Source organism: Loxodonta africana, chromosome 1, assembly GCF_030014295.1.
Source record: "Loxodonta africana isolate mLoxAfr1 chromosome 1, mLoxAfr1.hap2, whole genome shotgun sequence".
NCBI lineage: Eukaryota > Metazoa > Chordata > Mammalia > Proboscidea > Elephantidae > Loxodonta > Loxodonta africana.
The window spans coordinates 90,045,730-90,117,818 of record NC_087342.1 but is presented as its reverse complement, the minus strand read 5'-3'; the positions used below and the strand labels follow the sequence as shown (position 1 = coordinate 90,117,818).

The 72,089-nt window shown below is 43.1% G+C and overlaps 1 long non-coding RNA gene across 1 annotated transcript; it reads right to left on the bottom strand.

The window, feature by feature from the left end:
* Nucleotides 1-30,413: 30,413 nt before the first annotated feature.
* On the bottom strand, nt 30,414-61,938 carry LOC135230906 (uncharacterized). Its single transcript, XR_010321631.1, has 3 exons — nt 60,283-61,938; nt 32,533-32,665; nt 30,414-30,717 (listed from the first exon to the last, which is right to left on the bottom strand). It is a non-coding gene; the product is annotated as an uncharacterized LOC135230906 (long non-coding RNA).
* Nucleotides 61,939-72,089: the final 10,151 nt, after the last annotated feature.

Below are 72,089 nucleotides of genomic sequence, written 5' to 3'. Positions count from 1 at the left end.
TCATGGGGACTTTCAAGGAGCCATGTCCTTCTGAGCTATGACTACACACCCCCTACCACTACTGATCTGCATTACATGCAGAAGGGAAGACTGTTTATATCCTGGAGTTCCACCTCAAGGGGGCTCTACTGACGGAAACTTGCCGAGTAATGTCTGCTCCCCCAGGATGGCAGAGGATGGGGTGCTGGCACCAGGCACCCTTGTCACTGGCATCTGGCTTCATCAGCTACTCTATCGTCCTGCATTTCTTCTATTTGCCTGGTGCTCAGTGTGGCCTCAGCCATCCCTCCCAGGCCCACCAACTCATCCTTGAGATGTTGAAAATCAGACAGAAACAAAACTGTTGTTCTTAATCTAATTTTCAAAACAGGCGTTAATTCCAAGGCAGCAAAAAATATACCTAATTGGGACCCCTAGGTCTGATGTATCAGCAGAACAGGCTGGCCTAGGCTTTCTCACAAGTCCTTCTCATCTGAGTCTTTTACTCTGATGGGGTTTTGAAACTTGTATCCACCTAAAACCAGTTGCCATCGAGTCAAATCCAACTCATGGTTACCCTGTATGTGTCAGGGTAGAACTGTGCTCCATAGGGTTTTCAATGGCTGATTTTTCAGAAGTAGATCCCCAGCCCTTTCTTCCGAGGTGCCTCTGGATGGACTTGAACCTCTAACCTTTCAGTTAGCAGCCGATCATATTGTATTTGTACCTCTCAGGGACTCCTGTGCCCACCAACAACCTGTCTATTACTCCTGACCCATATGTTATCTTAATGCCCCCTCCCCAAATCATCAGAAATTCCTGTCGCTGTGGAGGAAAATACAGAAATTCAGACTTCTTAACCTGACATATAAGGCCCTTTCTCCATATAAATACCTCTCTTCAAAGTGAAAAAAAGGCAAGCCTTTCCACAGCTCTCTCCCGCCCCCCATGCTCCTCTACCACCCAGCCACACTCACACTGCTGTGGAGAACCTGGGTTCTGCCTTGTATTTTAAAGTTACTTCATTAGAGCCCTTTACTTATATTTTAGGAGCCCTGGTGGTACAGTGTTTAAAGCGCTTGGCTGCTAACCACAAGGTTGGCCATTAGAACCCTCCAGCTCTCCAAGTGAAAAAGATGTGCTTCCATAAAGATGTACAGTCTTAGAAACTCTGAGTTTCTCTGTCCTATAGGGTCACCATGAGTCAGAATCGACTGACAGCAGTGGGTTTGACTTGTATTATGGGTAAAACAACTTTTTTTTTTTTTTACAATGAGGAATTCTTTTAATATCGTCTTTTTTAACTAAATATTCTTCATCGTAAGAGAATCTGAAGTTTTATATCCTGGGCTGAGTTAATTAGAACTAAATCAGCAATGTCATAGACAGCCAGTTAATTATCACCAGGTTGGTGGGTAAAAATCAACCACCAGCTTCCTATGAAAAACATGATTTAAAAATTTTAAGTAGATAAACATCTTTTTATTTAAAAAAAAGAAAGAGAGAGAGATGTCAACAAATGTTCCTCATAACCAACATGTATGGTTTCAAGTTACAAACGGACAGTTTGAGCAACAGCTGAGGAAGATCACAAAATCGAGGTGCTTGTAAGAAGCTCTTGTCAGAGGAATAAGAGGGGCTTAGCATCGAAGGCTGGGCCAGGGGAGCTGTCCCCCAACCCACACCCCAGACATTGCTGATGGGGCCTTTAGAAAATGAGGGACGGAAGTAGGAGGCGAAATTGGGGTTTCTTGGGCTCAGAGATGTTGCTCCTGAATCCCGTCATTGGAGGACAAGGGAAAAAGCAACATCCCCAACCAAAGCTGAGAGGTCGAGGAATGGGAGAATGTCTATGGGAAGCCCTTGGGCAGACCTCTGAGTGTATTGCCCTGAGGGTCTCAGTGGCCTGGAACACAGCCTGGCTGATGGGCTGTGGCTTCAGCACAGCTTCTTCCATGTGCTGAGTCTTCTGGGAAGCAGCCACTGCAAATCTGGGCAGAGATATGCAGATACTCTAGTGCCTCAGGGACCCTTCACTAACACCCACGGTCCCCTTTTCAACCTCACTGCCCTTCTCTTTCACAGATGGAGCCTGTCCAAAAGGCTCTGCCCCCTCCCTCTCTAGCACCCCAGATGTTCTACATTCCAGGGAGGGAGTTCTCTCAGTCTCCAGCTGCCCCAGGGTGGTGGGCAGCATTCCGCACAATCCAAGCATGTATGGGAGAAGGGGAAAGAGACTGGTAGGAAAAAAGGCTCACTTGGAAGAACAGCTAGGGCTTGGAAGGTGAACTGCGTGGGCACGGCCTGAGACACCATAAAAACCAGCCTTCCCAAAACTGGAGCCTCAAAGCCTGTGCTCACCATTCCCTTCAGCTCTCTTGCTTCTCACAGTACTCTTCCTCTCTTTCTCATTTTTCTTATTTTGCCTCCTTCTCTCACTCCAATTGTCCTACTTCCATCTTCTTTCCCATCCGTTTGTCTCTTCCTTCTCTCTCTGGGCCCTCCTTTGGCCTTATTAGGTTTTGATAGAGAGTGTCCTTAGGACCTACCGCTGTGGGTCTCTGGTTTAAAGCTGAGAGCTCCTCTTTTTGCCTCCATGTTGCCCCCTCAGTGGACTCCTGTATGTGCTCACTGAGGCTGGTGGGTGAGACACTACCAGCGGTTCTCAGCCTGGAACTCCCAGACCCCCATGTAGCCCATGCTTAGAATTATTTTTCAATGTAATTGGTTTCCTTTTAACTCTATGCATTTTATTTTAAACATTTGAAACATTATTCTGAAGATCTGGAGGTGTTCACATACCGCCCAAGGGGTCTGTCTTAGGTTGGGTTACTCCAGAAGCAGACAAAGATTTGATGCCGAGGAGCTTATTTGGGAGGGGATCCCAGGAAGCATTGAGAGGGGAATAGGGAATTAGGGATGCACGAGAGGGCAAGGATGGAAGTCTGTATGAGGTTACCATTGGGGGCAACCAGACTCAGTCCCACCGGGGAACCTCAAGAGACTGTATAGAGCATGCCTCAGAGCCATCCTGCCTACGTGTGAGCTGGGATATTTATTCACCAAATCCCATCCCAGTTGGGGGTGCTCCTAGGGCACTGGTTCCCAGCATTTCTAGCCTGCTCGTTCAGTGGTAGAATTCTTGCCTTCCATGCGGGAGACCTGGGTTCCGTTCCTGATCAATGCACTTCATGCGTAGCCACCACATGTCTGCCTATCTGCTCCTGTAAAGATTAACCCACGGCCATCAAGTTGATCCCGACTCATAGTGACCCCATAGAACAGAGCAGAACTGCCCCATAGGGTTCCCAAGGCTGTAAATCTTTATGAAAACAGACTGCCACATCTTTCTCCTCCATGGCTGGTGGGTTCAAACCATCGATCTTTCAGTCAGCAGCTGAGTGCTTAACCACTTCACCACCAGGACTCCTTCTGTAAAGATTTCAGCCTAGGAAACCCTATAGGGCAGTCCTATTTTGTCACATAAGGTCCTCATGGGTCGGAATCAACTCAACGGCACACAACAGCAACGACATGGTAGGAGCAGGTTTCAGCAGAGCTTCTAGACTAAGATTGACTGTGAAGAAGGGCTGGTGAACCTACCTCCAAAACTCAGCCTATGAAAGCTCTATGGATCACAGCAGTCTGATCTCATTGTACATGGGATCGCCATGAGTTGGGCGCCAACTATTCCACAGCTATGAGCAACATACCCACAGGCAGATAAGCCCCCAGGCAGAGAGTGTCAGATGCTTGCAGCAGGAGCCCCCAGAATGGCCGGGTCTGGAGGTTAAAGGCAGGGCACAAACAGCGCCTGCTCCAAGGCCCATAGCACAAACAGGCTAAGAAGACCTGCAGAGCTGACTTTTCCTAGGACTGACCTACTTAGCTCCCTTGTTCCCACTCTCCATCACTCTGCCTTCTGTCTTCCCTCGGTGCCTCCACTGGATTTCCCAGTCTCGACTCTTACGAAAGAACTTATTCTTTCTTGTTCTCCTTCAACCTCAGTTTATTAACAGGAACAACCCCGGGCTTTCTCACCTTGATCTGACTGCTCAGCCTCTGCCCACAGCCTTCCTGGAACCTGGTTAATGTACGTACCTGTCACACTTAACACTCCTGGGGAGGGGGGAGCAATTTTCTTTGAGGGAAGAATACAAAAGCTCTTAGGGACAGACTGTGGCAGGATAAGCTATTGCAATACTAATTTGGGTTTTGTTTTCTCAGTATTTTTCTCACCTAACCCCACCTCCCAAGCCCTCCACTCACCCCTACTCCTTCCAAGCCACCAGAAAGGACTTTGTACAGGCAGTCCCTGAGTTAGGAACGAGGTCCGTTCCTAAGCCTGTCTTTAAGTCGAATTTGTAGGTAAGTCAGAACTGTTCTTGCTTAGCATCAGTTAGTCAAATGTTTGTCTTAGTGTGTGTGTGTGTATATATATATATATATATATTAACCTTTCTATGCCTATGAAGGAGCCCTGATGGTGCAGTGGTTAAATGCTGTGGCTGTTACCCAAAAGGTCGGCAGTTCGAATGTACCAGCAGCTCCTTGGAAATACTGTGGGGCAGTTCTACTCCATCCTATATAGGGTCACTTCGGCAACGGTTTTTTTTTAATGCGTATGAAACACTTAAGAAACACTGCCAAACCACACAGTGTTTTCATGAGCGTCACCAAATAGTGTGTGAGTTTGTTATTACAAACCATTGTATTTAACTCAGATTTTTAATATAATAGGCTTTATGGCAGTCTGTTAAGTATGAGTCATCTGTAAGTAGGATTTTTGTAACCTGGGGACTGCTTATACTCCCTGGCCTGGGGAAGGCAGAACTTTCACATATTCCTTGTTGCCAAGTTTTCTTTCAAGCTTTTATTTGCTGGGAACTGGAGCTCCCAGTGAGGATTAAGGGTGTGGTGGGGCGTGTCTGGAGGAGCCCGGTACCTTGGGGCTTTTGAGACAGGGAGAGAGTCCCCTGTATTGTACCGGAAAGGAGCTGAGGTAGGTGGATCCCTCCCGGGGCTGAGACCCTCCCCAGCTCCACCCCTAGGAGTATAAGCAGTCCCCAGGTTACAAAAATCCTACTTACAGATGACTCATACTTAACAGACTGCCATAAAGCCTATTATATTAAAAATCTGAGTTAAATACAATGGTTTGTAATAACAAACTCACACACTATTTTGTGACGGTCATGAAAACACTGTGTGGTTTGGCAGCGTTTCTTTAAGTGTTTTATACGCATTAAAAAAGACAAACAAAAAACACTGCCCTAGCGACCCTATATAGCATGGAGTAGAACTGCCCCACAGTATTTCCAAGGAGCTGCTGGTACATTCGAACTGCCGACCTTTTGGGTAACAGCCACAGCATTTAACCACTGCACCATCAGGGCTCCTTCATATGCATAAAAAAAAAAAAAATAGAAAGGTAAAATATACAGCTGGCAAGGCCTGAGAAGAGAATGGCTACCTGGACACCTCAGGAAGCTATAACCTGGGCACCTAGGCCCCCAGAGCTCATAAATATCTGTGCACCCAAACCTGGTGGCCAAGCAGGTTCAGAACCTTGACAATGAGAACATCATGGACTCCAAATGGACTGGAATGGAGAGGAGCTCCTGAGGTCACCTTGGACCACAGGGCAACCTTGAATATGGAAGCCAATACACAAGGATGATGGGGCAAAAAGATAGGATACAAACCAAACATGACCATGAGTGTTTATAGCAGCTCTAGTCATAATTTAAAAATTAGAAGCAACCAAGATGCTCTTCAGTAGATGAATGGATATACAAACTAGGATACAACTATGAAAAAAAAAAAGTAAGTTGCCATCAAGTCTATTCCAACTCATGGCGAGCTTATGTGTGTCAGTGTAGAACTGTGTTCCACAGGGTTTTCAATGGCTAATTTTTTTTTTTCTAAAAGTTGGTCACCGGGCCTTTCCTTCTAGGTACCTCTGGGTAGATTCAAACCTCCAGCCTTCTGGTTAGCAGGCAATAGCCTTAACCGTTTGCACTACCCAAGGACTGTGGTACATCCATACAATGGGATATTATTCAGCGATAAAAAGAAATAACCTATCAAACCACAAAAAGACATGGAGAAAGCTTCAATGCTAAGGGAAAGAGGCCTGCCTGAAAAAGCTATATACTGTATGATCCCAATTGTATGACATTCTGAAAAAAGCAAAACTAAAGAGACAGGAAAAAGATCATCAGTTGTCAAGGGCTCCATGGGGAGGATAAAAAAAAAAAAAAAGGATAGGAGGGATAAATAGGCAGAGCACAGGAGATTTTTAGGGAGAAACTATTCAGTATGATATTGTAATGCATGATATTATACATTTATCAAATCCCATAGAACTATACAACACAGAGTGAGTCCCAATATAAGATATAGGCTTTAGTTAATGATAATGTATCAATATTGGCTCATCATTTATAACAAATGTACCACACCACTGCAAGATGTTAATAATAGGAAAAACTGTGGACGGGGGAGAGCGGACACATGGGAACTCTTGGCTCAATTCTTCTGTAAACCTAAAACTGCTCTAAAAAAGCTAAATTCTCTCTCTCTATATATTTATATATATAAAACCAAAAACGAAACCCACTGCCGTCAAGTCAATTCTGACTCATAGTGACCCTACAGGACAGAGTAGAACTGCCCCATAGAGTTTCCAAGGAGTGCCTGGTGGATTTCAACTGCCAGCCTCTTGGTCAACAGCCATAGCACTTAGTACACACACACATTTACACACACATATATAATACATATATATATAAAAATATATATATATATATATGTATGTATATATAAGCCTGGGTCCATGGTGCCCATGAAGCATCCACACCCTCCCTGTACCTCAGACTTTGTGGCCTTAAGTAATTTTATTTTCAGTCTTGTTTCATGTAGCCTTCCCATAAGGCTCCCAGTTCAACAGCATGATTAAACCAACCAACCATTTGCTGTCAAGTTGATTCTGACTTAGGGCAATCCCACGTGTGTCAGAGTAGAACTTTCAATGACTGACTTTTCAGAAGCGATCTCCAGGCTTTTCTTCTGAGGCATCTCCAGGTGGACTTCAACCTTGGAGTTTTCAGTTAGCACATGAGCTCTTAACTGCTTGTGCCACCCAGGGACACATGATTGGTGGGCTGGAATTTGTGGGCAGTTTCCTCCACTTGCTACTTCCATATATTCTATAAAACTATAAAAAGAGTTGAACAAGCCTTGTGACCAGCTAGAGGAATGGGCAAAACAAGAGAGAAAGCACCCTATATACTGCCCCTGCCATGGCTGAAAAGTACTCTAGTACAATACTGGGTCATTTGTATCCTAAACAGCCCAACAGACAGCCTGCTGGGGAATGAACTGCCGAAGGCACGGTTGTAGTAGAGGTCTTTTGTTTTTATTTTAATATTTCAGCTTCTATTCAGGAAGATTTGGGCTTTCTGTTAACAAAATAATTTTAATTTTTATTTGCCTTATGGAATATTAAATAAACACAAAAGAACGTTTTTAGAAGATATATAAACTTGAAGAATAATGATATATAGAATGACAAAATAATTTTTTCATGGTTGGAAGTCACAACATCTAAAACAATTCAACACCTGAAGCTGTTGATTTTATCGCAATAGCCAATATTGGGCCACAGTTACTCAATTACCAGCCTGGGCAAAATCCTTTCATAACCATGATGATAGTGAAGAAAATAAAAAATGACCTACCTCTCTGACAGAAAAAAAAAAAATACACCTGTAATGGATTGAACTGTGTCCCTCAAAAATATGTGTCAGCTTGGTTAGGCCATGTGTGGTTGTCCTCTATTTTGTGATTTTCCTATATATTGTAAATCATTATCTCTGCCTGTGGTTAAAGAAGATTAGGGTGGGATGTAACACCCTTGCTCAGGCCACATCCTTGATCCAATGTGAAAGGATTTTCCCTGGGGTGTGGCCTGCACCACCTTCTATCTCTCAAGAGATAAAAGGAAAGGGAAGCAAGCAGAGAGTTGGGGACCTTATACCACCAAGAAGGCAGCACCAGGAGCAGAGCGCGTCTTTCCAGCCCAGGGTCCCTGCACCGAGAAGCTCCTCGACCATGGGAAGATTGAGGACAAGGACCTTCCTCCAGAGCCGACATAGAGAGAAAGCCTTATCCTGGAGCTGACGCCCTGAATTTGGACTTGTAACCTACTAGGCTGTGAGAAAATAAATATCTCTTGGTCAAAGCCATCCACTTGTGGTATTTCTGTTATGGCAGCACTAGATGACTAAAATACCACCCACTGCCGTCAAGTTGATTCCGACTCACAGCAACCCTATAGGACAGAGTAGAACTGCCCCATAGGATCTCCAAGGAGCGCATGGTGGATTTGAACTGCCGACCTTTTGGATAGCAGCTGAACCCTTAACCACTACGCCACCAGGATTTCCTGGTGATGAAAAATGGGAGCTAAATTAAGGTATCTGACATGAAAGAAATGACTGAAGATGTTCGGGAAGGAGAATTAGCCTAAATGCACCCATGTTAAACTTATATAAGTCTGTCATTGCTTGGCAAAAATCCAAAAACTTGACATCACAGTGTGTGGGCAAGGCTGAGAGGAAACAGACTGTCCCAGACATTTCTGGCAGTAGTATAAATGGCACAATCCTATGGAGCACAACCTGCAGTACTTACCAAGACTATACATGCATTTACCCTTTGGCCCAGGAATTACCCTTCTGCAAATCCATCCTATAGATTCCCTCCACTCCAACCCCACACACAAACTTGCTTGGATATAAAGCTGTTCATTAGAGCATTATTTTTAATAACAACTGATCAGAAATAGCCCGAGTGTCCAACAATAGGGGCTGGTTAAAAACATATACATCTACTCAATGGAATACTACACAGCCGTCAAAAAGAAAAGAGGCATGGGGAAGAGCTTTTTTTTTTTGGACCACATTTTTGTCTTTTATTTTTTTTTTTGGTAAAAATACACGCAACAAAACATATACCACTTCAACAATTTCTGCATATACAATTGTTATGTTCTTCAGATTGTGCCACCTTTCTCAGCAACCTTTTCCAAACTATTTCACCATCATTAATACAAACTCACTGCCTCCCTAAGCTTTTCATCTATCCTTTCAATTGGCTGTTGTGAGTTTGATCACATACAGATAATTCTTTAAAAGAGCATAATGCTTGACGCACACATTCTTTTCTAATTAGGCTAAACTATCATTTGGTTCAAAGGTGACTTCAGGGGATAGCTTCAGTTCAAGGTTTAAAGATTTCCTCAGGGTAATAATTTCAAGGGGTCATCAGCTTCAATGGCTTCAATGGCTCCAGAAAGAAGGCATGAGGAAGAGCTTTATGTGCTGATACAGAAAGATCTCTAGAATATTTAGTTAAAATTAAAAAAGCAAGGAGTAGAATATATGTAATATGTTTTTGGTGCAAGAAAGGATGAAGTGAAAGTATTTCTATTTGCATAAAGAAACACTGAAAGAATAAATAAGCCACTATTATGATAAAAGAAGGACCTAGGTGGCACAGTTTGTGCTCGATTGCTAATGTAAATGTTGGCGGTTCAAACCCACCCAGCAATACTGTGGAAGAAAAGTTCGGCAATCTACTTCCATTAAGATCACAGCCTTGAAAATCCTATGGAGCAGCTCTACTCTGCAACACATGGGGTTGCCGCAAGTAGGAATCAATTCTATGGCAACTAACAACAACAACATTCTTAATAAAAATGATTACTTAAAGGGGCAACGTGAGGGAAACTAGGGTAGGTAGGGGCAGGGGTAGGAGTGGTACGTCCATGGACTCATACATAGCATTTTCATTGTTGAACTCAGTAAATGTAATATCCATTAAAAAGATTAGCTTTTTAAAAAATCCATATCTGGATGATTTATTAAAATCAACAAATGCCAAAAAAAGAAAATACAGACAGCAGATATGTAGTAAGCAAGAAACAAAGGACATGCATCAAAAATAGTTGGATTTTATTTCTTTGAGCAAACCTCTTTGCGGCTTCCAATCTCTTCTTTTCCTAAAAAAAAAAAAAGCTAGCCTAGAGACATTGCAGGAAAATCATGACAAAGAAAATGCCAAGAATTTGATGGGCACAGGATCCAACAATGCAAAAAAGCAAGGCCATAAAATGTTCTGGATGACTTGAGAAGCACGTTATGATTATCATCTGTGGTTATGAAATGGGCTAGACATGTCACATTCCTTATTTTCCCTCAATCAAATGTAATCTGCTGTGCTTCAACCTGCCAGATTGGGAGGGAATTTGATCCGAGTCATAATTGGGGTCCTCAAAAAGTCTGGGGCTTATGTGGTGCCAGAAAAACTGAGAGCGAGGCAAGTCCTTAGTACTTGGTGGTAGCTGTCTTTTGTTATCTAGTGCTGCTATAACAGAAATACCACAAGTGAATGGCTTTAACAAAGAGAAATTTATTCTCTCACAATCTAGTAGGCTAAGAGTCCGAATCAGGGCGTCATCTCCAGGGGAAGGCTTTCTCTCTCTGTCAGCTCGGGAAGAAGGTCCTTGTCATCAATCTTCCCCTGGTCAAGGAGCTTCTCAGTACAGGGACCCTGGGTCCAAAGGATGCTCCCAGTGCTTCTTTCTTGGTAGTATGAGGTCCCCCTACCCTCTGCTCATTTTTCTTTCCGTTTATCTCTTGTAAGATAAAAGGTGATGCAGGCCACACCCCAGGGAAACTCCCTTTACATTGGATCAGGAATGAGACCTGAGTAAGAGTGTTACATACCACCCTAATCCTCTTTAACTTGCTCATTAACCACAGGCAGAGATTAGGGTTTACAACACATAGGAAAATTACATCAATTACGAAATGGAGGACAACCACACAATACTGGGAAACATGGCCTAACCAAGTTGGCACATATTTTGGGGGGATATAATTCAATCTCTGACAGTAGCCATTGTCTCTGCTGCTCCCTTTGCTTGCAGAGGTTGCTGTCAAGCCCTGGAGTGATATCCCCTGGGCCAGCCCAGCAGTGTCCCTCACAGATGTCCATGTCACTAAGAACAGAGTCTCCCGGGGCGGGGAGGGGGCCCTGGCCTACAAGACCCTGGCTGGGAGAAACCTGCCAGGTCTCTCTGGTCATTCTTCAGCAATTTTTCAACCTGGGTGTGCACTGGGCAGAAGTAGGGCCCTGGGTCTCCACCACACATCAGAGGAAATCACTAAATTTCCAGATCCCGGAGAATCTCGACCTCTACCCAGCATACACCCACAGCCCACTTCTGTAGGTGTTTGTACATGATCTAAATGCCAATACCCACCCACCTTCTCCATACCCAAGAAAGGCACTCAGGATTAAGAGCAAAAAGCTTAGTAACTTTCTTGCTATGGGGAATATACATACAGCAACAAGAACAAAATAAAACAATAATAATTCCACAATAAATTATCCTGCCCCAAGCAGGCATGGGAGCTCAGATTAATTCTAATGGAAGGGAGAGCTGGCAAATACTATAGCCACAATTTTGCAAGATGAGTTGATGGAAATGTATTCCTATAGAGCCAAGAAGCTGCTCATCACAGAGGGAAGGCTCTGTTTCAGGTAACGATGCAATTGTCCCACTTACCTATTGCTGTGTAACAACTACCCCCAAATCTAGTGGCTTAAAACAACAGCCATTATATTATATCTCCAGGTTTTGTCTGTCAGCTTGGCAATTCTTTTCCCAGTGGTGTTGACTGGGGTCACTTGGTGGCCTCAGCTGGCAGATGGGTTGGTCTTTGAGTGTCTTGGTGGGGACAGCTGGACTCAACTGGTGGTTGACCAGAATGCTACACATGGCCACTCTAGCATCCAGTCTCAGGGGATCTGGCCTTCTTACAGGGCTGTCCAGGACTCCCAGAGAGTGTTCCAAGAGACAGGAAGTAGAAATTGACCTAAAGCCTAGACCTGGAAACTGGCACAGTTGATCAAGCAGCCACAGAGCCCAGCCAGATTCAAGGGGACCCCACCTCTCAATGGGAGAAGTAGCAAAGATTTGTGGCCATCTTAAATCTCCCACAGTTAATAGAAGTAGTCCCCTTCCACGGGTAATACACAATGTGGAAGAAGTCAGCACAATTTGACCAAGGTAAATGAAAGCACTCAGAGGTATGCAAGAATAAAGGACAACTACAGTAAATGCTATAACATATACAGTTTTGCAACAACAGTAATAATAAGCAAAAAAATATGTGAGTGATTACATAGGTAGCTATGTATGCTATATGGATGTGGGAAGGCACAAGGGAGTACATGCATGTACATATACAGGTATATTTGTGGGCATATGTGTATACATGTTTGTGCTGCATATATATTCATATATACAATAAAGCCCATAGGGGGCACTGTTAGGGACACTCCCTGGGCATATTCAAGCACCTCGTGGGATTGATTTACTAGGTCTGAAGGCTCAGGACTATAATCTTGTGGGACAACTAGGTCAGTTGGCATAGTTTAGTTCATAAAGATAATGTTCTACATCCTAGTTTGATGAGTAGTATCTCGGGTCTTAAAAACTTGCCAGCAGCCATCTAAGATATGACCACTGGTCTCTCTCAATGGAGCAAAGAAGAGTGAAGGAAGCCAAAGACTCAAGAAATAAATTAGTCCAGAGGACTAATGGTCCACATGAACTAAAGCCTCTTCTAGCCTGAGACCAGAAGAACTAGATGGTACCCAGCTACCACGAAGAACCATTCTGACCAGGGAAATGATAAAAGGTCCCAGTTAGGATGGGAACCAAATGTAGAACAAAACTCAAACCCATAAAAAAACAAACAAACCCAGATTTGTTGGACTGATAGAGACTAGAGGAATCCCTGACCCTATCGCCCTAAAATACCCTTTTAACCTGGAACTGAAGTCACTCCCAGAGGTCCCATTTCAGCAAATAATAGATTGACCTATAAAATAAACAACAGCTAAGAGGAATGTGCTCCTTTAAACAAACAACTATCCTAGACCAAACAATCAGCATTTACCCAAAAGCAAAGACGGGAAAGCAAGGAGGGGCAGGAAAACTGGATGGATGGAAACCAGGCAGGCGGGGCGAAAGAATGTGAGTGCTGACACATTGCAGAGATTATAACCAGTGTCACAGAACAATGTGTGTATGAACTGTTGGATGAAAATCTAATTTGCTGTGTAAACCTTCACCTAAAACACAATAAAATATTCAAAATCTCCCTTATGGATCTTGAAAGTTTTAGGAGCCTGACGTGGGAGATTGGATTTATTGGCAGGACTGTGGAAAGCGACACACATTCAAAGTGGCATGGTCAGCCACTATCATTGAGCAGGGCATCTCTGTTTCCTAAAAACCAAAACAAACCCATTGCTGTCAAGTCAATTCCGACTCATAGCGACCCTACAGGACAGAGTAGAACTGCTCCATAGGGCTTCCGGCAGCTGGTGGATTCAAACTGCCATCCTTTTGGTTAGCAGCCGAGCTCTAAACTACTTCACCACCAGGGCTCCTCCTTGGGTCGAAATCCAATGGGCCACTGATTTGGTTGCCATGCAATGCTTATGCTGCCCTCATTCACATTGGCAACTACTAAACTGTTCTCAATTGGGTTGACATCCTAGTTCAAGCCACCAACTTTTAGGTTAGTAGCCTAACCTAAGCTGCACCATGCAGAGACCTTGCCTCAGCAATAGCACCTATGACATTTGGTGGCTTTAGAGAAGACACCAAGAGGGCCATATCTTCAAACCTGATTAACAGTGTCTTCCTGGTTGATGTGAGTGGCCCACAGGCCTTACTGCTCACCTGGGCTTACAGCTGCTGATGCTCATACTCAAGAGCCCGGCTAGTATTTTATCAGCACTCTCATTAATATAAAATCTTCTAGTCTATTTCAGTTTTTGCAGGAGCTGAAAAATGCATGAGATCAATTCAGGAAGCCATAAAATGATGATCAAAGAGAAGACTGATTGAAGGAAGATGCCAAGAAGGAAAGAGGAGAGTATCCTTCCTGATTAGTATCCTCTCTGCCCAGTGACGAGACAAGAGCAGAGATCCTACTAGGAGGGCGCAGATCCTATGCTACCTCCTGAAATGGTTGAAAGTCAACCAATTCTCTTTGGTATAGTGACTCTGTGTATTCCTTCCATCTTCTTTGGATGCTTCCTGCATCATTTAACGTTTTCCTGGTAGAATCCTTCACTATTACAACTTGAGGCTTGAATTTTTCTTCAGTTCTTTCAGCTTGAGAAATGCTGGGCGTGTTCTTTCCTTTTGGTTTTCTATCTCCAGCTCTTTGCGCTTGTCTTCATAATACCGTATCCTATCACCAACAGCACTGTACTTCAGGATAGATCTTGAAATGTTTTTTTTTTTTTGATGAATGCAATGCCATTCCTCTTGAAGTTGTCCTTCCCAGCATACTAGATCATATGATTGTCTGATTCAAAATGACCAATACCAGTCCATTTCAGCTCACTAATGCCTAGGATATCAATGTTTATGCATTTCATTTCATTTTTGACAATTTCCTAGACTCATATTTCATACATTCCACATTCCAGTTATTAATGGATGTTTGCAGTTGTTTCTTCTCCTTTTGAGTTGTGCCACATCAGCAAATGAAAGTCCCAAAAGCTTGACTCCATCCATGTCATTAAGGTCAACTCTACTTTGAGGAGGCAACTCTTCCCCAGTTGTACTTTGAGTGCCTTCCATCCTGGGAGGCTCATCTTTCGGCACTGTATCAGACAGTGTTCTGCTGCCATTCATAAGGTTTTCACTGGCTAATTCTTTTCAGAAGTAGACTGCCAGGTCCTTCTTCCTAGCCCGTCTTAGTCTGAAAGCTCAGCTGAAACTCGTCCACCATGGATGACCCTGCTGGTAATTGAATGCCAGTGGCATAGCTTCCAGCATCAAAGCAACATGCAAGCCCCCACAGTATGACAAACTGACAGATGCCTTTCTCTAGGACCCACAAATGTCCACAGCCTTATCTTGTTGCCTCTGCCACTCTAGTCCAAAGGAATCTTTTTCTTGGTAAGGGGACTCTTAATCTTCTATTCTCCTAAATATTTGGCATGTGGCTGTGAACCCTTTCATTTTTCACAAGGGCTTTTACTCTGCTTTATACTAACTCTTCCTTTCCCTGAAGCAGTGGTATAGGATGGGGAGCAGGAGAGGAGGCAGAAGAGGAGATACTGATTAAAAAAAAAAAAAAACAACGGATATTTCAAAATATTATCCCTACACATTTAGAACTAAAGGGTTTTGACCAAGACACATCTTGAGATCTCTCTTAAGCATTTGACACTGATACTTGGTCATATTCTTGGCTTCAAGACTCTTAGATACCCAGAGCCCAGAGAGGTCCGTCCAGCTCCATGATACGGCCCCTTCCAGGCATATCGTTTCCCTTGGGTGGGAGTTGGGAAGCCCCCTCAGTGTCTTCCCTCAGAGCCGAGAGCCCCTTGGTTAGCATGGCTGGATGCTTTACTGAGATACTGTGTGGTTTTTGTTCTCCCTGCTGTAGTCGTTTTCCTACCCCATTCCAGGAAGCCTTTGTGCATCCTTCCACCAGAAGCTTTTGTGTCGCTAAGCAAAAGAAGTTGGCAGACATCCCTCCTGAGCTGGGCTCTCTGCTGGGGGAGAGAGGCGAGCACATTGGAGTGAAAGAAGGCAAAAGCCGCCCAAAGGACTAGAAGTGGAGATACACAGATACTGGGGCAGGGGTGCAGTTTTAGGCGTCCTTGGAGTATTGAGGAGACCTGGTGGTGCAGTGGTTAAGAGCTCAGCTGCTAACCAAAAGGTTGGCAGTTTGAATCTACCAGCCACTCCTTGGAAACCCTATAGAGCAGTTTTACTTTGTCCTGTAGGGTCACTATGAGTTGGAACCAACTCGACAGCAATGGGTTTCTCCCACACAGAAACACCCCCACCCCCCACAAAGGAGGAGGGCTCAGGAATTTCAAAGGAAACAAAAAGTTAAGAATTTGGCCTTGAGAACCACAGGAGAAACTCCTGTTCTCAAACTTAGCAGGGAAATCCCAGTGTCCCAAGGCTTTAGGGAGCGCAGAACACTTCAGCTGGGACTAAAGATCAGTGGGTCAACTGAATGTCCTAGGCTGAGTCAGACCTGTGGGATAGTCACCAGACCCCATGTGTCGTGGTTTGAACTGTGTCCCTGAAAAATATCTGTCAACTTAGCTAAGTCATGATTCCCAGTATTGTATGATTGTCTACCATTTTGTCATCTGATGTGATTTCCCTATGTATTGTAAACCTTATCACTATGATTTAATGAGATGGATTAGCAGCTGTTATATTGATGAGATCTAAAAGATTAGATAGTGTCTTAATCCAATATCTTTTGAGATATGAAAGAGAGAAGTGAGCAGAGAGACATGGGGACCTTGTACCACCAAGAAAGCAGTGCCAGGAGCAGAGAGTGTCCTTTGGACCTGAGATTCCTGCTCTGAGATACTCCCAGACCAAGGGAAGGCTGATGACATGGACCTTCTTCCAGACCCTTTCCCTGGAGCTGGTGCCATGAATTTGGACTTCTAGTTTACTGGACTGTGAGAGAAAAAACTTCCCTTTGTTAAAGCCACCCACTTGTGGTATTTCTGTTATAGCAGCACTAGATGACAAAGACAGGAGGGACAGGCTAGGGGAGACCCCAACAAAATTATGACTACACTTCCTGTCTGCTTCAATAGTAGATACTCAACACACATGATGGAGAATCATAAATTTTTTTCACATGCTGTACTGCCAATTCAACTCTGTCATTGCCATCGTCCTCTTCCAGGGCCCTGTATCTGAGGGACTGAGATCAAGGTTCAGACCCTGCCCCCAACATTTGCTAGGAGGTCTTTACACTGGAGTTGAAAGTTTACACACTGTACCCTGACGTTGTTGTTGTTAGCCGTCGTGGGGACTATTCCAACTCTTGAAGACCCTCATGTGTGCAGAGTTGAACTGCTCCACAGGGCTTTCTCGGTGGCAATCTTTATAGAAGCAGATCAACAAGCCTTTTCTTCCGTGGTACCATTGGGTGGGTTTGAAATGCCAACCTTTAGGTTAGCAGCTGAGCACCCCCCGAAACTTTAGTAGTCTGAGATACTAAAAAAAAAAAAAGAAGCTTTACTTTTTAGAAGTCTTCCCATCTTGTTCTAAAGCCCTATCCCTGCTGCTTCTGGGGTGGGGAGTTGTGGCTGTCTGCTATTTAAAAACATCTCAGTCTCTTACAATTTAAAACATTCTCTTTTCTGTCTACAATAGTCTATCATAGGTTAATGCCTTGCCTTTGAGTGTTTCTCTCTGCCCCCTATTTTCCTTGCCAAGTTTTGTCTAGGTGTAGGAGTTTACCTTTCTCACAGCAGCCACTGGAGGGGGTATCAGATTCACACACAGGCCCTGTGTATCCTCTGGTCCTCAGGCCTCCCTGTCACTAGGCAACCCCCCAGCATCCACTGAAATACTGGTGATTATGTCCTTTCAGTGTGGTCTGAGCCTTGACTCCAGCTTGCTGATTCATCCTACACCGCAACTCTCAGTGACCTTTGAATTTCTGTTGTGTCCTCCACCTGGCCCCTGGTCTCAGCTGTCCACCCTTCACAAATGTCATAGTGTGGGCAGCCAATTGGGCTACCTTCCAAGTACCCCCAGGGGTACTCAGGAACTCTCTTCTGCCCCTCACAGGTATCATGGGAGAATTCTATCTCCCACCCTGCACCTTAGTCAGTCAGTTTCTGTCTAGTCGGCTCCAACTCATGTTGACCCCATGTACAACAGAGTGAAACGTCGCCAGGTCCTGCACCATCTTCATGATCATCTCAAATTCATTGTTGTGGCTGCTCTGTATTCTAAGTGACTTCCAATCAAAGAAGCTCATCTTCCAGCACTGTATCGGACAATGTTTTGTGTCATCAATATGGTTTTTATTGGCTAATTTTCAGAAGCAGATTGCCAGGCCTTTTTTCCAAGTCTGTCTTAGTCTGGAAGCTCTGCTGAAACCTGTCCACCATAATTGCCTCTGCTGGTATTTGAAATACCAATGGCATAGCCTCCACAGTGCAGCAAACTAACAGGCAGGTGATGGTCTCCCCACTTAGATCCCCCTTCTCTCATTTCTTACCTACAACATGGGCAGCACTGTGTTACTATGTTAACCATTGTACTTTTTCTAGAACAGCTTGGCATTTTTTCAGTCTGCACCAGAAAATAACAGGCCCCACGACCCTGAAATTCCCTCAAACGTACTTGATTGCGACTAATACCATCACCCTCCCTCATTTTGGCCCCAACAGGGAGCTTGCTGCGCTTTACAGGGGACCAAGAATATGGTGGTGCTTATAGAGTTCAGGCTGGAATGGCCCCCCATGCCTGCCCATGCCCTACTCAGCCTCTCTGCCAGCCCTCCCCTCTTCTTGTGCCCGATTCTGCACACCTGAAGCAGATTAGCAGCCTCCCTGGCCACCGCCTGTGACCCCTCCCCTTAGATGTAGCCGCCCTTTCTCCTCACCAGGCAGTGTCTGAGCGGTCCTTGAAGTGTGCACCACAGCAGCCCCACCCGTGGCCCAAGGCCACTGGGCAAGAGCAGGATGGGGAATTTGACAAAGCTCTCTCCATCCTAGTGGAGATGCCTTCTGGAAAGCAGCATGGCAAAACTAGAAGCCCAGCACACTCAATCCACCTCCCACGCCCATCTCTTCCCACTGCCTGAGTCTCTAAAGCTACAACACAACCTCATGAACTTGGTTACCAGATGAGGCCAACTGAGGGGCATTTGAGAAGAGAAAAAAACAGTTGCTGTCGATTCTGACTCATGGTGACACCATGTGTATCAAAGTAGAACTGATTTTTCAGAAGAAGGTTGCCAGGCCTTCTTCCAAGATGCCTCTGCGTGGACGGGAACTTCCAACCGTTCAGTTAGCAGCCAAGTGCGTTGACCATTTGTACCACCCAGGGACTCCTTGGGAAAAGAAAGACATGCCTTACCACTCATTTCTTTCCAAACCCACATTGTAATGTGTTACTGCAATATTGCATAAGTACAGTCATAACTACATTAGAAGCATGATAGAACCTGAACCATGGCAATAGATTAAATTAGGAAAATTGAGTCATGGTTCTATACTGCAATCGTGTAAAAACTAAGTCAGAAATGCATACACTCTGAAATACTCTGGAAGCTCAACGGTAATCCACATTCCCAAGGTATGGAAAGGGCGCCCCCTGGTGGCACTGACAGAACTTCCCCCAGGGAACGGTAAATCACAGTGCAGCCCAAGCTCAAGCAAAATAATCTTCTATCTCAGGCAGGGCTGGAAAACTCACTGCTGGGCCAAGTTATGACTGCTGCCATTCCCTGTCCTAAAATGACACCCAGTTCCAGGAAGAACTGGCTGCTGGGACCTACTTAACACAGGCACCCAAGAAGACAGTCTGACCAAGCTGGGAGCCGAGTGTGTCTGGTGCTAGGGAAGACTGCCCACATTTGCTCCTTAGCCCCACTGGGCCTGAACCCAGGCATGGCCATGGCAGAAGGTATCTGGGGCAACTGGGCAAGGGTGGAGACAGCTTCAAACTGTCCTGGAATTCCTAGCCAACAGAGCACTCAAGCAGGACACATGATTCTATTTATACTGCAAAGAAGGTGCCTCTTTGTACACAGCTGCCTGCTCAGAGCACCTTGCCTCTGCCCCTGAGAAACGTCCTTGTGCAGCAGGAGAGGGGGAACAAGATGGGGCTCTGCGTGTGCTCCTGGGAATCCCCAGCTGACTCAGGCCAGGGTGGATTTGGAACAATGGACAATTTCCCCATTGAGTCCTAAAACCAGTTGCTGTCCAGTTGACTCCAACTCATGGAGATGCCATGTGTGTCAGAGTAGAACTGTGCTCCACAGTGTTTTCAATCGTTGATTTTTTTGGAAGCAGATCACCAGGCCTTTCTTCTGATGCACCTCTGGGTGGACTCAAACCTCCAACCTTTCAGTTAGCAGCCAAGCACATTAACCATTTGTACCAGCCAGGGACTTTTGGACCTGAAAAAAAAAAAAAAAATTTTTTTTTTTTTTTTGACCTAAAGACATGGCTAAATAATGCCCTGAGTACATCCTGGTTGTCATGTGCCCACTGTTTTACCTGGGCGGGGGGTCTCATCTGATATGAAGCATCTGGCTGTCTAACCAGGAACCACGTCACCCTTTTGGTGTTTGCTCTCATATATCCCCTGGGGTTGAATATTGCCTGACTTGAGACCCATGCTAAAACGTTGGCATGGAGGTCCTGAGCAGGAAGGACGTGTCTTTTTATCCTAGTGATGCCACCCAGGGCTCCTCTCATGCATCCTCAGCTTGGGTGAGGGAGATCACCACTTCTCCATTCTCAAGTCAGGTAACTGCTGCAGAGCCTCCCACCTGGTCCAGCCTTGAGAAAGCTATTCAAATATGTTGGAGAAGACTGTAAGAGCATTTCCCTACTACAAAGGACAAAATACAACAATCTCTTAAAGCTTGTACAGAAATAGGCAGATGCATCAGTGAGACAGAACAGATAGCCCAGGGGGTTCCAATACACAGCAATGATGGATAAAATATTCCAGAAAACAAAAAAGCCAGGCTAAGCTTAGGGAGACTATCCCCGTGGATACACCCAGAAACGGGATATAAATGCAAAAGATGAACACGGCTAAAGCTGTGGCCTGTCGGGCTCTGAGACTTACACAGTCAAGGGCAGCTGGGAGCTCAAGTCCTATGGAGTTATGATAAAAAATCAAATTGCCCACTTGAGGTAGGGGACTAGTGTCATGTTCACTGCTCAAAAATCCCGGGACTGGGATAGGTCTCTGGGTGGCATCCCTGGGTGGCACAGGGAGTTTATACGTGACTGCTAACCTAAAGGTTGGCAGTTTGAACCCACCCAGTGATGCCACAGAAGAAAGGCCTGGCAATCTGCTTCCATAAAGATTACATCAAAGAAAATCCTATTGAGTAGCTCTACTCTGTAACACCCCGGGTCACCGTGAGTTGAAAGTCAACTGGACAGCAATGGGTTTGGTTTTTATTGCTTTTTGTTTTGTGAGTGGTGGGATGGACGAATAGGCTTCTCCCTACCTTTCCATTATCTTCAAGAAAGAAAACTGAAGCAAGCTGTTACTGACTTTGCCTGGGCCTGTGGCCTATGGAGGTCCGTGGGTCCCGCAGTGCTGTACCTGGACTTAACTAAGCCTCCCCTGTCCATGGTGAAGGATCTGAGTCATGCCCAGGGTCATTCCAGGGCAGGAGCCCTGCTGCCATGGGAGACCTAGCTCTGGAGGGACTCTTGGGAGGGCAACTGCACAGCCAGAAGACAGGCAGGAGTGAGGAATGAGAGAGGGAGACAGAGACTGGGGGTGGGGGGGGAATAACAACAAAGAAAACCCAGATATGAACCTGGAAACTAAAATTCCAAAATACACCAACACTAACACTGAGGAAGGCAGCCAGCAACATCAACACCCTGAAGACGAATTCATGCCAGAGGAAGTGAAAAGACTAGAACCACCAGAAAGAGACTCCAGTATCCTCCAAGAGGTAACTGGACAGGTAATGTTCATCGAATGAACAAGCGATTCTGAAAGAAAAACCAGGCAGAAAGGTGCCATCATAAAACAATGGAACAAAAAATACTATTTGATAAATGGTTTGGGAGAAATGGTTGATTCTTTAAGAAAATACGTATTATGTAAATCCTTACCTCATGCAAGTATTTTTTGATCTCTGAAAAGAGAAGACTGTTCTAAGCTGGTCAAAAGAAGAACATGAACCAAAAAAAGGGGGGGGGGGGTGTTTGATTTAACCACCAAAAAAAACAAGTTTTTTAAAGATGTATACTTAATTTAAAAAAAAATTAAAGGCAAACAAATAGAGAAATACAGGCAGTTTCATAGCTAAGGGTACAGGCTCTGAATCTAGACTTCCCATGTATGACTTTGGAGGAGTTACTTGAACTTTCCATGCTCTGTCTGCTCCACAAAATATTCTAATAATTGTACCTGCCTCATGGTTCAAACCCACCAAGTGGCTCCGTGGAAGAAAGGCCTGGAGATCTGCTTCTGTTCGTATTATAGCCAAGAAAGCTGTATGGAGCAGTTCTACTCTGTAACACATGGGTTGCCGTAAGTCAGAACGGACTTGGCGGCAGCTAACAACAACATGGTGCTTCAGGATTAACTGAGCTGCTACATGTAAAGCTCTTAGAACAGTAACTGGCACATAGAAAGCATTCAGTAGCTATTTCTAGGTTTCACACATGCCTAAAATCAGAAAAGCACTGAGCGTTTGGATGGAAGGCTGTATGCAGACACACACCAAAATCCTCCATCTTCAAAGCCAGCAACCTGGCTTTGATTCCATCATCACATCTCTTTCTGGGACCGTCTCTTCTCTTCTGCCTCTCACTTTCATTTTTTTTTAATGTTATTGTTTTCTTGATGCTTAAAAGTTTGCTATTTTAACCACTTTTGAGTGTAAAGTTCAGTGACATTAATTACATTCACCTTGTCGTTTGTGCTGCCTTTAGGACACCTCAGTCATGCTGGTTGAAATCTCTGGCTGATCACAATTGTATATTTGCTCTGCCTTTTACACCAGTCATTTTATGAAAACATCAAGAGGCAGGTAATCACCAGCCAGCAATTTACATTTTTGCAGTGCAATTCTTATTATGTTACTTTTTCATTCTTTCTTCAGCAAACCCTCAATGTTTTCCTTTGCAGAAGAAATGGGCCCATGTTATCAGGAAGGTTGGCCATTTGATCTGTTCTTCACAATCCACAGTTTTAAAGGAATTCTGCTGTCACTGTGGCTGTGTCTCCAGTTTCAGGTGTTTCCTGGCACCTCAGTCGAAGAGCTTGTCCTCGGGTTGCCATCTTATCCCTGTGGTGCTAAAAACCAAAATGAGAAAGCTCTTGAAGGCCAGAACTCTGCCTTGTTTACTGTTTATTCCCAACACCTACACAGTGCCTGGAATATTTGTCGAGTCAATCAATCTAAGGCAAATACTAGAAATGTTGATAGGTGCCGTTGAGTTGGCTGTGATGCATAGCGACCTTACGCATAACAAAATAAAACATTGTCTGGTCCTATGCCAATCTCAGGATAGTAGGTATATTTGAGCCCACTGTTGCAGCCACTGTGTCAATCAATCTCATTGAAGGTCTTCCTCCTTTTCACTGACCCTCTGTTTTACCAAGCATGATGTCCTTCTCCAGGGATTGGTCCCTCCTAATAATGTGTCCAAACTAAGAGCGAGAAAGCCTCACCATCCCCGGGTCTAAGGAGCATTCTGGCTGTGCTTCCTCCAAGAAAGATTTGTTTATCCTTCTGGCAGTCCATGGTATACTCGATATTCTTTGCTAACACCATAATTCAAATGTGTCAATTCTTCTTTGGCCTTCCTTTTTCATTGTCCTGCTTTCGCATGCATACCATGGCTTGGGTCAAGCACACCTTAGTCCTCAAAATAACATCATTGCTTTTTAAAATTTTAAAGTGGTCTTTTGCAGTAGATTTGCCTGATGCAATACATAATTTGATTTCTTGACTGCTGCTTCCATGGACATTGATTGTTAATCCAAGTAAAATAAAATCCTTGATAACGTCAATGTTTCCTCTGTTTAACATGATCCTGCTTATTGGCCCAGCTGTGAGGATTTTTTTTTTTCCTTTATGTTGAGGTGTAATCTATACTGAGGGATGTAGTCTTTGATCTTCATCGGTAAGTGCTTCAAGCTGTCTTTACTTTCGGCAAGCAAGGTTGGGTCATCTGCATATTCCAGGCTGTTAATGAGTCTTCCTTCAATACTGATGCAGCATTCTTCTTTATATAGTCCAGCTTCTCAGATTATCTGCTCAGCATACAGGCTGAATAAAGTAAAAGGATACAACATTGCCACATGCTTTTTCAATTTTAAACCACGCAGTGTCCCGTTGTTCTGTTCAAATGACCACCTCTTGATCAATGTGCAGGTTCATCATGAGCACAATTAAGTGTTCTGGAATTCCCATCCTTCGAAACATTACTCATAATTTGTTACGATCCACACAGTCAAATGCCTTTCCATAATCAATAAAACAAAGGTAAACATCTTTCTGGTATTCTTTGCTTTCAGCCAAGACCCAGCTGACGTCAGTAATGATACCCTTCATTCCTCATCCTCTTCTGAAACCAGCTTGAATTTCTGGCAGTTCCCTGCCAATGCATGCCTGCAGCCGTGTTTGAATTGTCTTCAGCAAAATTTTGCTAGCATGAGATATTAATGATATTGTTCGATAATTTCCACATTCAGCTAGATCACCTTTCTTTGGAATGGGTACGAATATGGATATTTTCCATGTTAGAAAAAAAAAAAAAAACCGTTGCCACCGAGTCAATTTCGACTCATAGCAACCCTACAGGACAGAGTAGAACTGCCCCATAGGCTTTCCAAGGAGCAGCTGGTAGATTCAGACCTTTTGGTTAGCAGCCAGCCTCTTAATCATTGTGCCACCATGGCTCCATATTAGAAATAGTCCTTTAAACTTAAAACAGTCCTTTAAATTAAAATACCAAAACCCAGAATCAAATCCCTTGCTGTCAAGTTGATTCCAATTCATAGAGACCCTATAGAGTAGAACTGCTCCATAGGGTTTCCAAGGCCGTGATCTTTACAGAAGCAGACTGCCACACCTTTCTCCTGAAGAGCAGTAGTGGGTTCTAAACTTCCAACTTTTCAGTTAGCAGCTGAGTGCTTAACCACTACACTACCAGGGCTCCTCTCTAAATTAAAATTAAAATAGTTCTCTAAAATTACCCAGGGTCAAAACTGTGTAGAAGCACAAACCAAGCACTGGATTTTTTTTTTTTTTTTACTTTTCTCACTTTCCCTCTTGGCATAACCACTGTTGTGCCTCCTACTCCCACCTCCTCAGCCTCAAAGGCCTACAACGGACTCTCAGACACTCCTTACCTTTGACCCCAAACCTCACAAGCACCAAATCATAGACAAAGATAACCAAAAGGGACAGACTAATACTCAGGGATCAATCCTATTCGTCCTCAGACTACCCAAAGCCAGTCAGCACTTCTCCTCACAAAATGTGATGCAGATTTTGGTCCACTGATGCAAGGGTGGTGCAGGACGGGGCAGCGGTTTTGTTCTGCTGTAGACAGGGTCAGTGTGAGTCAGAACCGACTCCATGGCACCTAACAACAACAACAATCTAATATTAGTAATAATTCCTTATCACCCTCTTCATTCACTCTGAGATTCAGTGGCTCAATAGTGAGAAGTTCACAGCCAAGGAAGGGACATGCTGTTGTTACCGGTGCCATGGAGTCAATTAGAACCAGGTAAAGACAAAAAAAAAAAAAAGACAAGTCCACTTCTAATTCTTACCCCAAGGTGGCTCTCTATACACAACCCCCAGTGCCGCTGAGAAGAAAACTCCAGCACAAATTAGGAAAAGAAAGAGTCCCTGGGCGGTACAAACAGTTAATGCTGCTGGGCTGCTCACTGAAAGATTGGAGGTTCAAGTCCCCACAGAGGTGCCTCGAAAGAAAGACCTAGTAGTGATCTACTTTCAAAAATTCAGCCATTGAAAATCCTATGGAGCACAGTTCTCCTCTGACACACATGGGGTCACCATGAGTGGGAATTGACTTGATAGCAACTGGACTTTTAAGATAGGACCAGAAGGCCCATCTTTGAAATTTTAAGGTTCAAAAAGGGATTTGTCTGTACCCTGATGACCAGAAAACCACATCTGTCCCCTGGGCCCCACTTCGGTTTCCTGTAGCTCACTACAGCACACACAAACTTGGGTTTGGGCAGAGAAACTGGCACTTAGTACAGACATGTGGAATGTGCTTTTTCTTGGGCATTTTCAGCATTACCTGTTGCCAACGAGTCAATTCCGACTCGTGGCAGCCCTATAGCACAGAGTAGAACTGCCCCATAGGATTTCCAAGACTGTAATCTTTATGGAAGCAGACTGCCACATCTTTCTCCCCGAGAGCGACTAGTGGGTTAGCCCTCAAACACTTAACCACTGCACCACCAGGGGTCCTTCATTTTTCAGCATTAACTATCCAGTTTAAAAAAAAAAAAAAAAAATTTTTTTTTTTTTTTCCTAAGGGCAGCAGCTTTCCTCTTTTACTTTTTTAACACACTCAGTGACACCATCTGGTGACGATATAAATTACAAATGCGTATTATACAGCGAAGAGGACTCGAGCAGGGGCTATGCAGTTACAGAAGGTGTGGATGTGTCCTTTTTAGAGTTATTTCTTTCTTCCTTTTCATTTACCCCCATTTTCCCATATTCTAGGGTAAAAACATTACAAAGTTTAGTAGAGCAAAAAGAAAGGTTTTATTCAGCATATATTCAAAGAGGCAAAAGTGGAAAATGGACAAGCATGCTGCTAGAGCCATGCCTGCTCGAGTTCAAGGAAATATTACAGAATAAGCAAGAGTGGGAGAAAACGGACAAGCCTGCTGCCATAGCCACATCTGCCCGAGTCTGAGAAATGTTACAGAGTCATCAGTCTATGTTACGTTACAAATGGACAAAAACATGGAAAGCTTCACCTTTTCACAGATTGGCTAGAAACTGTTACCACAAATTGCGGGTTGGAGCCGCCTGCCACAAGGCCAATACTGAGACAGGAGGAGGTAAGCAGTAAGAAGGCTTTACTGAATACCAGTATTCAAGAGACAGAGGGGGTTAAATTTCCCCCAAATTCTGTCTGCCCTAACAGGTTGATGGGAGGGTTTTATACGGGAAAGAGCAGGGTTACCTAATGTTTTGAGCATGTAGTCCACGGATGGTCTTATACATCACAAAACAACTACAAAAACTCTTTATTAAACTAAACATAAACATGTCAGGCACCTTGGACTCTAATCAGTATATTTATAACAGGCTGAAAAACTCTCATTAAGAATCTCTCAGCTAGTGGGGCTGTTTTGCCAAGTCCACTGTGGCTGAGATAGGGAGCAAGAAAGCAAACCTTGTCGGTATGCAGGCTGAAGGCCATTTCTCAAGAGAACAAAGAAAGGAGACATCAAGGCCACAGGAGCTGAGATAGCTCTGCACCCCTTTGGAGGAGACCGGTGCAGCTGGTGCAATTAAAAAATGTTTAGAGATTACTTAGAGCATCATTACGGTGTTAGTCATGTCAAGCTCTCAATTGCCTATTTCGAATAAGGGAAAATATCTTGTAAGGTATTAGGGTGTTTGTTATGTTTAAGAGCAGAACAGGCTGCCCAGCTATATTTTGAACAGAGCCTGCACCATTTTCCAAGGACTAGAGATTAATCATAGCCTATTTTTTTTATACAGCTATATTAAAACAAATTAGAAAATATATTCTCCCTAATATTAAAACACTAAAGAAAAAACATTTTTACTACTTTTCAAAACTGTGATCCTGCATTTTGAATTGTCTTTCTTAACAATCATTGGTACAGGTTTCAGTAACGACAGTCAGGAGGGTCTTCATTGGTCCAACAAATCTTGCTATTCACTAAATGCTAACAGAAAAAGAGTGAAAAGCATGTGGGTTTTCTGTGCTGCGTTTTATAAGTTATTTATGTGAAAGTTTCCCTAGAAGATATTTTCCAAGATCGTCCTAGCTGTTGTCTTTATACCTCAGGGCCCAGCTGATGTGTCCTTGTGAGTCCAGCCTCAGTTGGGTCACATTTTAGGACAGGGAACAATGGCGCCAATCTTATCTCCTAAATCACCAATTAGTGTATATCGGTCACTACATAAGGAACGCTCTCTTTTTTCTCTTCTCAACCAAACTCTTCAAAAAGGCTTGTGTCCCCCACTCTCTGTCACAGACTGGATTCTCTGGAAGCAGGTACCCACTGGTGTGGAGTTTGGAGTGCAAGATGTTGATGAGGAATCAATCCCTGTGAAAGTAAGGAAAAGGAAGCAGTGTTGGGCAGAGGGAGAAGTTGAACTGAGATGTAGTCCTGACAGAACTTCTAGCAACTCTGCCAAGAGCTTGCAGCAAGTCTGTTCCCTCAGAGTAAACCAAGCCTGGCTGAAAGAGGCTGACCCCGCCTGGCTCAGTCACCACATGGAGCTTCCGAGAGAAAGGGCACAACCCCAGGTGAGGCAGACCCTGAAGGAGCTGAGGGCTGAAGGCTGGAGGCTGACTACACCCCCTGACAAGTCCTTCCCAGAAGCGGGGTCTGGGCAAGGTATCTCTGCATCTGCCACACTCTCTTTGCTTCTCATTCTTCTCTGGAATCACTGACACCCGCCTTCCATCTCCACTTTTATTTCATCCATCCCATCCATTTGCCCCACTCTGAGTCCAGTGGGCATTTTTTGGTTCTTACCTTTCAGGACCTCCCTGCTGCATTCATCAGAGCTGTTCTCTCTCTCTCTCTCTCTCTCTTTTTCAGAAGTCTCTTCACCCTTGACTTCGGTCATAAATTTTACTCCTACCTCTTCTTAACCTCTCTAATCATCCCTTCCTGGCCTCTTCAGAGGCCTCATTCTCCATTCACCACTTAAGTGTTGGGACCCCTAGCACCTCTCCTTAGTACACCCTCCCTTCCTCCATACCCTTCCAGGTGATCCTGCCCACTGTCAGGATTAATTTCCATTTATTTGCTAATCAGTTGCCATCCAATTGATTCCGACTCATAGTGACCCCATGTGTAGAGTAGAATTGTGCTCCATAAGGTTTTCAATAGCTGATTTTTCCGAAGTAGATCACCAGACATTTCTTCTGAGGCACCTGTAGGTGGACTCGAACATCCAACCTTTCGGTTAGCAGTGGCATGTGTTAACCGTTTGCACCACCCAGGGACCTTATTTATATGCTACCAGTAGAAACCAGCAGCCATTGAATCCATTTCAACTCATGGCAACTCCACCTGTTGCAGAGTAGAACTGCTTGCTCCCTAGGGATTTCTCAGCTGTGGCCTTTCAGCAGCAGATCGTCAGACCTTTCTTTCGAGGCGCCGCTGGGTGAGTTCAAACTGCTAAACGCTTAACCATTTGCCCTACCCAGGGACTTACACAAAAAACCAAACCCGTTGCTGTTGAGTCAATTCTGAGTCATAGTGATTCTATAAGACAGAGTAGAACCTCCCCATAGGGTTTCCAAGGCTGTAATCTTTATGGAAGCAGACTGTCGCATCTTTCTCCTACAGAGTGTCTGGTGGGTTTCAACCTCTGCTCTTTTGGTTAGCCGCTGAGTGCTTAATCCCTGCACCACCAGGGCTCCTTTACCCAGGGACTAAAGCCGAAAAAAAAAAAAATCCATTGCTATGGAGTTCAATTTCGGCTCACAGTGACCCTATGGAACAGAGCAGAACTGCCCCATAGGGTTTCCAAGGCTGTGAGTCTTTACGGAAGCCGCATCTTTCTCCCAGGGAGCAGCTTTGTGGGTTCAAACCACCAACCTTTTGGTTAGCAAGCGAGTGCTTAACCACTGCACCACCAGCTATTCACAAGCCCACCCTCTCTTCTAAGCTTCCAATTCTCATATCTAATTGGCTGCTGAATACTTCCACACTAAGGCTATTGGAACGGTGAAGCTCCACTTCTTTCCCACCAGGCTCATCATCCTGAAGAAGACTAACTCCTTTTTCAGTGCAAGAACTTAGGGTCCCTTTGAACCTATTCCATCAAGTTCCTTTTTCAGGCAGCTAGCCTTGCTCTGTCCTGCTTGGGCATGTGTGTGAAAGCACTTTCAACAATATCAAGGACTCTGCAGAGGAAAATTGCATCACTGATGCTGGGCGCTGAGGCCAACAGAATATTCGTCACTTCTTCCCTGATCACACCCACTCCTTACTCAATCAGGTGTAAACCTCTGACTCTGTGGTTCCCCAGGAAAGTGTTATTCAGATTTCTTTACTACAGGTGATGAGAGGCAGTAGTGATCTATTTTATAGCTCCGCTTTCTTCTGAAGAAAAGAGTTCTGTGAGCAGGTAGTTTTTAGCCACACCTTGTATTTCCAGTCCAGGCCCCAAACCAAAACCAAGCCCACTGCTGTCAAGCAGATTCTGACTCATAGCGACCCTATAGGACAGAGTAGAACTGCCCCCATAGGGTTTCCAAGGAGCATCTGGTAAATTCGAACTGCCCATCTTTTGGTTAGCACCTGAGCTCTTAACTACTGCACCATTAGGGCTCCTATCCAGGCCCAGGTAGGAAGCATTTCTCCAGGAAAAATATGTCCACTTTGTTTTCAATGGGAAACCCTCGTGGCATAGTGGCTAAGAGCTACGGCTACTAACCAAAAGGTCGGCACTTCAAATCCACTAGGTGCTCCTTGGAAACTCTATGGGGCAGCTCTACTCTGTCTTATAGGGTCACTATGAGTCAGAATCGACTCGACGGCAGTGGGTTTGGTTTTTTTGGTTTTTATTTAAATGTATCATGCTGGGTGTATATCTGTCCTCTCTTCCCAGACTGGAATTTCCAGTTGAAGTCAATGAACACATATCAATCAAATACAATGTGCCAAGGGCAGGGCTAAGTACAGGGCAGTTTCTGGCGTAAAGAATGTAAAGGGTAATGTAAGGAATAAAAGGTGACACAAGCACGTAGCAGGCAGAGTTTACTAACCGTCACAAAAACCACAGAAACTAAGTGCTGTGGGTTCCAGAGAAAAGAAAGGTATCTTTCCAGGTTGGCTTCTTAAAGGCATCTGAAGTAGACCTAAAGGACAGATCAGATTTCAGGGAGTGAGCACCAGACAGAAATAAGCAAGAAATAATGGTGACGCACAACGAATAGAGAGAAAGGAATGACAACTGGCAAAAGGCTATCGGAAGAATATCTTTGGAGAATTGCAAAATAAATAGAATAATAAGGAAATGTTCTCATAGCAAAGGCCGGATACTGAGACTATGGAAATACCCTGGGAGGTTACAGAGGCGAGGTCGTGGTGGAAAGATTATTAAAATAATATTATTGAAATAAGATGGGTCAAAAAACATAAACAAGTTGCTGTTGAGTCAATTCTGACTCATGGTGGCCCCATGAGTGTCAGAGTAGAACTGTGCTCTACAGGGTTTTCAATGGCTGATTTTTCAGAAGTAGATTGCCAGGCCTTTCTTCTGACTCTCTACTTTACCAACCATGATGTCCTTTTTTAGCAACTGATCTTTCCTGACGACATGTCCAAAGTAAGCAAGCTGAAGTCTCACCATCCTGGCTACCTACAGAGAGGTTTTGTGTGAATTTAAAAATTTTTTTAAAAAAACCTCTCCCTCAGGGTGAATTAATAGGAAAGGACACCTCCTCTGGGCACAAGCAGCCCACAGACACACAAATTTGGCAACAAAGGGCCCCTTCCTCTTGGTGGCGTCACTAGGGTTGGTGTCACCCAGTGCAGTAACTCATGATGTCACTCCCCCTCCATGGACCTCCAGAATCCTTACAGACCATACAAAATCGTACCAATGTTTTTTGTACTGTTACCCATGAATCGTAATTCCTGTATATCACTCCTTCTTTTCCTTTAATTACTATTTCATTCTCAAAAAGGTTATTGATATATAGGTTCACAAATACTAATTACCACAATATCATAGCTAAAACACTAGAAAAATTGACAAAATCAGCAACTACAAAAACACCACCAGCAATGTGGTGGTTACAACACCAGTTGCAGCAACAAAAACAACAGCAGGTACTTAGTAGAACCTGCAGACGAAACCACATGATTCAAAGCATCACTGTAATTAGATAACAACGACAGCTCTGACCAGAGCAAAAATGTTCAGAATGTAAATTAGCACAGCATTTTAACCTTGTAAGTATACTGATATCTGTGAGCTGGGCTTGTGAAAAATGTTCTTGTTATATCTAACTACAGGGATATTTTTATGAAAGATAATAAATTTCAGCTGAAACACTGCAAAAAGATTGTACAGACAGTCATTTTGGTGTCACCCCCTCTGACAGTGTCACCTGATGCAGTCCGCATCCCCTGCATCCCGGTAGTGAGGCCACTGCTTCCTCTGGGCAGGCAGCCAGTGCCCCACGCCAGGGTGTGAGCCCAAGGGGCTGAGCACAGGCGAGAATTCAGCCCAGTTCACCTCCTTCGCTGGAGGCTTTGGCTAGAACAGGAGGAGTACAAGCCGCCCGTGACTTGGGTTGTCTTTGGTGTTCAGTGCACACCCTCCTGTATTCTGCACGTCAAAGCATTTCAGTTCAGAGCATTGGCTTGGAGGAAGGGGCATGGAGAGTCTTTCTCCTTCTTCACCTTTGTTTTGTGATGTGTGGGCACAAGTCCACACACACACACACAAACGTGTGGGGCCTGTTGGGTAGGACTTAAGCCAAAGACTGTTGCAGTGGGAATAGTAATGCCTAAAAAATAGAACAGTGGCAGGTTAAGGGGGTTCTTACTACTCACAGTTCCTGGAATTATATGTAATTACATCTTCGAATCCCACTCAATAAACAGTGAGTATAGAATTAAGGAATCTCAGTGTAGTGAAGTTCAAAGAAGCTGATGTTACTCACAAGAGTAAATAAAGTGAAAAGCAGAGGGCCCTGGTGAAGAGCTTCACACATGCTTTCTGAGCTCCGGGCATTCAGGCAGTACAGCCAACAGCCATCTTGCAGAAATACTATATCCATTCTTCCCTTCTTCTTTCTAAAAAAAAAAAAAAAAACGAACAGTTGCTGTGAAGTCGGTTCTGACTCATGGTGACCCCATGTGTGTCAGAATAAAACCGTTCCAGAGGGTTTTCAGTGGCTGAGTTTTTGAAAGTAGATTACCAGGGTTTTCTTCTAAGGTATCTCTGGGTGGCCTCAAATCTCCAACCTTTCAGTGAGCAGCCAAGCACATTAACCATTTGTGTTACCCAGGCACGACTCCTTCTAATAAACCTCAGTTTTACTTCGGTTAGTATTGTGCTCTGCTTTTTAAAAAAAAATTTTTTTTTTCAACTTCTCATGCAGGTAGGAGTGGTTGTGTGACACCATTCCGGACAACGAGATGTCAACCTAAGTCATTAAATGAGACAGACTTACACTGAAATTCTTTTCCGAGGCTGACTTGACCAGCACAGCCCCTTTAGCCCCTTGCCTTCTCGCTTCTCCTGCCTGAGCCCCAACACGTGGCCTGAGTTCCGGCAGCCATCTTGAAAACATTCATTCATTTTCTCAACAAACACATGCGAGGCACTGTTTTCAGTTCTAGGGATTCAGCATGAAGAAAACGGACAAAAAACCCCGCCCTCAATGAGCTTACATTCTAGTGGAGGGAGGTAGATTGTAAACAAATAAATATATAGTACATCAGAATGTGGTACGTGTGGGGGAAATAGGATTAAAAACAAAATCTGCCACCAACCCAGAAAACCTGTCTGCAAAGGTAGAAGAGAGTGAGAACAGTTTTATTATTGAATAACCATTAAACCAGATTGGGATGTATCACTGGCAATTAGCTAAAGAGATTGCAAAGATAGAAAGAAATCTCACCCTTTTATGCAGCTAAGTGGATGCGACCCATTTCATACATGTTCTATAGGTAAACAATAACTAGCCCTTGTTCTCCAGGTAAATGGAAACTAGACCTCAAATAAGATTTGTCAGCACCATTTGTTACACATGGTTAATCCTAAATCCAGCTGGTTATTGTGGTAGCCACCAGTGTTTGTTAGTTATCTTCATCCAAAGGAATAATAAATTCTTCATATCTTTATGACAAGAGGTAGTTTTACAATTTGAAATCAGCCCAAGATAGGCTCTTCCCTCCCACAGAAACTGAGAGACAGGGCAGCTGACTTTCTTACTGATTACATCTTAAAGAGACTGCTACCAGGTCCTTAAGGGTCATAAAACTAGCAAGAAGCTTATCTAGCCTTTCAAGAGGATTTCTCAACAGAGGCAAAGAAAGAATTTACAACTATATGTTTTCTAAATGCCCTAAGGAAAAGAGAAGAGGGGAATTTGCTTACCCTTTTATTGCATCAGGGAAAAAAAAAAAATTTTTTTTAACACTTACAAAAGTATTAAGGACGAAAATAGATGAAGAATGAGATTCTAGCAAGTAAGGCAGTCACCCATAAGGGTGGTGGCTCAGAAGGCTAGACAGAGCCAGGTTCCTGCTATACTATCATTATATGTTATGCTGTTATCCAAAAGGTCGGCAGTTCAAATCCACCAGCCACTCCTTGGAAACCCTCTGAGGCAGTTCTCCTTTAGGGTCCGTATGAATTGGAATTGACTCAAGGGCAAGGGGTTTGGTTTGGGGTATTAGGAAAGGAGCCCTGTTGATGCAGTAATTAAAGTGTTTGGCTGCCAATTCAGAGGTCGGTGGTTTGAACCTACCAGCCTCATCACAGAAGAAAGATGTGGCAGTCTGCTTCCTTAAAGATTTACAGTCTTGGAAACTCTATGGGGCAATTCTACTCTATCTTATAGGGTCACTGTGAATTGGAATCGACTCCATGGCAACGGTTTTGGTTTGGTATGCTGTTAGGAGGGGTCTCTGGGTGGTGCAACGATTAATGCACTGGGCTGCTAACCAAAAAGTTGGAGGTTTGAGTCCAACCAGAGGCACCTTGAAATAAAAGGCCCTGACAATCTAATTCCAAAAACTCAGTCATCGAAAACCCTAGGGAGTACAGTTCTACCCTGATGCACATGGAGTCGCCATGTGTAGGAATCAACGCCACAGCAACAGGAAAGTTGATGCTACTAGGAATCCTGTGGTCACCTCTAGATTTATTTTAAACTCAGGAAAATTAAAACTCTAGGGGACTTAAAAGTCTGTGAGCAGCTATCTAAGATACTCCACTGCTCTCAGCTCTTCGGGAGCAATGGAGAATGAAGAAAACTGAAGACACAAGAGAAAGATTAGTCCAAAGGACTAAAGGACCACAACTGCCACAGCCTCCGCCAGTCTGAGTCCAGCACAACTAGATGGTGCTCAGCTACCACCACTGACTGCTTTGACAGGAATCACAATAGAGGGTCCCAGACAGAGCTCACAAAATTCTAACTCACAAAAAAAGACCAGACTTACTGGCCTGGCAGAGACTGGAGAAACCCTGAGAGTGTGGCCCACAAACACCCTTTTAGCTCAGTAATGAAATCATTCCTTGGGTTCATCCTTCAGCCAAAGATTAGACTGGGCCATAAAACTAAACGAGACTAAAGGGGCACACCAGCCCGGGGGCAAGGACTAGAAGGCAGGAGGGGACAGGAAAGCTGGTAATAGAGAACCCAAGGTTGAGAAGGCAGAGTGTTGACATTGTTAACCAATGTCACAAAACAATGTGTACTGTTTAATGAGAAGCCAGTTTGTTCTGTAAACCTTCATCTACAGTTAAAAAAAAAAATTAAAACCCTAATTTGTTTATGTCACTGTTTTTCAGGTTTCTGTTACTAGAAGCTAAATGTCATCCCCCAGCTGATAATGATACTAACAGAAGATTCCTCAAATAACCTAATGACATTTCTCAGATCTTATCCATATGAATAGGTTGTTTGGCATATGACACAAATAGCAAGACAAGTAATAGATCCTTGATAGAGTAACTACTCTCACCTCTGTGCGCACACACACACACAAAACACCGTTGCAAAAATATACTGATTTTTCACAGACCTTTTCTTTTATATTTATATATATACATACATATATATATCACAATCTAACTAATTATATCCCACAGTGATCCTACAGAAGTTGGATTCATGTGGCTGCTTTAATATTTGTTGTTGTTGCTAGTTGCCAACAAGGTGATTTTGACTCTTAATGACCCCATGTGACAGAACAGAACTGCCCCATAAGGTTTTCTAGGCTGTAATCGTCACAGAAGCAAATCCACCAGATTTTTCTCCAGTGGAGCCGGTGGGTGGGTTCAAACCACCAACCCTCCGGTTAGCAGCTGAGCCTTAACCATTGTACCACCAGGGCTCCTTTTCACAGATCTTTTCTGGAGGTTAAAAATTGAAACCATTTCAGAAATGTCCTGAAGTTGCTTAACCTTACAGAGATGCATTACATACTAATGCTCATGTGAACAAGAGGTGGGGTGCAGATATTAAGAGAGAATGAGGAAGAAATGAGGGTCTGACAGAAGTGGGGGAGGGACTCCTGAGGATCTGTCTCCTGCAAAGGTTGCAAACTCAGATGCCTGCACAGGCAAAGCAGGAAATGCAAATAAAGTAGCAGTCCAGGAGTAAGAAAAACAAGGCCCTCCCTCTCTTTGTTTTCTTACTTTTGTGGAACGACATAGGGGGACTAAAGTTTCTTGGTGGGTAGAGGGAAAAAAAAAAAAAACTGCTCAAGCTAAATGAAAAAAGCCAATTGACCCTTCCCTTCTGTGTCAAGGAAACAGAGTATGGATACCAGTGAACCGCTAGGGGCAAAAACCGCTTAGCACCATCAATTGTTCCTGGACCCCCTGTTGCCAGTTTGGTTTTTTTAAAGCTGGAAATCCAGATTTTTTATGTGAAATCTCCCATTTTTAATGTTGGAATCGAATTTAATAATTTAATTCTGTTAGCAAATTCCATGGTTCTGCGGACCAGATATCCAGGAAGTAGATCATCAGTTTGCACTCTCCAGGATGCTGAATGGATGGGATAAGAGGCTGTTGAAAAGAAAGGATGGGAAAAAGCAAGGGGCTGTCTAAAATTAGGCAAGGGAGAGAGGGAGATGGTAATGAAGTGGCCACAGATGTAGGATGAAAGGAGGGGGGAAAATAGCTGGAAAGACAAAGTGTTGGAGAACCTGAACAAGGAGTGACTGGGAGAGAGTAAAGAAGAGAGAAGGATCCCCAGTGGTACAAATGATTGATTAAGTGCTCAGCTGCTAATAGAAAGGTTGGTGGTTCAAACCCACTCAGCAACTCTGCAGGAGAAAGACCTGGCAAACTGCTTCTACAAAGACTACAGCCTAGAAAACCTTATGGGGTAGTTCTACTCTGTCGGATGCGGTCGATATGAGTTGAAATCTACTCAGTGCACCTAACCACAACAAAAAAGAAGGGAGGAAGAAGAAAAGGAGGATGGAGAAGAAAGCACAAAAAGGGAGGAGATTTGAAGAGGTAGGAGGTAGGAAGGGCTGCTATAGGTGAGGATGGAGATTTAGAATCTTCAGAGGAAATGGACAGGAATATACAGGCACTGTGGAGAGAACTGGAAGCCCTGGTGGTGTAGTGGTTAAAGCTATGGCTGCTAACCAAAAGGTCAGCAGTTCAAATCCACCAGGTGCTCCTTGCAAATTCTACTTCTGTCCTATAGGGTCGCTATGAGTCGGAATTGGTTTGATGGCAATGGGTTTTTTGGGGGATGGAGAGAACTATGATTCTACACTGTGAAGGGGAAGTCCACAAATTTCTCACCCATTGGGTAGTGCCGCCATTTGCCTGGTTCATATCACCTCTTGCTTCTGCTCCCTCTCACCACCTCTCTGTGGGGTTCAGCCTTTCCAGCCTCTCCCTTCCCTCAGAAACTGACACTGGGTTAGGGGTCACCTCAACTTCAGTGGTAGGCCCATGGTTGATTACAAGGGGAATTACAGGCCAGAACAAGAAACAAGGTAAAATTCCCTATCAGATATGACTGTTCCTAAAATGATCAGTACCCCAGGGTGGGCATTTCTCACCCCTTCACCCAAGCTCTACTCTGTCCTATAGGGTCGCTATGAGTCAGAATCGACTCGACGGCACTGGGTTTTTGGGTTGCCCTAGAAAGGTGCCTTCTTCTTCATTGTGCTCAGCAATAGGACATCTTTGGACTGATTAATCTCTCATTTCAGACTCTGCCTTAATATCATGTAATCAAAGAGTATATTGAAGTGTTTTCTCCTGCAAAAGAGCAATATTCCCCCAAATTCATGACCCCACTACATCCCAAAGCAAAAAAAAAAAAAAAAAGGATGAAAGAAAGAAAAACAGTCAGCTTGTAGAAGTCATGGTTTTGGATAAAGAAGAAGAGACAGGCTGGACAGAATCAGAGAAGGTGGAGCAGAGTTTGGAGCTGATGTGAGATAAGGCTGCTGTGCTGTTTAGGTCTTCAAACGGCTATGGATTTAGAAGAGTTATTTTTTTTTTTTTTTTTATAGCCTCAACTGCAGACAGAACCTTCCTCCACTGCCAGGCCCCATGGCTGTTGGTCCTGAATGGCATTCCAGTTCTCCTTGAGGCCTACAGAGACCGTTTCCTATTTCCTGTACCCACCTGTGTATCCTTTCAAAACACACCCATTTCCTGAGGTCACCTGGGTGTGTTTCTGGTTTTTGCAACCTGAAAGAGCTGAACAGGGTCTTCCCACTAGCTTGTTTGTAGAAGGTAGTCAGGTTTTTGTTTGTTTTCTTTTTCCAGTTGATAGAAGGGTTGAGGACATTTGAAGATGGAATGGAAACATCCCAAATCTGAAGGATGGAGGGAGGGATGCACAAACAGCTACAGAGAAGGGCAGCTGTTCAAGTCTTGTATCCATTAGAGGATGTGTTCAGAAAAACAAAACAAAACTTATCCAATAAGAGATGTAAGAGTAAATACAAACCAAAAAGAAAAAAACAGTATGTGTATATAATCTTTTCTAGTGCAAAAAGGGAAAGAGATCTTATCCCCCACCCCCCCCCCACCTTTATTTTAGAGCATTTACTTTAGAAAACTTGTAATTATAAATTTTTGCTCGGCTTCTTTTCGATCGTATATAAATCCTTTCAAAAGGCTAACCAAGCTTCTTATCAGTTTTACAATCCCAAAATTCTTCCTCAAGGACCTGGGAGCCATCTCTTTGAAATGTTATCATCATAAAAGACAACTTCCCTGTCTCCCAGTGTCTGTGGGAGGCTGGCAGTCTAATTTCTAAGGGCATTGTTGTACAAGCCACAAAACTATTTCCTGTCTTACAGGTATGAAAAGTTTATTTTTCCTTTTGGATGAAGACAATCAACGAACTCAGGTGGCTACCCCAATTACCAGAAAATTTTAAGATGAATTCAATGTAAGAAATGGTGTTAAATCTCCTTATGTGAGGACTACTTTATCCTTTATCTTGAGAACATGTATGGAATGGGTTGCATCTGCTTGGGTAGATAAAGGCTTAGATTCCTTTCTGTCTTTGTAATTTCTTTAGCGGGTTGCGTGTGGTACTTCACATTCTGGTTTAATGGTCATTCAATAATAAAGCTGTTTCCACTCTCTTCTACCTTTGTGAAGAGGTTTTCTGGACTGAGCATAGATTTTGTTTTTAATTTAATTACATTTTCCCAAACCAACCTCGCTGTCCCAACAGAGGGAAGTGGCAGAAAATGACCACAATCTAGGTCATTCTCTCAGTGATCAGATTGCCATAAAATCAAAACCATCCTTGACCTACGAGCAACCCCTTTTCTGTGCTTCTAAACAAACAACAACGGCAACATGGGCTCCTTCTACCACTTTCCAAGCACCCTCAGACCCCACTGTTTTGCCCCCGAATCTGCACTTCTTATTTTGTGCTCACTCTACTCTTGCCTTTTCATCTCCTCTTCCTCGTTCTTTTTCATTTATTCAATCATCCAACACATATGTAATAAGTGCCCACTTTTTTTTTTTTTATGTGCTAGGTCGTGAGTCAGAATTGACTGGATTACAACAGGTTTGATTTTTTTGTTTATATGCCAGGCCCTGTGCTGGCAATGGGAGGCAAGATGGATGAGACACAGCCCCCTCAGAAGCCACAGATCATTACAACCCAGGGTGATGACTACAATGTCTAGTGCCAACCACTGACCACATCTGAGCTTAGTGGATCTGAGCAGACAAGTAGGGTGAGGTTAGTCCCAGGTAGAAAAGTGAGCAGAAATATAGGGTGCTGTGAACCTTTCATTAGAGGCCACAGGCTTAGGGCTTCGAGCTCGGAATTTGTTGTCATAGAGGCTCAAATTCTACTTACCAGTTGTATGACCTTATCTCTTAGCCAGTTTTTCCTTCTGGAATAATCAATTACCAGTTGTCATTGAGTCAGTTCTGACTCATGGCAACCCCATGTGTGTCACTGTAAATCTGTGCTCAATAGGGTTTTCGGTGGCTGATTTTTTGGAAGTAGATTGCCAGGCCCTTCTTCTATGATGCCTCTGGGTAGACTTGAGCCTCCAACCATTCAGTTGGCAACAAGCATGTTAACCATTAACCATTTGCACTTCTCAAGGACTCCCTTGGGAATAACAACCATAGCCAACTAACAGGTGGAGATTAAATTATTTACTCCTTGTAAAGCACTTAGCACAGCGCCTGGCAGTGCTGATATGAATGATATGGATCTGCTTGAGCATGGAGGAAGAGAGTTTGTATTCACTGTATTTCACTCCTCCTTTCCTCTTCCCACTTCTTCTCTTCTCCCAGCCACCAGTCTTCTCCTACACTTCCTAATGTGGAAATGGGATCACCCAGAGCAGGAACATTGAACAGACCATGGACTGCCAGAAGAACAAATAAATCAGTCTTAGAAGATATGTAAACAGAATGCTCCTTAGAAGAGAGGATGACAGGACTTCAGCTTGCCTACTTTGGACACGTCATCAGGAAAGACCAATTGCTAGTAAAGGACATCGTGTTTGGTAAAGTGGAGGGTCAATGAAAACAAGGAAAATTCTCAGTGATATGGACTGACACAATAACCACAATAACGGACTCAAACAAACCAAGGATCATGAAGCTGGCACAGAACTGGGCAACATTTTGTTCTGTTTGCATAAGGTCACCATCAGTCGGAGATGACTTGATAGCAACTAACAAGAACAACAATAGAGCAGGAGGTGAAGGAAAACATGAATCAACAAAAACTGAGCTCCTGAGTACTCCACACAAGTGAGCACCTTCCTCCTCCTAGGAAACGATTCTCTACCCTACTCCCAAGCCAACTGGGCTCTCTTGACTTTAGTCCGCAGGACTTGCTCAGGCTTGCATCACTCTCTGGACAAGTCTTTAGTCCACTCTTCCACAAGCCCTAAAGGTCATAACTCCTTCGGACTGCTGGAAAAACACAGTGCAAAAATCACAAAGAGTCCAGGGAAGAAAAACAGGCAGCAAAATGGAACCAGGCAGGCAGCTGAACAGATGTTCATTTTGATACGCGTCCACTTGTGGTCAAACCAAGAAAAGGATAAAAGGTCCAGAAAAAGGCAAGCTGAAGGGAGGGGGTAGGAGGAGCTAGTAATGTCAAATTTGAGACACTATATGATAAAAAGATAAAATTTGGCCCATTATCATAGAATACAAAAGAATATGTTCCATAAAGGATAAGCCAAAATCTTTTTTAAATGGTTACATATGGGGGAAAGAACAAACAGGTTGGAGGAGATAGGAATAGAAAATAGGCTTTGCTGATATACATTGTTTTTTAGATCTGACTTTGGAACCATGTGCATATTTTACATAATTATAAGCAAAATTATATTTAAAAGCATTCCCTAAAAAATCAAAAGCAAAATAAAAGAATCCCACTACACAGTAAGTTAGTAGTATAATCCCAGAGAGGAGAACTATGTCAAGTAAATTTAAACCACAGTCATTTGACTGTATAGCCCTACTGAGATATATACCTAAGGAAAAAAAGAGCTGAAAAAATGGTTTTCAGTATCATATTGATGGTGACTATGTTGATGCTGCTATTCTAAGAGTGTGTATAATTAGCAAGGGATAAAGCAAATGTTGGTGTATTTGAAAGCTGGGGTATTTGGCTGGGAGAAAGGAGATATAAGATATATAAAGTTACATAAAAACACTGAGAGCCCATATTTAAATTGGAAATATTAGTATGAACACAGGATAATTTTTTTTATTGTACTTTTGATGATGGTTTACAGAACAAACTAGCTTCTCATTAAACAGTGCACATATTGTTTTATGACATTGGTCAACAATCCCACAACATGTCAACACTCTCCCTTCTCGACCTTGGGTTCCCTATTATCAGCTTTCCTGTCCCCTCCTGCCTTCTAGTCCTTGCCCATGGGCTGGTGTGCCCCTTTAGTCTCATTTTGTTTTATGGGCCTGTCTAATCTTTGGCTAAAGGGTGAACCTCAGGAGCGACTTCATTATTGGGCTAAAATGGTGTCCGGGGGCTATACTCTCAGAGTTTTTCTCTGTCAGGCCAGTAAGCCTGGCCTGTTTTTGTGAGTTAGAATTTTGCTCCACATTTTTCTCCAGCTCTGTCCAGGACCCTCTGTTATAATCCCTGTCAGAGAAGTCAGTAGTGGTAGCCAGGCACCATCTAGTTGTACTGAACTCAGACAGGTGGAGGCCATGGTAGTCGTGGTCCATTAGTCCTTTGGACTAATCTTTCCCTTGTATCTTTAGTTTTCTTCTTTCTCCCTTGCTCTGGAAGGAGTGAGACCAGTGGAGCATCTTAGACGGCCGCTCACAGGCTTTTGAGACCCCAGACGCTATTCACCAAAGTAGAATGTAGAACATTTTCTTTATAAACTATGTAAACTATGTTATGCCAATTGAGCTGGATTTTCCCCGAGACCATGGTCCCCACAGCCTTCGGCCTAGTAATTCAGTCCCTCAGGGAGTTTGGATGTGTCTATGGAGCTTCCACGACCTTGTCTTGTACAACGTGTCCTGGCTTCCCCAGTACTGTGTACTGTCTTACCACAAAGGGTGATTTTTATCTTGAAATATATATGTTTGTATTTCCTTTCCACTAGAAATCCCTAAAAATGAGGACCAACCCAGTAGGAACAACCATCCCTAGTACCCTGACTGTGGTCTCTAGTTGCCAGTTCCCATTAAAAGAAACCAGGATTCCCTGAAGAAATGTTTGATTTCTAGCCTGGGGAAGGAAATATGCAAGATGTGCTCAGATACCTTGTCATATCAGAAGGTCAAGATGCTATCAAAGCCTCTTAGAAAAATGTCAAAAGGAAGAGACTCCCACTTGCCAAAGATGGAAAAATTTGAGTATTAATAAGAATAATAACTGCAGCAAGCTGAAGTACATCACACGTTTAAATCCTTGGCTTCATAGTGATATTAAAAAAAAAAAAAAACTGGTCACTTTTAGAGGGTTCTATGTATCTTTTTTTATGTATTTATTATGTATCTAACTCAATAATTTGAAAACTGGTAATAAAGGGGAAAAAATATCAAACATTTCTTCTGCCTTTTCTATAGGAATCATACATGATCACGTGGTTGATGAGGCACTTTCTCCTACAGAAATACTCCAGCCTTAAACAGGAAAAGGAATGATAAAATTCTAACATGGCTATTTTGCAATCCCGGATGAAATAGAGTCCTGTTGGTGCAGTGGTTAAGCACTTGGCTAATAACCAAAAGGTCAGCAGTTCGAATCCACCAGCCACTCTGCAGGAGAAAGATGTGGCAGTCTGCTTCTGTGAAAGATTACAGCCTTGGAAACCACGTGGGGCGGTTCTACTCCGTCATATGAGGCCTCTTTGAGTCGGAATCCAATCAACGGAAACAGGTTTGTTTTTAATGAAATAATGGAATCTCTGGGTGGTGCAAACAGTTACTAATAGGAAGACTGGAAGTTTGAGTCTACCCAGAGGCATGTTGGAAGTGGTTTTTTGTTTTGTTTTCTATCATCAAGTTCAAACTGCCAGTTTTAAATTTACCCCTGTTTCTAATTCTTAAAAACCATCGCTTTCTCAGGACTCTTCACATTTTCATTACGTCTATTACCAATATTTTTTTCTTTTATTACCAATATTAGCGAACGTCTTTCCTTTTGGGGGAATTTTCAAAAAGAAGCTAAGTTCAAAAATTTTTTGCTTTCCGTAAGTTCCTCCCTTTGGGACCACCAGCTGAGAAAAAGCACAGAGGTGCTTTCAGAGTCCTCAGAAGCTGGGTGGTCTGCTCTGACCATTCAGCCATATCCAGCCTGGCAACACCATTCATGTCTGTGCCTCAGCAAAACTGCGTGGTCTCACATGTCAGCGGTTTCCATGGATAACTGAATCAACCAGAAACGTTAAATCTGCAAATGCCACATGTTGGCTATTTTCTGTACCAAACGTCCATTTCAAGGAGACATGAGCAAGTAATAAAGCCATACACCACACTATTGCTTCAGTGATTCACTGAAACAATTCTAGATATGAAGAGTTGTAGCTACAGAGTTAAGCATCATTATTAATTATGGTATTTTTGTTTGTTTATGAATTAATGGCAAAATAATTCATATGTTGCTCCTTTACTGGGGACAGACAGACCACACATAACATAGTTTGCATCTTTGTCCCCCATGTAAATTCTTCTCCTTTTCCTGTCATTCTCAGTATGTTACTATGGAATCTTCAAGGCATGTGAAAGAGCCCCCAAAACTTAAGTGCTTGGCATAGGAGAGGCTTCTACCCAGGGTACAGACTGAACTCCATTTTATATTGTGCTGACAGACCTGAAGTATAAGAGATGTTCTAGCCAAGCTCACAGTGATAGGTTAATCTACACTAACTCAGGGAGAAAGGTAAGGAGGAGTAACAGAACAGAAGCTGCTCTCAAAAAGAATGTTTTTGTGCAATCTGCCCCTCTCCTTGAAAGATAAATAAAACCATTTTTGCAAAATGCTTACACAGGCTAGCTCCAGAGCAGGATGTCTTTAAAAAAAAAAACAAAACTGCCAGTTACTAATGTATGACTAATGGTTACCGTTTCCCTAAGCTTCTCCATATAAAAGCCCTTCATATTTTCTGTACTTTGGAGCCATTTGTAATTTTGCAAATTGTTGCCCAACTGTAATAACCTTCAATAAATCTTTTTTCATTTAAATTTTAACAGAGACTCCAGTTTTACTCTTTGACAGGCATGACACTTGTTAGAAAATGATGAGAAACACAATTGCTATGTACTTGTCAGTCACATTGTGACTTTTTTGCAAATGAATGCACCCCTTTCAGTCTCACTCACTTATTATAAAATTGTAAGAGAACCAATCAGCCGCTCCACGGGAGAAAAGACCTGGAAATCTGCTCTGGCAAAGATTACTACCCTATGGGGCAGTTCTACTGTGTTATATAGGGTCACAGTGAGTTGGAGTTTGCTCAATGGCACACAAAAACAACAACAAAGAGATTCCACAGCCGTTGTTGAGAGATGTGGTTCAGGCACTGCTTGCTGAACTTCTTGGAAAAAGGATCCAAGACAGTGGATGACCAGCTGAGCCTCTGAGAAGGAAGCAATTAATTACTGGTCATAAAAAAAAAAAAAAAATAGGTCATGTCAAATACAAAGGTCTGGCTGGAGAAGCTTGGCACCTCCTGGACGTCTTTTGCAGAGATAACACATGCTTTTAGATTTAAAAAAAAAAAATTTTTTTTTTTTTTAGATAGGCCTCTGCTGAAAGATTAGATGGAAGAACATTTGTTGATTGTATTCTCGAGGCCCTTGGCCCTCCAGAGACCTCAGACCTCCCAAATTAGGCTCGGACTGCCCTTCCAGCATCTTTGCTACACATCTCAAGAAACTTCAGTTATACTGTAACTGCCAGGTGTTTGAAATAGGAAATAGATACCAGAGTGTTCCTGAGAAGAGGGCGTGACATTGGCCTTGAGAGAAGGAAGTAGGAGGCATTCCTAGTAGGCTGTTGAGGGTACTTAAATGAAATGATGCATGCGAAGGACCTAGCCCAGCACCTGGCATGTAGTAAGAACTCAAAAAATGTTAAATTTTTATATTATTATCTGCCTGCTAGCTTCAGCCCCCTTGGCTTCATGTGTTCAACACTTCTGACTCACCCATTTCTTGCCTTTCCTTGAGTCCTACTGCTTATCTGAAGTTCTTCCTTTATCTCCTGAAATAAGAAATGTCCTCTCCATATCATATCTAATAAGGTTAAAGAACACAGAGCAGTAAGGACCGCAAGAGATGATTTAATTTGACTCCTGGTCTTACGGTAGAAAAGATATTATTATTCCTTTTAGCAGGAGCAACTGAGCCTAAGAAAGTTTAAGTGGTTTGGGAGACTATAGCTGGAGGGTTGTTGTTGCTGTGTGCCATCGAGTTGATCCCAACGCATAGCCACCCCGTAGGACAGAGTAGAATTGCCCCCATAGGGTTTCCTAGGCTGTGATCTTTACAGGAGCAGACTGCCACATCTTTCTCCCACTGAGCTCCTGGTGAGTTCAAACCCTGATATTCTGGCTAGCAGAGGAGCACTTAACCATTGTGCCACCAAGCCTTCTTTAGTAGGTGGCAGTCATGGCTAATTCCCAGATCTTCTGACTTAAGAGCATTCAGGCCCTGGGGAGAGAGTCTACCTTTTTCAAAATGGGGCCCTGTATTGTCTAGTTTGCGGTTATCCCAGTCAGTGGTGGTATTTGGTGAAGCATCCCAACCACCTCCTTTTCCAAATCAAAGGCCCCGCTGGGATCAGGAAGAACATCAACTCACTTCACACAAGCAGAACTTGTTCAGTCGGGGGCATCCCGAATGATGCCAAAATCTGTGCTCCAGATGGTTGAGAGCCGGAATGAGAACCACCATAAGAGCCTCCTGCCTGGACTTCATTCTGGGTTGTTGAATGCCCTACGCTCTGATTCCTCTCCTTAGTGGGTCGGCATGGTGCCAGGGGAGGCTGGGAGGACCGGAAAGAGCGGGAGAGGTGGCCTTGCTATTCAGACTTTTCCCCTGACAAGTAAAGAGCCACTTGGATGAAGATGGTCTCATTCCTATTGCTCCAGACTCTTAAATGGTCTTTACCTGTAACAGCAGTGATTCTTGGGTTCAGGCCAGTGGTAACACAACCTGGATTCCAGGAACCTCAGATATTTTTTAATATTCCCCCAAATGTCATTCATATATATATACATATGCATGTATGAATTGATTCCAGGACCCCCCACAGATGCCAAAATCTGCAGATGCTCAATTCCCTTATATAAAATTTGCATATAACCTATGCTCATCCTCCCTCATGCTTTAAATCATCTCTAAATTACTTATAATATCTAATACAATGTAAATGTTACGTAAACAGTTGTTACTGCTCAAAACAAGGCAAATTCAAGTTTTGCTTTTTGGAACTTCTTTTTTTCTGCAATATTTTTTATCTGCAGTTGGTTGAATCCATGAATGCAACTGTATCCACAGATTTGGAGTGCCAACTGTATACGCATGTGTGTATGTATGTATACATATTATGTATATATACATATTATTATATGTATAATATTACATATATATATATATATATATATATGGAGCCCTGGTGGCACAGTGGTTAAGAGCTCGTCTGTAATCAAAAGGTCAACAGTTCAAAGGCACCAGCTGCTCCTTTGGAAACTGTATGGGGCAATTCTACTCTGTCCCATAGGGTCAGCATGAGCCGACATCCCCTCAAAGGCAACAAATATTTTATATATACATATATATCGTATATGCCATGAGTCAGTAGCCAACTCAATAGCAGCTGAGAACAACTATATATATATATTGTCATTGTTGTTGGACTTTGTTGTGGCAGGCAGTTCTCATATGTTTTTATGAATTTACTTTTTGGGATTGAAATAAAGTCCTTTCATTATATTAGTTGATATTTTTCTTGTTTCTTTTTTAATATATAGATCCCTTCTCCCATTCTTCTTCTCTTTTAAAGAAATGCATTTTAATTTTTAGAGCATTTTTAGGTTTACAGGAAAGTTATGCCATAAAGTCAGAGGAAAAAAAAAAAAAACCTACTGCCGTCTAGTCAATTCCAACTTATAGCAGCCCTATAGGACAGAGTACAACTGCCCCATAGAGTTTCCACGGAGCGCCTGGTGGATTCGAACTGCCAGCCTTTTGGCTAGCAGCCATAGTACTTAACCACTACACTACCAGGGTTTCCATAGAGTTCCCAGTTCCCACACATTCTCTCTCCCCTCTACACACAGTTTCTGTTATTAACCTCTAACATTCATATGGTCTATTTGTTGCAGTTGAGGAACTAATATTGACACGTTGTTCACTGAAGTCCATCGTTTACATTAGGGCTCACTCTTGGCTTTGTGTTGTACAGTTTAACGGGCTTTGACAAATGCCTAATGTCACGTACCGCCATTACCGTATCATGCAGAATAGTTTTACTGTCCTAAATATACCCTGTGCTCCAGCTATTTATCCCTCCCCTCTTTCCTCTGAACCCCAGCAACCAATTGATCTTTTCGCCACCTCTATAGCTTTGTCTTTTCCAGATGTCATATAGTTGGAATCATACAGTACGTAGCTTTTCCAGGCTGGGTTCTTCCACTTAGCAATACGCATTTAAGGTCCTTCCAAGTCTTTTCATGGTTTATAGCTCATTTCTTTTTATCACTGAGTAATACACCATTGTATAGATGTGCCACAGTTTGTTTATTCATTCACCTATATTAAAGGACATCTTGGTTGCTCCAAATTTTTGGCAATTATGAATAAAGCCACTCCCATTCTCTCCCCCCTCCACCCCTTGCAATATATTTGTTGAAGAAATTGCGTTGTTTGTCTCGTAGAGTTTGCCACAGTCTGGATTTTGCCGATTATAGGCCTGAAGTGTTATGTAACACATTTCCCTATCCACTGAATTTCCTGTAAATTAGTCATTTGATCTAGAAGCCTAACCAGATGAAGGTTCAGTGCTTTTTTTTTTTGTTTGGGGTTTTTTTTTTTTTTTTTTTTGGCAGCACTCCTTCCCAGGGAATGTTGTGAATTTCCAACAGGAAGTGCATAATGTCTATTGGTCTCTCTGTTGGTAATATTGTCAGCCATTGATCATTGACTAATCCATTATTTATTAACCACTTGCCATTGAGTCAATTTCAACTCATGGTGACCCCATGTGTGTCAGAGTAGAACAGTGTTCCACAGTGTTTTCATGGCTGATTTTTCAGCAGTAGATTGCCAGGCCTTTCTTCTGAGGAGCCTCTGGGTATACTCAAACTGCAACTTTTCAGTTAGCAGCATGTTAACTGTTTGCACCACCCGGGCACTCCAGACCTGACGGTAGTTTAGCTCTATTAACCCACAGTAAACTTAGATATTTAAAAAGAGATTTGAGAAGCCATTTTAGGAAACATTTCCTGTCCGTTCAAAAATTTCTCGCAGAGTAAGATACAAAACTTACTGAAATTAGGCAGACCAGTTAGTTTGTGGTAAGAGAGCACAAACAGGAAGCACCAGATTCTAATGTAAACGTAATTGAGAAAGGCCCAGAAAACTTGGATAGGTATTCATGTATCATCCAATTTGGGGATTTACAAAAATCTCCAGAGCCTTTCGGAAAGGTCAAGCAAGGGTCTGCTCTTCCTGCAAGCATAGCCAATGGGTGAATACATATCAACGCCCCTTTGCCATTTCAGTATCCCTCATCTAAAACTTGAAACAAACAAATATTGAAGGTTGAGCATTTATGAAATTCCTGGAACAAGATTGTCTTGGGGGTAAAAGCAGCCAGTATGCCAAGCATAGAGCCCCATCCCAACAGGAAAGGATCTGATTCACCTTCCAAGACTTTCTCTGCATAGATTTTATCTAGGCTGCATATACACTGTCCTCTCCCTTCTTATTTGATATATTTTTTAAACTCTTGTTTGATAACATTCAGATTTATCTTATTTATTACTTCTCTTACAGTTGTCAAAGTCCTTTATGGATATAAGCTTGGTGTAATTAAATAATAATAGTTTCCAAGTGCTGACTATAATATTGTGAACAATTTATATACATTCCTTTTATCCTCACAATGCTACGAAATAGATAGACTTTATGGAAAACAGAGGCACAGGAAAGGCGGGTAACTCACTTGAGTGCTCCTAACTAGGAAGAGGCAGAATCAGGGTTCAAACCCAGGTGGGAAGGATTCCATGCCAAGTCTTATTCTACTAAGGGCACTGGGTTTTTTGTGTGTTTTTTTTAATGGTGTGTGTCTTAGTCATCTAGTGCTGCTATAAACAGAAATACCACAAATGGTTGGCTTTAACGAACAGAAATTTATTATCTTACAGTCTAGCGGGCTAGAAGTCTGAATTCAGGGTGCCAGCTTCAAGGGAAGGCTTTTTCTCTCTGTTGGCTCTGGGCGAATGTCCTTGTCATCAATCTTCTCCTGGCCTAGGGGCTTCTCAGTGAAGGAACCCTAGGTCCAAACGATGCACAAAACGAGGCACTCTGCTCCCAGCACTGTTTTCTTGGTAGTTTGAGGTCCCCATGTCTCTCTGCCCACTTCTCTTATATCTCAAAAGAGATTGCCTTAAGACACAAATTAATATGTAGATTGAGTCCTGCCTCATTACCATAACTGCCTGTAATCCTGCCTCATTAACATCATAGAGGAAGGATTTACAACACAGAAGAAAAGCACATCAGATGACAAAATAGTGGACAGTCACCCAATACTGGGAATCACGGCCTAGTCAAGTTGACACAAATATGTGTCAATTCTATTCATGACAGCATACATCTCATTAATATCACTCTCATACAGTCTCTATTATTAGTTAGACAGAGCACCAGCAGTTTTACAAAAGCTGTTAACCAAACTGAGCTAAAGGGAGGTTAACTCTACCACAAACACACACACACACACACACACACACACGTATACACACAATCCCTTTATTCAGCTAGTTTCTGACATACTTTGAAGCTAAACTTATTGGTGCTTACTCCATGCCAGACACTGGCACTAGTGGACAAGTCAGACATGGTCCCTGCACTCATAGAGCTTCTATTTTCACTCCTGCTGATTCCTCTCCCTCAGAAGAAAGGCCTGGCAATCTACCTTCAAAAAATCAGTCACTGAAAATCCTATGGAATGCAGTTCTACTCTGCCACATGGGATTGCCAAATATCAGAACTGACTCACATCAATGGTATACTGGTATAATTTCTCAGATATTGTCTTAAATGATACCTTCTTCACTAGGCCTTCCTTGTCACCCCAGATGAAATTAGGTATGTCTTTATATGCCCTGCATTTTTCCTTCATTACACCCATCACCCTTTAATCACTTGTTTGATGCCTTTCTTCCCATTTTCCATGACCTCCATGGGGGTAAGATGGGCTGTCCCGTTCTCTGCCATATCCAGTGTCTTGGGTAGCACTTAGCACCTAATAGAAATAGTAAATATTTGCTGAATGAATGGTTGTTAACAGAGGCAGAAACTCTCCAAGAGGTAGGAACAGGCTCTCTCAAAGGTTAGGGAAGGTAACGCTTGTTGGTGACCAGCAAATATTTAGCTGACTGAGTTTCTATGCCCTAGGGTGCTAATCTCTCCTTAGGAGATACTGCCACCTCTGAATACCAGCCTCCCCCCCACCGTACACACCTTCCTGTGTCCACCGTGCCAACCTGGGCCTGCCTCAGCCTGGGAGCTGTACCAGCAGGTGCAAACGTACCCTGCAGAAGGGGCTAATTATCCCTAAGTGTCACGTCAGTCTTACAGGTTTCTCCTGTGCACACTCATTCAACCTGGGTGTCCCTTTGATCGCAACCTCTAGTCCTAGGTTGAACCTCAAGAGAGTTATCAATTCTTGGAACCAAAGGACAACACCCCCGCTCCATCCCTCATGGTATGTAAGTTATTTGGTTGCCTGGAGACAGTGGCTTTGCAGGATAAGGAATAAACAGATGGACATTCTGGCATCAGGTGGATACAGATGAGGTGAGTCCTCAGACAGGGACCAAGAACTCAGAAAGGAAGCTTTGACCAAGCAAGGGGAGAACTTCTCTGTCTCTCTGTCTTCTCCAGTCAGTCATCAGGGAGTCTCTACAGGTAGAGGCAGCAGGCCAGGAGCAAGGAACAAGCAACCCTTGCAATTACCCGTGGCCTGAAGATAAATCAGCTGTGTCATGTGAATCAGATTATCTGTTACCTACCTGTTGGTCGATTCTTTGCCTTCTCTATTCCTAGCCTTAGGGCTTTGCTGTTTGTTAGTTGCCTTCAGGTCAGCTCTGGCTCATGGACACCCCATGTTCGAGAGAGCAAAATATTACCCAGTCGTGCATTATCTTCACCAACATTGGCGTGCTGGAGTCCATTGTTTCGGCCACCGTGTACTTCGAGTGCCTTCCAAGTAGGGAGCTGATCTTCCAGCATTATTTCGGACAATATTGTGTTGTAATTCATAGGGTTTCCATTGGCTGATTTTCAGAAGTAGATCGCCAGGCTTTTCTTCCCGGTTTGTGTAAATTTAGAAGCTCTACCAAAACCTGTCTGCCATGGGTGACCCTGCTAGTATTTGAAATACCAGAGGCATAGCTTCTAGTATCAAAGCAACATGCAAGCCAACACAGTAGACAAACTGACAGAAGGGTTGTGGCTTAGGCCTTTAGGGAAACCCATTGTTGTCAAGTCAATTCCAACTCCTAGAGACCATATAGCACAGAGTAGAACTGCCCTATAGGGTTTCCAAGGCTGTAATCTTTATGGAAGCAGACTACCACATCCTTCTCTTGTGAAGTGGCTGGTGGGTTCAAACCAACAACCTTTCAGTTAGCAGCCAAGCACTTAACCACTGCACCTAAGGACTCTTTAGGCCTTTAGGGAAATCTTATTTGTTTGGTGTCTCTGCAGTGGTAGTGGCAGTGGCCTCAGCTATGGTCGTTAATAAGCATAAAGAGGCCAGGGACAAGGAAACCTCTGGCAACGTGTCAGGACTGAGCATCCAGCTTCTTCTTCCCCTAGAAATGCTCCCTCCTTCCCGCTGCCCACCACAAAGGATGTGTCTTGGATTTTATGATGGGAGGTGGTTGTTTCTTTGCAGCATCTAAACTAGCCCTGGAAAGACCCTGACTTCAGTCCTCAAATGGAGATGACCCAAAGTGCCCAGGAGTCAGCTCTGGAAATTTATTCCCTTGGTGCTTAGAGTTGCTCGGCTCTTTACAGACCCTGTAGCCCTGGGTAATCTGGAGGCTCTGCCAGGGGAAGATCATCACCTGGCAGGCAAAGGGATCCCAAGTGTAGTCTCAGGGTCAGGAATATGGTCCACAAACTGCTTCCCGCCCCAGGACCTTGAGGCTCCAGAACAATGCAAAATCATCTTTCCTTCCACAGAAGCATATTGAGGTCTCGCCTGCTCTGTGCTGTGCAATGCTCCCCTCCCCTGATACAGGGCACTTTTCTAGTTTCTGCATGAGTTGGACCTCCCTTTCCCTCCCTCTGAAAGAAAAGGACTCTAATGACTTCCTATAAGCCCTACCCAAAAATTCCTGTGATTAAAAATATAGGTACTCTGTTCACATGTGAATAACCAAACTTTTACAGCCTCTTGTCTCTCTCACTTCCTCATTTTCCAACCGATATGCCTATCCTTTCTCATCTGCAGCGGAAAGTTCATGACCACTTGGGGCAGGCCTTGTCCTCAGCTCTCGCTCTAGAGCTCATGGCCAGTGCTTTGTTAGGGGCATTTGGAACCCCAGAGGAGAGGTCAGGGCAATGGTGTGCTAGGAAACCTTCGTGGTGGGGGTGGGGAGGAAGCCCTGATTTATAGCTTTCACCAATTTCTGTGGAGTAAATACTCCCACTATGACTGACTTCCAGCTACAACGGTATAACAACCAGCTTGCAAAATAGCTGACTATTTAACAACCCCAATCACCAGCCGGTCTGAGCTGGCACCAGCACATCACTGGTTCGGGGGAACACCAGAGTATCCCTGACACCAAGATGTCTTGACAAAATAAGTAATAAACCCCATGGAATCTGAAGGGAAGGTGGGGGTGATCTGGCTCCCCATCTCCTTCTGGATCCCTCAGCTCAGAGTACTGGAAAGAGTATGTATGGGCTTTGGGGAGTCAGGGAAGCTGTGGGTTCAAATCCTTGTGTAGGAAGGTGTCCCTGGGTGGCACAAATAGCTGAAGGTTGGTGGTTCGAGCCCAACCAAAGGCACCTCAGGAGACAGGCATAGAGAACTGCCTCTGAAAGGTTACAGCCTTGAAAATCCAGAGCAGTTCTACTCTGCACACATGGGGTCATTGTAAGTCGGAATTGACCTGATGGCAAAAAACAATAACTTGCAGGATGACTCTGAGGATGAAATGAAATGCCTAAATAAAAATGCCTAATATACATGTGTAGCAAGCTCTCAATAAATGTTTTCTTTTGTCCCCCACTCTTTCCTTAATTTTCCTGTTCTTCCAAGAATTATTTTCCAAAGGGTCCAACAGGGGGAGCCCAAACTCAATGCTGTCAAGGTGGGAGCAACGGTTCAACCAAACTCTCAAGGCATTCTGGGTGGGCTGTCTCTAACTTCAGCCTCTTTGAGATGCAGGGCTCTTTTCCATTCAAGGCTCTCCCTCATCCTCATCCCAAGAGTGTTGAGTCCATCAAAACTTTCTATAACTGGGGTTTATGCTGCCTGATTTCATTCTTCTTTGAGACAGCGAAATATACCCAGAATCAGAAACCACAGTCCAAAAAGCGAGTGCCTTTTTAGGTCAGGGCAAGATCAGAGCAAGGGCTTCAGGCCTCTCCCAGGGCACATATATCACAGTGCAGAGCATATAAAGCTTTGCATGTACCCAAGATGTCTCCCACATCAAACCAGGCTCCATAATAAATGGTTACACCAAACAGTTGTGCAGATTCACAGTCCATTGTACAGCAAGAGGCTGTGGTCTGTTATCGAAAGGAACTTTCCAACTATCAAACCACCATAGAAGGAAGTGGAATCTTTGCTTCTACGGCTGGGGGCGGGGGGAGGGTGTCAGAGGCTAAAGGGACATCAACCTCATTCTATTTGAGCAGCTTGGATATTCACAAACGATGACATAATTGGGATAATACTGGTAGAGGCAGCAAATGAAACTTTGAAGAAATCAGGTCTCTTGGTAGCAAAGAGTTTGTGGTAGACCAAGAAAGTTTCAGAAACTCTGAAGTACAAGGATCTTAATTAGAAATGAATGAAAACACCTGGGGTCGAACTATGTGTGGCCATTTTCCAGGGGCCTTACCTATGCAGAATACCCTGGTGGCATAGTGGTTAAGTGCTACAGCTACTAACCAAAACGTCAGCAGTTCAAATCCACCAGGTGCTCCCTGGAAACTCTGTGGGGCAGTTCTACTCTGTCCTATAGGGTCGCTATGAGTTGGAATCGACTTGACGGCAATGGATTTGGTTTTTGGGGGTGCGCCTATGCAAGTTATTTAATCTCTCTGAGCCTTAGTCTCTCTGAAAGCTGGAACCTGTGGGACATGGATGGAATGAAAAAAACATTGGTATTGCAATCTGAATAAAAGTGTAAACGTGAGAGCCAGGAATACAGGCAGTCTCTGGGTTACAAACATCTGACTTATGTACAACCAGTAGTTAAGAACCAAACCCCATAAAGTCTATTATACTAAAAATTCGAGGTACATACAACTGTTCGTAACAACAAACATGCACTACTTTGCAATCCACATCAAAACATTATTATTACTACTGTATTATTATGTTAAAGATGTTTTAGTGTATCCGGAAGTGTTTCTTTAGTGTTTTTTATGAATACAAATGTGCCCTGGTGGCACAGAGGTTGAGAGCTTGGCTGCCAACAAAAAGGTCAGCAGTTCAAGTCCACCAGCCGCTCCTTGGAAACCCTGCGGGGCAGTTCTACTCTGTCCTGTAGGGTCCCTATGAGTTGGAATCGACTCGACAGCAACGGGTTTAGTTTTTTTGGTTATGCATAGAAAGATATAGGATATACTATATACTAAGATAAATATTTGACTAACTGATGTTAGATACAAACTGTACCTAACTGTTCCAGCTTACGTACAAATCTGACTTAAAGATAGATTTAGGAACAGAACTTGTTTGTAATCCAGGGACTGCCTGTAGTTCCAAGAATTACGAAAGTGAATTCGAATAAACATGCAGATCGTAAAAAATGGTTTAGTTTCTTTTCCAATCCTGTAAAATCAAAAAGGAACATTTTCCTGAGTTACTGGGGCTGAGGGCTGGGGACCACAGTCTCGGGGATGTCTAGGTCAATTAACATAACAAAGTTCATGAAGAAAATATTCTATATCCTACTTTGATGAGTAGTGTCTGGGGTCTTAAAAGCTTATGAGCAGCCATCTCAGCTACATCTATTGGTCCCAGCAAATTCATAGCAAAGGAGAAAGAAGAAAACAAAGATACAAGGAAAATATTAGTCCAAAGGACTAATGGACCACATGAACCATAGCCTCCACCAGCCTGAGCTTAGAAGAACTAAATGGTGCCTGACTAACACCACAGACTGCTCTGTTAGGGATCACAATAGAGGGTCCTGGGCAGAGCAGGAGAAAAATATAGGACAAAATTTAAATTCACAAAAAGACCAGACTTACTGGTCTGGCGGTGGTCAGAGGAACCCCCAAGACTATGGCTCCTGGACACTCTGCTAACTCAGAACTGAAGCCACTCCTGAAGTCTGCCTTTTAGCCAAAGATTAGACAGGCCTATAAAACAAACAATAACACACGTGAGGAAGGTACTTCTTAGTTCAGTCAAGTGTATGAGACCAAATGGGCAACACCGGGCCATAAACAAAGACAAGACGGCAGGAAGGGGCAGGAAAACTGGATGATTAGACATGGAGAACTTGGAGTGGAAAGAGAAAGGGGGAGAGTCCTGACATATTGCAGAGATTGCAACCCATGTTGAAAAACAATTCGTGTATAAATTTTGAATGAGAAACTAATTCGCTCTGTAAACTTTCACCTAAAACATAGTAAAAATTTAAAAAATAAATAAGCAAGGGGAAGGCTAGGATGAGTCCTACGGTATGAATTAGAGTTGGAGAAATGAGCATGAACTCATGGTTAGCTTAATATGTATACAGATGGATTGATACAGAAATAATTATAGACGTGTGTGTCCATGGGCTACTATAATTACATACATTTCCTATCTCTATCCACAGATAGGGTCTACAAGCAGTAATACCGAGCAGCAATGAACACACTCAGTGCACAGATCTTAGTTTCGGCTGATCCAAGGGCCATGGCAGGAGAAATACTAGATGAGCTTGGAGCATGTTGCAGAGCAAAAAAGTAAGGAAGTGCTCAAAACATCAAAACGGTGAGGCATATCAAAGGGATGCAGGAACCAACTTGAGAAAGCTCCCAATTATTAAAGCTAGAAAAATTTAAACAACAAAACAATGTAATATTGCATTACCTCCCAAAATATAAAGTATATGAGCCCCCCCACCAAAAAAAAGAAATGCTTTCTGGGTATTTATGAGGTAGGATTCTTAACAGAGAGCTATAGAAAAGTGGTAAGACTGCACCCCGTCAAAGGAAGAAAACTTGTGAAACCCAGAAAAACAAGGTAATCTCATCGGTTCCAGCTCTCACAGGTTTCACTGTACAAAAATTATGTCAAAATGGATCAAAAACCTAAATGTGAGAGCTAAAACTCTTAGAAGAAACATAAGCATAAATCTTTAAAAACTTGTATTAGGCAAATGGTTTCTTAGACCTGACACCAAAAATGCAAGGAACGAAAGAAAAAAAATATAAATGGTACTTCAGCAAAATTAAAAAATTTTTTGCTTCAGAGGACACCATCAAGAAAGTGAAAAGATGTCCCTTGTAATGGGAAAAATATGTGCAAATCACGTATCTGATAAGAGTCTTGCATCTAGAATGCATAAATGACACTTGCAACTAAATTAAAAAAAAAAGAAGACAACCCAATTTCTTAAATGAGCAAAGAATCTGAAAATATACAACCAAAAAGATGTGAAAATGGATGATAAGCACATTGAAAAGGTGCTCAACACCATTAGCCATTAGGGAAATGCAAATCTAAACCACAGTGAGATACCACTTCATACCCACTAAAAACCAACCAATTTCTGCAGAATCATTTACGACTCACGGTCACTCCACATATGTCAGAGTAGAGCTGTGCTCCACAGAGTTTTCAATAGCTGATTTTTCAGAAGTAAGTCACCTACTTGAACCCCCAACCTTCTGGTTAGCAGCTGAGTGCAGCACCATTTGCTCTACCCAGGGACTATTCACACCACCAAGATGGCTGATATCAAAAGGCAGATTGAAGAAAATTGAGCCCTCCCAAGGCTGATGGGACTGTAAAATGGTACAGCTGCTTTGGAAAACAGTCTAGCAGTTCCTCAAAAGATTAAACATAGAGTTACCATATAATCCAGCAATTCCACTCCTAGGTATATAGCCAAGAGAAATGAAGACATATGTCCACACAAAAACTTGTACACTAATGTTCATAGCAGCATTATTCATAATAGCCAAAATGTGTTAACAACCCAAATATTTATCAGCTGATGAATGAATCAATAAATTGTGGTGTGTCAGGTGTCAGTCAAATCTATAATCAATGCAATCTATTTATTCCACTTCTCTGACATCCACTAAATTGAAAAAATTCCATTCCAATATGAATTCAAATCTATTCAATTCAGTTCTATTCTGTTTCCAACTGTATGTGTAATACTTCTTCCTCTGACCCTAACCACCCAGAGATAGGTCAGACCTCACAAGTTAAAGGGCACAGTCCTGCAGACTGCCAAGTCTGCCCACGATTTCAGATGCCAGTCACAAGCTTAGGGATCCCCAGGTCCCTCTCACTTCTGGCCTGCTGACTACAAATTTGGGGGTTCCCTCTATTCTCGCAGGCCCCCCTCAGTTCTGACCTGCTTGCTCCCACTACTCCTGCAGGTTAGATAATTCACTAGAATGACCCACAGAACTCAGGAAAGTGCTATACTTTGATACAGTTTTATTATAGCCAAAAGGATGCAAACAAAGAAAAGTACAGGGCCAGGTCTTGGAAGATTCCCAATGCAGAGCTTCCACATCCCAAAAACAGACCATCTGCCCTCCCACGTGCATTGATGTCTGACACCAACCGAGAAGCCCATGGAGCTCTCATGTCCAGAGCCTTTACTAGGGCCTCATTACATATGTATGATTGATTAAATTGTGTACCCCTCCCCTGAAGTTGGCTGTTATCACATGATTGATCTTTCCAGCCAGCCCCCACCTGAGTCACCTCATTAGACAACCTGTAAGTTAGGTGTTGCCTGAAGCCCTAATAGATAAAAAGCTACTTCAATCACTGGAGAAATTTCAAGACTTTAGAGATTATCTCTCAGGAACCGAAAACATCCTATACAATAAAATATTATTCGGCCATAAAAAGAAATAAAGTACTGATACATGCTACAATGTGGATAAACCTTGAAAACGTTATACTGAGTGAAAAAAAACCAAACACAAAAGGCCACAGGTTATATGATCCCATGTATATGAAATGTCCAAAATAGGGAAATCTATAGAGACAGAAAGTAGATGAGTCATTGCCTAGGGCTGGGAGAAAAAAAAAAAAAATTTTTTTTTTTTTAGAGTTGGGGGGAAATGAGAAGGGACGGTTAATTGGTATGGGATTTCTTTTAGGAGTGATGAACATGTTCTAAAAATGATTTTAGTGACATTGCACAACTCTGTGAATATATTAAAAGCCATTTCATTGTATACTTTAAAGGGGTGAATTGTATGGTATGTGAATTATATCTCAACAACAACAAAAAAAAACCAAATCTGTTGCCTTGGAATAGATACCAACTCATAGCGACCCTATGGGACAGAGTAGAACTGCTCCAGATGGTTTCCAAGGAGTGCTGGTGGATTCAAACTGCTGACCTTTTGGTTAGCAGCCAAGCTCTTAACCACTGTGTCACCAGGGCTTCATATCTCAATAAAGCTGTTATTAAAAATAAAGGCATAATAATAGTTCTCATCTCATAGGGTCATTGTGAGAATTAAGTGAGATATATGTTAGCTGTAAAGTGAGTGACCACACTTATGAACCAGGCCTGGAAAGTGGGGGTGGGTAAAGGAGGATGGAGGGACACTTTAACTTCCTACTTTAATTTATTTACCTATTCTTTAGATGACTCTTTACAACTAATATACTTTTGTAATTCAAAAAAGTAATTGCTTATATTCCTGTGTCACTGAGTGGTTCCTAGTGTCCTCAGAAAAGTCCCCTACTCCTAAGGACTCAGGATCAACATTCTATTCCTGGTCTATTTTTATGACCTTTCCTGTTTGTATCTTTATGTGTATCTTTTTCCATATTTCCTTAGCTTTGCTTACCTTTCTCTCCCTCCACCCCCAATTTACTCATGCCTGTTAGTCACAAAATCTTAAGCCTCCCAGGCTGATCACACAATCCTCCCCTCCTGCCCCAACCAAGAAAGGCCCCAGACCCCACAGGGACTTCTGGCTTACCCCCATTCAGTTTACTCCAAACTTCCCTTCCCCATGTTTTTCTCCTTCCCTGCAGTCAAACCTTCCCTGAAATCTAATTTTCAGCCCTCCACTTTACCAGTTGAGATGTCCCCTGTGCAGGAGGCCGGGACCTCTCAGAATGCAGCCGGAAGTCTGTTTCCTGGCCCAGAGAACCCTGGCAGAAATCCAGACAACTGACGTCACCTTGTCCAGATGGCGGAAGCCATTGCCCAACTCTAGGAAATCGATGCCAACTCATATTTCTCTGAAGCTCTTTCCTTCAGTTCAGAAAACCGTTTTCCTAGAGAGGAGGCAGCTGAGTAGTAGTGAAAAGCGCCCTGGCCATTGAACCACATGATTTGTTTAGTGTGAGGCTGCCTGCAATGTCTACTGGCTGATGAACTTGAGACCTGAGCACTGGACTGAGTCAGAACACGTCAGTCTGAGTTGGAACTCTGCCACCTAACTTGTGACCTTTGACAAATCATTGTATTTCCTTTGGTGGGTTTCCTCAGCTGTGAATAATAATACCTAGCTCACAGAGCTGTTGTTGCAAGGATGAAATGAGGTAATCTATGAAGGATTTTGTAAACTTGAAGCAGGATGTCAGTGCAAAATATTGCCCCTGTGAAACCCATCCTGAGGGAAACAGATCCCACAGGGGCAGGATGGAGAGGGAACATGGGCTAATTCCAGAGCTGCGCAGCCTGTATTTGAATGCCAGCTAGCCCCTTACCAGCTCTGCAACTTAGAGGTGTAATTTAACCTGTTTCTATGCCGTTAAACAAAAAACTAAACACCCCTTCCCCTCACCCCTACCCCCTTTCCCACATGCCGCTTCCCACCTCTCCTTGCAGTCAATTGAATTCCAACTCATGACGACCCTATGTGTTACAGAGTAGAACTGCTCCGTAGGGTTTTCTTAGCTGTAATCTTTATAGAAGCAGATTGCCAGGACTTTCTCCCAAAAGTCCACCAGGTGGTTTTGAACCGCTAACCTTTAGGTTAGTAGTCAAGCGCAAACAATTTACACCATGCAGGGACCTTAAACCAAGCCACTTGCCTTCAGTTCGGACTCACGATCCCCACATGTGCAGAACAGAACTGCGCACCCTAGGGATTTCAAGGCTATGACCTTTCAGAAGCAGATAGCCAGGCCTTTCTTCTGAGGCACATCTAGGTGGGTTTGAACTCTAACCTTCTGATTAGTAGTCAAGTCAAGCTTAACCGATTACACCACCCAGGGACTACTATTTGCAGTTACCTAACCATAAAATGGGGTGAAAAAAATGTCCACAACACAGGGTTGGGCTGCTCAGAGGGTGAAGTGAATTACTCCATATAGAGCACACCGAACATGGCCCAGTACAAGGAAGCATTCACTAAGCCTTGGCTAGGGTGATTATTCCAGAGGCCATCATGTCCACTTGCAGGTCTCTGGGCTAGGCTTTCAACCCAGACTCAACAGACCTCATAAAAAGAGATTCTGCCCCAAGCCACTGTTAGCACAGCAGGCAGAGCAATTTAGCTAAAATCTGACCTTGTCACTTCCCTGGTTAACAGCCCAAGTTTTCTCTAGACTATTCACGAAGGACAAACATCTTATGTGACATCTGAGCCTCTGTGATAGGCCGTGAGCACCTCTCCATCCTCATTTCCTAATTCCCACTGCCTCTCATCAAGGCTCCAGAAACCCTCTCACCTTCACCACTTGGCCTGTGTTACCCTTTTCCCCAGCATGCCCTCCACTTCCCCTAGCCCACTCCATCTTTGCTAACTCCTAGTTATTCCACAAGACTTTTAGATTCACCTCTTCCAGGAAGTCCTCTGTTATGGATAGAATTGTATCCTTCAAAAAAAAAAAAAGATATGCTGAAGTTCTAAGTCCTGTACTTGTGAACATGACCTTGTTTGGAAACAGGGTCTTCGAAGATGTTAAGATCAGTTAAGTTTACATGAGGTCATATCAGAGTAGGATAGGTCCTAATCCCATCTGAGTGATGTTCTTATAAAAGAAGAAAAGAGACACAGAGTGACAGACAGAAGGAAAATAACCACGTGAGGCTGGAGTTATGCTGTAGCTGCAAGCCAAGGAATGTCTGGGGCTACCAAAAGCCCAAAAACTCTTTGCCGTGGAGTCAATTCCCAATAGGACAGAGTAGAAATGCCCCATAGGGTTTCCAAGACTGTCATCTTTATGGAAGCAGACTGCCACATCTTTCTCCCAAGGAGCAGCTGGTGGGTTTGAATTGCCAACATTTTGGTTAGCAGCCAAGCACTTTAACCACTGCACCACGAGGGCTCCTTTACCAGAAGCCGGGGAAGAAAAGAAATACAGCCTTTGGAAAGAACATGGCCCTGCCAACACCCTTAATTCGGACTGCTAGCGTCCAAAACTGTGAGATAGTACATTTCGGTTTTTATAAGCCACCCAATTTGTAGTGCTTTCTCCCAGCAGCCCAACCAAACAAACACCCTCTCTGACTCCTCTGAGAGGAGCTTGGTTCCCCTTCTCCTCCTTTAATTCCTTGTGGATACCCCCATCATTGGACATGACAGATTGTATTCTGTTAGCATGTCTGTTTCACACCAAGCGAGAGATCCTTGAAGCAAGAGGCTAGTGGTGGGTCTTGATCATCTCTGTAAACCTAGCACTCACCATAGTGCTAAGTACAAAGTAAAAAAAAAAAAAAAAAAAGAACCAGTTGCCATTAAGTCAATTCTGTCTCATGGCAACCCCGTGAATTGCAGAATAGAACTGTGCTACACAGTGGTTTCAAGGTTGTAACCTTTCAGATCACTAGACCTTTCTTCCAAGGCACCTCTGGGTGAATTTGAACCTCCAGCCTTTCAGTTAGTAGCCTAGAGCTTAACCATTTGAGCCGCCCAGGGACTCGTAGGCACACCGTAGGTGCTCAGTTTTTCCTCTGTGTGGAAAAACTGACAAATGGAGCTATAGTAGCCAAATCTTGCTTGTTCTGCTACCATAACAGATGATGTTGTGTGAACATCTCAAAGAGATACAGTTTCCATTTGCCTCAGCAGTTCTATTTTTCTTAGAATCATCCTGTCTCACCTACCCCTCGATGTCTCAAGCATGCACCGTATCTCTCCCCTTGCTATTCTAATATTTTGTCTCTCCTTCTTTCTCTATTACTTTGTTTCTCTTCCTTACTGTATGTCATATTTCTGTACCCCTTGCTGCTTTGTATCCTTTAGTCTCCATGTAACCTTAATACTCTTCAATATGTCTTCTCCTTTTCAAAATGGGCATCTGAGAGCTTGACATAACTAAAGCCATGATGAACCTATAAGTTTTTCTCCTTCCCCTGCCTGCCTTCTCCTTTCCACATACTTCTGTCAATGACTTTGTTTTGATCCGATGCAAATGATTTTGTTCTTTGTTTTGATCTGATACTAAAAACTTTGCTTTGCTCTATCCAACCACCTGTGACTTACAACCTCCCACAGGGAAATTAGAGCCCAGATATCTGACATGTATATCTTTAGCCTGTTAAAGAGATGTCCAGCATGTATCTCTTTAGTCTGATAAAGAGCCTCTTGTCATTATCTTGTAATGAATAACTCCTCCAGCCATGCCATCTTCAGGCTACAAAGACACTTCTAACCCTTGTGAAAATCCTATATAAGCTCTAATGTGAAATTGCCTTTTGAGATTTCATAGAGACTGTCTGCATTGCTGTCAGGTTTCTGTTGGTGGACACCTCCTAAATAAACTTTCTCACTCTTTCTGGCTTAGAGTAGATTTCATTGGCTCGACTGCTCCAGGGCACAGGCCCTAATCAGGCAACATCCATCTTTCTTTGTGTTTGGGTGATTGTCTGTTCTCTTGCCTTTTATTAAAGACTTTGGGCTGGTAAGAATATCCCTGGGTTCTTGGAGAGAGGGAGATTTTCAAAGGAAGGAAATCAAGATAGACTTATGTTCCAAATATTTTATTTTATATAATCTTGGTAATAAATCTATAATACGTTACATCAGCCAAGCAGGCTAGATTATGCTGCAGTAACAAATAACCCCAAAATATCAATGGTTTTGTGCAAAAAAAAGAAAAAAAAGATTTATTTATTTATTGCTTCTGCCAGTATCCATGGTGGGTTGGCTGAGGCTCTGCTCTGAGCCATAACTGTCCTCACTCCAGGACTCAGGGTGACAGAGTAGCCAAGATCTGAACATCACCCATTGCCACAGTAAAAAGAGGAGAGAATCCAGAAAATCATGCACTGACTTTTAGAGTTTTCACATGGAGGCATATTTTTTTGGTAAAAATGTATATGTATAACACATTTACCAATCAACATTTTTCAAGTGTATAATTATCGTGTTGTGCAACCATCGCCCATAATCACTGCCAAATTTCCCATCACCATAAACAGGAACTCATTGCTTCCCAAACAATGACTCCCCCAAAGGGACATGTTTTAATTGGCCAAAGTCACATAGCCATGCCTAGGTTAATTGGTCAAAGTTAGATGGGGTAGCCAAATACAATCTTCCTATATGCCTGGAAGGACAGAGAGATGCAAATATTTGTAAACAGGTATGATGACAATCATGGCAATGACATGTCATGACAATCATTACTGTTCACACTTTACATATGAGGAGACTGAGGCTCAAGGAGGTTACATACTTTGTCCAAGGAAATGTAGTAAATGTCTGAGAGGGGGACTGAACCCATGTCTTTTGATTACTGGAACTGGCCCCTTCCCACTTCACCGGACATTAGGGTGTCTCAGCCTTTTCTGCCATTTTCTACCAATTCTTTGAATCCTGGAGTGAGGCTTGACTTGGTGACACCCAGGAAGCAAGATGAGAAGAAGCCCAGCTTTGCTCACCAACCTCTGCATGACGTCTGGTGAGGGTCATCAGGGTTTATCCACAAGGCAGGTGTTTTTGGAGACTTCCAATTCCCAAGACAAAACCAGGTAGATCACAAAACTTGGATCACAGGCATCAGAAACCTTCCAGGTAAAACTAATCTATGTTGATAGAAATCAGAATAGTGGTTGTTGGGAGCAGGGAGAAGAGGTGCTGCATATTGACTTATTGACTGGAAATATGGACCCTGCTGGAGTGATGCTATCTTGATCTGGATGGTGGTTAAATGGGTGAAAAACTCCAAAACTCATGGCCGTCTAGTCAATTGCGACTCATAGTGACCCTATAGAGTAGAGTAGGACAGAGTAGAACTGCCCCATAGGGTTTCCAAGGAGCACCTGGTAGATTTGAACTGCCGACCTTTTGGTTAGCAGCCATAGCTCTTAACCACTCTGCCATCAGGATTTCCACAAATGGGTGAATACATGTGTAAAAATCTATTGAGCTGTATACTTAAGATTGTACAATTTGCTGTATGTCAGTGTTATGGATTGAATTGTGTCCCCCCAAAATATGTGCTATAAATCTTAACCCCTATACCTGTGGTTATAATCCCACTTGGGAATGGGTTTTCTCTGTTATGTTAGTGAGGCAGTATTAGTGTAGGGTGTGTTTTAAGTCAATCTCTTTTGAGATATAAAAGAACAGATTAAGCAAGCAGGGACGGCGTAAGACAGGTGCCACGTGAAGATCACCAAGGAACTGAGAAACTGAAGCTGAAAAGAGACAAGGATCTTCTCCCAGAGGCAGCAGAGAGAGGATGCCTTCCCCTGAGATGGTGCCCTGAATTCAGATTTCTAGCCTCCTGAGCTGTGAGAAAATAAATTTCTGTTTGGTAAAGCCATCCACCTGTGGTATTTTCTGTTATAGCAGCACTAAATAACTAAGTCAGTTATATCTCAATGAAATCAAAAAGAAACCTTCATCAAAATTAAAAATGTTTATTGTAAAAAATATGCTGTTAAGAGAATGAAAAATCAAGCTTCAGAGTGGGAGAAAATATTTGAAAATCACATAGAACACTTGTCCCGAATATATGAAGAACTCTGAAAATTCAACAACAACAAGACAAACAACCCAGTTAATAAATTAACAAAACACTTCACCAAAGAGGATATAAGGAAGGTAAATAGGCACATAAAAAGATGTTCTACGTTATTAGCCATTAGAGAAACACACGTTAAAGCTACAATGAGAAACTTCTACAGATCTATTAGAATGGTCAAAATAAAAAATATTGACAGCACTGCCAAGCGGTAGCAAGGATGCAGAGCAACCGGAATGCTCACACGTTGTTGGTGGAATGCAAAACGGCACAGCTACTCTGGAAAATAACTTGCCAATTCCTTATAAAGTTAAACATACACTTTCCATATGACTCGGTGATTTCTTAATTATTTACTCTAGGGAAATAAAAACATGTTTACACAAAAACCTGTACACTAAATATTCATAGCAGCTTTATTTGTAATAATCAAAAACTGGATTAAAATGAGTAAATGTGTAACGGTAGAATATCCATAGCATGAAATACTACTCAGCAATAAAAAGAAACTATCTGTTGATACATACAACAACTTGGATGAATTTCAAAGGCATTACACTGAGTGAAAGAAGTTGATCTCCAAAAGTTACATACTATATGATTCCATTTAGACGACATTTCTGAAAAGACAAAACTATACTGGTGGATCAGTGGTTGCCAGGGGTTTTCAGGAGGGACAGAGAGAGGATGTAACTACAAAGGGGTAGCATGAGGGAGTTTTTAGGGGTGGTAGACCTGTTGTTCTATATCTCGATTGTGGTAGTGATTACACAAATCTCTACGTGTGTTAAAATTCTGGAACTGTGTGCTGCTAAAAAGTCGATTTCGTTGTTGTTAGTTGCTGTCAAGTCAATTCTGACTCACAACCACCCCACGTGTGCAAAGTATAACTCTTCCATAGGGTTTTCGAGGCTGTGACCTTTAGGAAACAGATCGCCAGGCCTGTCTCCCAAGGCATGTCTGGGTGAATTACCTGTATGTTAATTTTAAAAATAATTTTTTTTTATTTTTAAAAATGAAAAAGAAACCTTCCAACCCCTTAAACAGCACAGAGGAGAGCCTGAAAGAAGGAGCAAAAGAACCAGAGACCCCAGAAAAGGCACACACTTTTTCCCACCCTAACCCTGTAGCTGGCTTGGGAATGTTCCTGGGCCCTCTATGCCTCACATCTTCTTCCCTTGTTCTCCCAACAGAACAGTGTGATTCATAAATAGCTGTCTTTAGACTGTTAAGTCTGGAGGTCAAGGAATCCAGTCTGTTTTGCTTGTTCCTACCTCCCCGGTACCTGGAACAAAGGTACAAGGCGGCTGCTCATTGACAGGTGGGATGGAATGTTCTAGCACACTGCTTCATCTTGGCACACTTCACAGCAATTCTTTGTTTAGCCTCTGCTTCAGCTGCCCCAGTATATGCCACAGCTGGAGGGTGTCACCTCCAGATCACAGCCCAGGCCAGGTCACAATCTCACCCTTCTGGAAGACAGATTCCCCAGCTTTCCTATAGTCTGGAGTTTGAAGACATGAGCAATCTGCCGAGTTTATTGTCACTGTCATGTTAATTTTTGGAGTACATTTTTCTTATAAAAATAACATCTGTTTAATGTTTTTTTAAAAACTCAAACAGTAAAAAAAAAAGTATAACAAGTCCTACTTCCCAGAAATCATAATTACTACTAGTTCCTTCTCTGTCTGTCTAGAATCACGTATGTGTTGTTGTTAGATGCTGTCGAGTCAGTCCTGACTCATAGCGACCCTATGTACCACAGGACGAAACACTGCCTGGTCCTGTGCCATCCTCACAATCGTCGTTATGCTTGAGCCCATTGTTGCAGCCACTGTGACAATCCATCTCGTTGAGGGTCTTCCTCTTTTCCCCTGACCCTATACTTTACCAAGCATCATGTCCTTCTCCAGGGACGGATCCCTCCTGATAACATGTCCAAAGTATGTAAGATGCAGTCTCACCATTCTTCCTTCTAAGGAGCATTCTGGTTGTACTTCTCCCAAGACAGATTTGTTCATTCTTTTGGCAGTCCATGGTATATTCAATATTCTTTGCCAACACCAGGCGTCAATTCTTCTTCGGTCTTCCTTATTGTCCAGCTTTCGCATGCATGTGATGTGAATGAAAACACCATGGCTTGGGTCAGGCACACCTTTAGTCCTCAAGGTGACATCTTTGCTTTTCAACACCTTAAAGAGGTCTTTTGCAGCAGTTTCCCAATGCAACGCGTCTCTGGATTTCTTGACTACTGCTTCTATTGGTGTTGATTGTGGTTCCAAGTAAAATGAAATCCTTGACGACTTCAATCTTTTCTCCGTTTATCATGATGTTGCTCATTGGTCCATTTGTGAGGATTTTTATTCTCTTTATGTTGAGGCATAGTCCATACTGAAGGCTGCGGTCTTTGATCTTCACCAGTAAGTGCTTCAAGTCCTCTTCACTCTCAGTAAGCAAGGTTGTGTCATCTGCATAATGCAGGTTGTTAATGAGTCTTCCTCCAATTCTGATGCCCCATTCTTCTTCATATAGTCCAGTTTCTCGAATTATTTGCTCAGGATACAGATTGAATCGGTATGGCAAAAGAATACAACCCTGACGCACACCTTTCCTGACTTTAAACCACTCAGTATCCTCTTGTTCTGTCTGAATGACTGCCTCTTTATCCATGTACAGATTCTTCACGAGCACAATTTAGTGTTCCAGAATTCCCATTCTCTGCAACCTTATCCATAATTCGTTATGAACCACACAGTCAAATGCCTTAGCATAGTCAATAAAACACAGATAAACATCTTTCTGTATTCTCTGCTTTCAGCCAGGATCCATCTGACATCAGCAATGAAACCCCTGGTTCCACGTCCTCTTCTAAATCCGGCTTGAATTTCTGACAGCTCCCTGTTGATAAACTGCTGCAGCCGCTTTTGAATAATCTTCAGCAAAATTTCACTTGCATATGATATTAGTGATATTAATCGTGCTACCTCTGGCATCGTTTCTATCACCAAGGCCATCTTTTCCGACAAAAGATTCTTCGTTTCCAACTTCTGCATTCCAATCACCAGTAATTGTCAAGGTATCCTGATTGCATGTTCGATCAATTTCAGACTGCAGAAGCTGGTAAAAATCTTCCATTTCTTCATCTTTGGCCTTAGTGGTTGGTACATAAATTTGAATAACAGTTGTATTAACTGATCTTCCTTGTTGGCATATGGATATTATCCTATCACTGAAAGCATTGTACTTCAGGATAGATGTCGAAATGCTCTTTTTGATGATGAATGCAATGCCATTCCTCTTCAAGTTTTCATTCCCAGAATAATAGACCATATGATTGTCCAATTCAAAATGGTCAATACCAGTCCATTTCAGCTCACTAATGCCTAGGATATTGATATTCATGCATTCCATTACATTTTTGATGATTTCTAATTTTCCTAGATTCATACTTTCTACATTCCACTTTCCAATTATTAACGGATGTTTGCAGCTGTTTCTTCTAATTTTGAATGGTGCCACATCAGCAAATGAAGGCCCCGAAAGCTTGACTCTATCCACATCATTAAAGTCAACCTAATCATCTTTTGAGTCCCTTCCAACCTGGGGGGCTCATCTTCCAGCACTATACCAGGCAATGTTCCACTGCTATTCACAAGGTTTTCACTGGCTAATTATTTTCATAAGTAGACTGCAGGGTCCTTCTTCCTAATCTGTCTTGGTGTGGAAGCTCAGCTGAAACCTGTCCTCCATGGGTGACCCTAATGGTATCCAAATACCAGTGGCACAGCTCCCAGCATCACAGCAGCACGCAAGCCAAGTACGAAAAACTGACATACACTAGAATCATGTATGTATATGTAAGCAAATATGCCCATGTATATATGTAACCGGTAAGAATCATTCCACAGCTCTTGGGGTACAAGTATGCCCCTTTTTTTTTTTAATGGATTCACACATATCAAATCTGGCTTTGGCCCCCACTGCCACTGACTAAATTCCAGTCTCTGACAGTTTTCAAGTTCCCTCCCTTGGGTCATAGAAGGATACCTAGGCTTGTTCCATCCTAAGGAAACAGGAGAGTCTGGTCCTCCAACCACGGTCTTTGCCGAGGCCTGTGAGGCCCATTAGATGTTAGGCCACTAAGCTGTTCTTGGCAGTTTCTAATCACCCAAGCATGGCATCAGAAAAACCAGGGGAGGAAAAAAAAAAAAGCTTTGGAAAGAATCTGGTATTTCAGAAGAAGAGGAGGAGGGAATAAGGAGGAGAAGCATCAAAATAGCCATCCTGGGAAAAAATCACAACTCCATAGCACAACCTTGGGATTCACATAGTTGGGTCTTTTGTTTGTGTTTCTGAACCTCCAAGTCTCCCTCCTCGGACGCTGAAGCACAAGTCGGGCTAAAGCCAAGGAAGAAAATCTTTATTTGGTTGGCCAAGAAAATGACCTTCCCGAGACCTGCGTCGCCAAGATGTCTCCCTGACCGGCAGGCACAGGGGCTTATATAGGAGGAGGAAACAGACTAGGGGTGGGCCCTTCCTCAGGGCGTGTTCAGGGGCGTGGCCCATCAGGATTGGTGGACAGCCCCTGTAACGATGTCTTCTGGTTGGGACAATCTCACCGGGCAATGATGGCGGGGAAATGGCGGCTTAGCTTAGCCCAGCCACTATCTGGCAGTTTCCCACTCACCATGGGGCTGTTTCCCACCTCATTTGTTTTTAATTACATTGGAAGGAGGCACCATAGTGTTCTAAGTGCCTGGGGGTTGGGGTGGCATTTGCTGAGGCTCCTAAAGTGCCTGATTCAGAGGTTCGAACCCAATCCCCATGGAGTGGGGCAGTCTGTCTCATCTAGATTGCTGCTTTGGAATAGGTCTAGACTGTGAATGCTATGAAGAAGTCGTGTCCCCTCTATTTTTTCGGAGTCCCCAGAGGTCCAGCAGTCAACCAAGGGGCAGGCCACTGCTTCTATACCTTCCCCTGTCAGACCAGAGGGCCAACACCTTCTAAAACCAAGGCCTACTTAGGTGTGGTCTTCCTTTAGAGACCTCTACCCAGTCTAATCCTTCCTTGTGCTGCTAAAAAACCCCCAAAGCAAACCAATTGCTGTCCAGTCCATTCCAACTCATGTCGACCCCACGTGTATCAGAGTAGAACTGTGCTCCACAGGGTTTTCAATGGCTGATTTTTCACAAGTAGTTTGCCAGGCTTTTCTTTCTATGAGCCTCTGGATGGACTTGAACCTCCAACCTTTTGGTTAGTGCCAAGTGCATTAACCATTTGCACCACCCAGGGATCCCTCTTCCTTTTAAAACACTGACAAAAAAAGTCAAACCCCTTGGAATCAGGAAACCCATGACATCAAGGAAACAAAGTCCTGGTTACCTAGACGAAGAAGAGGAGAATACCTTCATTTCTTTTTAATTCTTAATCACTATTGTCACATTAAATTCATAGTAAATTCTCCTGTTATGTAACACATTCTTTTAAATTTTATTATTACTTCAAAACTGATACCTGTTGGGAAAGTTATTGTCAAGAGGCCAATTAATAAGCATGTGTGAAATTTTTCTTGGATGCAGAGGCCCATGATGGGCATAGTACAGGGAAGTTAAAGAAAGGAATAGACACAGTTCTTTTGAGAGACTTCAATCCAATCTAGACAACAGAATATACATAGTATCTGAGAAACTATTTGAGGACAACGCAGGTAAATGGACATTTACTGAGTATCCACTAATAAAAGTTAATATTTACTTATAGCTTATTAGGTGCCAGGCACTGTACTAGTCCTGGGAATACTGCACCCAACAAGACAGAGAGGCTTCCTGCCCTTGGTGCTCAGGAGGACAGACATGAAACACACAGTAAGGAGGTGGTGACATGTGAAAGGAGTATAGGGTGCCACATGAATGGAAAGGACTTAGCACATGTTGGAGTGTCAGAAAAGGCCTCCCTTA